General features: G+C 37.2%; 3 protein-coding genes across 3 annotated transcripts; 1 reads left to right on the top strand and 2 right to left on the bottom strand.

Annotated features, from left to right (window-relative positions):
• The first annotated feature begins 22,991 nt into the window (after positions 1-22,991).
• LOC104097500 (membrane protein PM19L-like) lies at positions 22,992-24,911 on the top strand. Its single transcript, XM_009604068.4, has 3 exons — positions 22,992-23,231; positions 23,974-24,151; positions 24,419-24,911. The coding sequence occupies exons 1-3, from the start codon at positions 23,102-23,104 to the stop codon at positions 24,648-24,650; spliced, it is 540 nt and encodes a 179-aa protein (XP_009602363.1). The 5' UTR covers positions 22,992-23,101; the 3' UTR covers positions 24,651-24,911.
• Positions 24,912-47,386: 22,475 nt separating this feature from the next.
• LOC104105287 (26S proteasome non-ATPase regulatory subunit 13 homolog B-like) lies at positions 47,387-52,733 on the bottom strand. Its single transcript, XM_070201964.1, has 6 exons — positions 52,475-52,733; positions 51,101-51,547; positions 49,982-50,062; positions 48,817-49,013; positions 48,627-48,726; positions 47,387-47,876 (listed from the first exon to the last, which is right to left on the bottom strand). Exons 1-6 carry the CDS (start codon positions 52,622-52,624, stop codon positions 47,691-47,693), a joined length of 1,161 nt encoding a protein of 386 aa, XP_070058065.1. The 5' UTR covers positions 52,625-52,733; the 3' UTR covers positions 47,387-47,690.
• Positions 52,734-55,469: 2,736 nt separating this feature from the next.
• LOC104099431 (MYB-like transcription factor EOBI) lies at positions 55,470-57,121 on the bottom strand. The gene is made up of 3 exons (XM_009606416.4): positions 56,815-57,121; positions 56,213-56,342; positions 55,470-55,966 (listed from the first exon to the last, which is right to left on the bottom strand). The coding sequence occupies exons 1-3, from the start codon at positions 56,951-56,953 to the stop codon at positions 55,498-55,500; spliced, it is 738 nt and encodes a 245-aa protein (XP_009604711.1). The 5' UTR covers positions 56,954-57,121; the 3' UTR covers positions 55,470-55,497.
• Between the last annotated feature and the right edge of the window lie 8,651 nt (positions 57,122-65,772).

The raw sequence follows: 65,772 nt of genomic DNA, 5'->3' as shown, positions 1-65,772 counted from the left end.
CCTTATAGAAGGTTATTAAAGGCAAAATTAAAGCAAAAAAAATGACTTTGCTTATGATGATTTTGACAATGACAATTTATTATGATATAATTTTCTCCATGAAGGAGACATTTACTATATGAATGGTGTGACAAAAGATCTTGTAGTACAAAAGTTGTTAAGAGCTCCGAAAAAATTAGTTTGTTACTACCCGGATGAATAAAAGTATTCACGACATTGATATTGTAAAGTCTCAAAAGAAACCTTTTGAGTTTCAAATGTATAAGTCAAAGTAGTTGGCATATTGAGACTATAAATGAAAGGAATATTGAATATTTTTATATTTTTATAATCATAACGGATAAATATGAATGATTACCTGATTTTCTTTTTATTTGTACTACACAAATATAAACATGATGATGGAATTATATGTCACAAGTAAACTAGAGGTTTACTAAAACAAATATTAGTTGGCATGACCGGTTGACCATCTCGGTTCAATTATAATGCGAAAAATTAATTGAGAATTACATTGACATATATTGAAGAAATATAAGATTCTTCAAGAATTCTCTTGTGCTGCTTATTCTCATGATATATCAGTTAAAGTTGGGATTGAATCCTTTGATTTCTGGAACTAATAAAAGGTGATAAATATATGGGCCCAGTCACCTGCCATGTCGACCGTTTACTATTATATGATTTTAATAGATGCATCTATTCTTTGGTCATATGTGCATTTGTTATCAACTTGCAGTTTGGTTTTTGCAAGATTGATTGCTCAAATTATTAGAGCACAGTTCCAAAATATAAATTATGATTATTTATCTTGATAATACTGGTTTAAATCCAAGTTGGTTTAGCAGAAATTGTATGCCTTCAATTATAGCTAAACCATTAGTTATGAGAATAAAATTGCCAAAATAAAATTTGGTATGTGATGTATTATTTAATATACAACAACACTTGTACGCATCTAGCCAAATTAAGATAAGTTCTCTTTATCACAATCGGTTCAAGGTCAGGAACCAAATAATTTCCATCTAGAAATATAAATGTGCTATATGATTTAATTGTTCCACCACAATGTACAAAGATAGATCCCAAATAAGGCTAGGGATATGTGTCGGTGATCCCAACAATAGGGGAAAAAAATGGGCAGCTAAAAAAGTAATGCATATAATGAATTATTATGAGTACATTTAGATCCTCGTATGAGAAAATGTGAACTTGAAGTTCAAGGGATAATTCATTTGCAAAATATTGACAGACGTATTTGCTGACCCAAAGTTAAATATCATATTTAGCTGTTAATGCTCCAAATAAAATAAAGTTCATAATAAATAGAGTCCGGCATGCATGAAGCATAATAGACTAATCGGTTCCAAAGATAAAACTCCTTGAAAAAGGAGAGGAGCAAATGTTCAAGATGGTCATAATAAGGAGGCAAGTGCTCTAGAAGAGCACCACGACATAACACTTCATAAGACCTCATGGGAAAGGCTCAGGTACCTGAAAATAATAAGATAAAGAGATTTCAATAAGTTATGTCTTTATTGGATAATAGTAGAACCGATATAAAATGATCGTCGACGATATTGTTAGTATAATGTAGCGCTCAATATCATTAATATTGATGAGAATCTTGAGCTCAAATCTATCATGAAATTTGGACAGATAAATGATTGGCCAAATGAAAAATACGTAATGAAAATTGATTTCACCTGAAAAATATGAAGTACGGATAGTCCTAACACCTGAAAGTATAAAACCAGTGGAGGTATAAATGTGTTCTTGTACGGAAAAAAAAAGGCAAGTCGATAAACATAAAGACGACTTGTGTCACAAGAAAATTTGTAAATATTCTGGTATTGATTATATAGAGACATGTTCTCCTGTGGTGGATGTCTTTATTTCAAGTTTTAATCTGGCAATACAAGAAAAACGTGATATGCGTATAACGGAAATCATTGAAGGATTTAAATTGTTCTGAAGCATATTAAGGTTTTCAAGAAATTTATTAAATAAAGCTTCAAAAATCCTTATACGGATTGAAACAATCAGGGCGCATGTGGTATAGTCGCCTGAGTGAGTACCTGTTGAAAGAAGGGTACAAGAAGGATTCAATTTGTCCTTGTATCTTTATAAAAAGATCTGGATCTAAATTTGTTATAATCACCGTGTATGTTGATAATTTAAATATCATTGGAATTCCTAGGAAGCTTCCTAAAGCAGTAGAGCTTCCTGAAGCAGTAGACTATTTAAAGAGAGAATTTGAAATGAAAGATCTTGGAAAGACAGAATTTTATCTTGGTCTATAAATTAAGTATATGAAAGATGAAATTTTTGTCCATCAATCTGCATACACTAAAATAATTTTAAAGCGATTATATATGGATAAAGCACATGCATTCCGACCTCATAAAAATAATGAAGAGCTTATTGGTCCCGAAGTACCATATCTTAGTGTAATTGGAGTACTAATATATCTTTCTAACATTACAAGGTCTGACATAACTTTTTCAGTTAATATCTTAACAAGATATAGCTCTTCTCCTACAAGGAGATATTGGAATAGAATCAAATACATATTGCGGTATCTAAAAGGGACTACCGATATGAGATTATTTTATGGCAATGATTGTAGTCCCGATCTTGTTGGCTATGCCGATGCTGGATATTTATATGACCCACATAAGGCTCGATCTCAAACAGGCTATGTGTTTACATATGGAGGCACTGCCATATCTTGGCGATCGACTAAGCAATCAATCGTGTCTACTTCATCTAATCATGCTGAGATAATTGCTATTCATGAATCAAGTCGAGAATGTGTATGGTTGAGGTCTATAATATACTTTATTCGAGACAAATATGGTTTGAAGTGTGACAAACTACCCACAATTTTGTATGAAGACAATGCAGCATGCATAGCCCAATTGAAGGGAGGATTTATAAAGGGGATAGGACAAAGCAAATTTTACCAAAGTTATTTTTCACACATGATCTTCAAAAGAATGGTGATATCAATGTGCAACAGATCCGTTCAAGTGATAATATGGCTAATCTGTTCACCAAATCTCTACCGACGTCAACCTTCAAGAAACTAGTGTATAAGATTGGGATGCGAAGGCTCAAGGATGTGAATTGATGCTCTCATCAGGGGGAGTTAATACGCATTGTACTCTTTTTCCCTTACAAGTTTTTGTCCCACTGGATTTTTCTTGCAAGGTTTTTAACGAGGCAACCAAAAGGCAGATTTCTAAACATGTGTACTCTTTTTTCTTCACTAGAATTTTTTTTCCCATAGGGTTTTTTCCTAGTAAGGTTTTAACGAGGCACATTATCTATGGACATCCAAGGAGGAGTGTTATAAGAAAAATCAAATTATGGTGGATGTCTACTCTTCCTCCATGATCTTCTCAAATACTTAATGACATATTCAATGACATATTTCTATGCTTAATGACATATTCAATGACATATTTTTCTTCACTTTTCATGCCTATATAAAGACCTTGTAATAGATAAGAAAATACACACAACTGAAGAAGAAAATCTCTTCCTTCTCTCTATCTCCATTTCTTGTTCATGTTTTACTAAATTACTTTTATTTCATAATAACATGTCTTGTTCATATTTTACTAAGTTACTTTTATTTTATAACATGTTTATGTTTTGCATTAAGTGTAAATATTGATTGAGCTCACAACAAAAGTGTAAAGCAAAAGATTGTGCTTGTCAAAGATAATAAATTATGAGTACCTTTTTCGATTACACACTCAACTATTACGACCTTTTAAGCTATGGATATATAAGTACTCTTCTCGGTTATACTAATATATGATTAAGGAATCATAATACCTTAATTAAGTTTTGAAGATTCTTCATCTAATCAATGATAGATACGAGGAGGAAAATTAACCATAAAATTAAGTCATAAGATCCATCTAAATCCAACTATAAGAAAGTTGCTCTATAATATGTTCCAATATTATAGAAGAAAATATAACATGTACGTATGCATATAATTAAATTATATTTATTTTGAATGTACCGGCTCTAAATCGAACGTAAACCCCCTTTTGTTTTTTCTTTAGAAGTTTTGGTGGATAGTGGATAATAATAGTTAAAAGATAATGTTGGGTTATATCGATAGAGTATTTATGGCAGCTCAAGCCCGTAACTAATTTATTTTTTGTGTGTGCGTTTCCAAGCTCGTAAGATAAGCAAACCGAGCCATGTATTAACATTGTCTGTTTTAGGTCAAACCTGTACGATTTTTTCCAAAATATCTCATATTACTAAGAGATTCCTACGCCTTATATGTAGGCTCCCAATATTTCCAGCTACTAATATAGGACTTTATTCACGCATCCAACAAATAAAACAACAGAAGACATATGGGAACTATACCCAAATAATGTAGGGTTGAATTATAATGTAATATATTAAAAAGTATTTTCTATATATGTTATTGAGGCTCACATGACTGTGTTCTGAGTTGTATAATTTCTATCATGAGGAATATATGTTTAATATTCCATCAGAATCTTAAATACAGGCACACAAAAATTTAATATTACTTTATGCTGAATTCATTTATCTTGTATTCTGAAATTGCGAGCCTAGTTATTGGTTGAATGAATCTGATCGTAATTTTGGTGGTGGTAAAATTGAGGTACATAAAATTAATTTTATGTACTTTTCAGTGTATATAGCATGTTAGAACAAATATAGAATCACGTTAGCTTCTGAAAATCCATGTTCTTGATACCTTGTGTATGTGATGCCTCGTTTGCCCCGTCATATATATATATATATATATATATATATATATATATATATATATATATATATATATATATATATATGTTTACCCGAAAAACGGATAGAGTTGAATTTATTCGTAGTTTTAAGGATATGTGATATAGCTCAATACATACTGTAAGGATAGAAGGAAATATCAAATATGGATCACAGAGAAGACAAAATAAGCACAGTTGTAACGAAAATGATTTTTTGGGATTAAGTAAAATGAATCAGTTTATGAGGATTAAAAGAATAACTCTTGAATATAAGAGAATATGGTATTTCAATTACAATGTGAGCCGCCAATAACCCCCTCCCCCCCCCCAAAAAAAATCCCATTTATAGTAGAGGGATCTTACTTTAAATATAATTAAAAAATACTCAGTGGGAGATCCATGATAAATCAGTTTTTTCACAATTCCTGCCAAGATTCTCTTATCTAGTGGGATTGCAATGGCTTATGTCTGTGAGTCCGATCTGACTCGGGCTTGCTTGAGCCCGATTCTAACTCGAGCTCTCGATCTTTGGCTTAGGCTCGATTCTGACTCGGACCCTTGAATTGATTTGAGGTCAATATTGGTTGGTCTCTGGCTCATAAGCTTGATAGCTTTACTCTGCATCATAGTCTGATTTGGATTCTAGCTTAATAACAATATCGAACTCGACATTGATCGGCCCCTCGGGTTCGAGGCTTGTTTGCTCCATCTTCGGAAACCATCTCGAAGTCTCACTTCGATCGATTATCGTTCGAACTTGAGCAGACGTGCGAAGGCCAAAATATATTTCGACCGTATACAGATAGTCCCCTCGTTTCTCAGAAAGAATGTGGTGAGAAACGATATGATCTTTTAACGACTCGATCGGATTATAACCTGACATTTCCATCGGGCTTGATCATGACGCATGTGATAGTTGTCCCGTCGGTTTAGTCTTTCAAGGTATTTAATGCATGTCAGATGGTGGTCGGATACCGCTGATACTGAACCGCCATCGCTTGAACCTATAAATAACCCTTCCTTTTATCATTTACCACTTTTACATCTTTAATCTTCCAAATTTCCCAAGTCCATTTTCGTATTCTTTGACTTACCCGTAAATCTGTGATTTCCTTTTGCAAAAGCCCCTCTTCAATTCTACCAAATCTTTGTCACTTTCTTCTATTCCTCACCTTTGAATTCAAAAATGGCGAAAACATCACAAACCATTCCTCAGAAAGAGAAAGCTTCATCTTCACAATGTGCCGCCGATGAGACACCGGCAGAACTACGGCCTGAGGAGTACGTTCCCGGGGCGTGTGTTCTTAATTCTGATTTTAAGGTCGATAAAGGCTCATCGGTCCCTGGACTATGTGAGCTAGTATCGAGGTACATATGTTCGATAATCGAGAAGTACCTTAAACAGCTAAAGAAAGATTGCAATTGGGATAAAAAAGAAATAATGATTCCTTCTTCTGACGAAGATATCACTTCTTACGTGAAAGGGTTTTTGAATATGTATACTTACCCTTTCACATTAGGTCCTCTCGATTCTGTTATTATTGACTTCTGTCGTCAATACCAAATAACCCTAGGCCAGGTCCATCCTTCTTTTTGGCAGATCGTTATCTTGATCCGATACTTTGTGAGAAGAATCGAGGGGATGTCGTTCACCCTCGACTATCTTATCTGTTTGTACCGTCCTCGGCTTTTTTGAGGAGGGTTAATAAAACTTCAGCATCGGGCTACCAAGGCTCTATTCTCGAGCATTGACGAGGACAGAGATCAGGGCTGGATGGGCAGGTTCGTTCGAGTGAGGAATTCAGACATGATTCCGACCGAAAAGATGTCATTTCCCAAAGAGTGGAATATGAAATGTAAGTGTGATCCTGCTGTTGCTTCTATTTTGTTCTTTCATTTTTTTTCTCATCGACACTCTTCTTTTTATGATGTAGCGGTTCCCTGGATGCCCGGAGCAGTTTCCGATCTCAAAAACTTGGTACGAGCTCTTGTTTCGACCTCCACATACGCCGAGCGCTCATGGCTCGATTTGTCAAAGGGTCGGTGGGAGGCAAACAATTATGGTAAGCCCCTTTCTCGTACTCTTTGATAATTCGAACGAGGTGGTTTCCAAATATTTTAATAAAGCTTTCCATATGCAGGTTTTTTGCAAAGATGCAGTTTTGAGAAGCTTATCCAACAAGGAAGAAACTTTGGCTTCTGTACCAAAGCCGGTGAAGGGAAATAAAAGGAAAAGAGCCACCGTTCCCGAAGATCCAAAATCAAAGAATAGGAAGGCTCATAAGCCGAACAAGAATGTCATTCATTTGACCGTGGAATTAGTTCTGTGTCTAAGGGAAGAAGATGAAGATGAAGAAAATGATGGGTCTGCACTGGCGGCTCGAACGAAGAGAACCACCGATGCCCCATCGGCAGCTGGATCGATGATACTTCATGAGGCTCCGCCTCGAACTGAGGATATACCGGAGAAAGATTCGGGTAAAATCCCTGAATTATCGGATATCGAAAACGCACCTCATCGGAGCCAACGGATGGGGGATATGTCTGAAAGGACCCTCGAATCGCTTCGAACCGAAGAGAATGCTCCAAGTGATTCATTTGAGGCAGCAGCAATTGAAGATTCGCCCACCTTTCCCGCTTTTTCCACAGGGGTGATTCAGGAAGCCCAAGCTCTGGAGGACCTTGATCTAGACAGGCCTCACGATGGAGAGGACCCCTTTTGTGAAATGTTTACCAGTATCGAGGACGTTGTCGGTACTGGTGATGAATCAGATCTTTTTAACGGGGTGCGGCAGGCTTTGAATCAGGTATTTTGGTTAAATTATGTTGTCGGTACTATCTTTATGTTTACTTTTCATTAACTTCATTTCTTGTTTCTTTGTAGGCAGCGGCAGTTCATCGAGAAACATGTTCTCGGTCCCAAAATGAGTTGCGTCGATACGATGCCGACCTTTAACGGGTTACTAATGAGAGAAACTCCCTAACACTTCTCTTAGGGTAGAGAGAAGAGGAAATAAAAGACCTCCGAGCTGAGTTGGCCAAGGCTTATCGAGACCAGACCGACTTGTTTGAGCAGGTAATAATACTTTTAAAAGCCTATGGTCCTGATACCAGAACGATGGCTAAATTTTCGGTCTCACAGTTGCAGAAAAAATTGAGATGATCGGGAAGCTTCATGAGGAGGTCAACGTGATAAAAGCGGAGTCTTTGCAGTGGAAAGAAGGTATGGACCGCTTTGCTGTAGAGAAAGAAACTGCTCGAGCCCAGTTATCATCGGCCGAAACCCAACTTCAGGGAATGAAGGAAAAAGGCCTGGTTCAAGCAAGAAGAATAAAGGAGCTCGAGGCTCGGTTGGCCTCTGTACTTTCCAAGGCCGAATCTGATGCCGAAAAGGCAAAGGCCGATGCGGATGCACTCATGGCCGTCTATCGGGCCGATGCTGAAGCTGCCCAGGTCCAAGCAAGAGAGGCAGCCGAGACCGTCGATACTCGAGCACATTGGGTTGCCGAACTTGCTAAGTGCCGATCTCGGAGGAAAACCTTCGAGGAGATCCATGCTCGTGGTTTCGATCTCGCTGAAGAGATAAAAAGGGCCAAAGAACTCGAAGCCGATGTTGAAGACCTGGTTTCCGATGACGATGATGATGACAATGATGATGATGATGGGAGCGGATCCGAGAACGGGGGGGAGCCCGATAGAGAAGAGATCGCTCCTGAGGATGACCAGGAAGCTTAGTCCTTAATTTTTACGTTGTAATCAATCATGTAGACAATTTTGTATATAGACAATTTTGCCGACTTGCTTCTATTTTGTGAAGACTTTATACATGCCTTATGAATGTTTTCACAAGGATTTAAACAACTTAATCAAATTTTTGACTTCGTAGCCTCTATAATCGAGCGAGTGCTTATTCAAATTTGAAGTGATGTAGCCCTTAGGCTTATTAGTTGAGTCAATGATTCGAGCTCGAAGGAATATAGCCCGTAAGCGTAATGGTCGAGTGAGTGCTTGCTCGAACTCGAAATAATAGCAGCTCATAGGCTTAGTTAGTCAAGTGAATGATTCAAACTCGGAGTAATGTAGACCGTAGGTATAATGGTCGAGTGAGTGCTTGCTCGAACTCAAAATAAAAGTAGCCCGTAGGCTTAGTAGTCGAGTGAATGATTCGAACTCGGAGTAATGTATCCCGTAGGCATAATGGTCGAGTGAGTGCTTGCTCGAACTCGAAATAAAAGTAGACCGTAGGCTTAGTACTCGAGTGAATGATTCAAACTCAGAGTAATGTAGCCCATAGGCATAATGGTCGAGTGAGTGCTTGCTCGAACTTGAAATAAAAGTAGCTCGTAGGCTTAGTAGTCGAGTGAATGATTCGAACTCGAAGTAATGTAGCCCGTAGGCGTAATGGTCGAGTGAGTGCTTGCTCGAACTCGAAATAAAAGTAGCCCGTAGGCTTAGTAGTCGAGTGAATGATTCGAACTCGAAGTAATGTAGCCCGTAGGCGTAATAGTCAAGTGAGTGCTTGCTAGAACTCGAAATAAAAGTAGCATATAGGCTTAGTAGTCGAGTGAATAATTCGAACTTGAAGTAATGTAGCCCGTAGGCATAATGGTCGAGTGAGTGCTTGCTCGAACTCGAAATAAAAGTAGCCCGTAGGCTTAGTAGTCGAGTTTAGCTTAATTCTGTTTGCATAATAAATCTCCAAATAGAGGAATATTTCTCGGATATAAGATGTTGGCAAAGAGGAGAACTTTCTTTATAAGTCACTATACATGTGTTTATGTTTCGTGTTTGGGTTCGGGCCAACTACATGAGTACGGTTCGTTTTGACCATTTAGCTCTTACAACTTTTCCTATTGGAAACCCGTTGTTGCAAAATAACTTTCTTGCATCAGAATTTGATATATTCGAGGGCTAATGCCCCCCTCCCCCAGTATTCGAGGTCGATTGTAAAAAGGCCTCGGATACTGTTATAAACGCAGTACGATCATTGGTTGCCTCATTAAAAACCTTACCGAAAAACCCGTTTGGGATAAAACTGTTCTAAGGGAAAAAGAGTGCAACGCGTGCTTTCAGATCTTAAGGCTTCGTATTGAAGGATCCATCTTAGCTCCTGATCGGACTTCTGCAGGGGTCAGTTTTGAAATATAAATGAATATGGGAGGGTCGTACCTTAGCAGTAGTATCGTTTTAGATATGACACATTCTAATTGCTTGATAATTATTTGTCGTTTATAACACCGAGCATGTATGATCCCTTTCCGACGTTCTCGAGAACCTGATATGGTCCTTCCCAGTTCGGTCCTAGTTTTTCTTCGTTCGGATTTCGGGTATTGAGGGTGAATTTTCTTAGCACTAAGTCCCCGGGCTTGAAATGGTGGAGCTTGGTTCTTCGATTATAATATATTTCGATTCGTTGCTTTTGGGCGGCCAATTGGACGAGAGCAGCTTCTCGTTTTTCATCCGATAATTCGAGGCTAGTGTTCATAGCCTCGTTATTTGATTCTTTTTTCATGTATCAAAATCTGGTACTGGGTTCGCCGACTTCGGCTGGTATCACTACTTCGGACCCATATACTAAGGAGAGCGGGGTTGCCCCCGTACTGGATTTTGACGTCGTTCGATATGACCAAAGGACTTCGGGTAGGATTTCTCTCCACTTTCCTTTAGCGTCGTTCAGCCTCTTCTTTAGGTTCTGAATGATAGTTTTGTTCATTGATTCGGCCTGTCTGTTCCCACTGGGGTGATACGGTGTTGATAATATCCTTCTTATTTTGTGATCTTCGAAGAATTTCGTCACTTTGCTGCCCACAAATTATTTTCCATTGTCACATACTATTTCGGCAGGTATCCCGAATCGACATATGATATGATACCAAATAAAGTCTATAACTTCTCTCTCTCTCTTACTTTCTCGAACGTCTGTGCTTCAATCCATTTAGAGAAATATTCAGTCATAAATAAGATGAATTTAGCTTTACCTGGGGTCGATGGCAGAGGGCCGACGATATCCATTCCCCATTTCATGAATGGCCATGAGGATAGGACCGAGTGTTTTTCTCCGGGTTGATGGATCATTGGTGCAAACCTTTGATATTTATCACATTTTCGAACAAATTCCTTCGTATCTTTGCCCATATCGATCCAATAATACCCTGCCCTAATTATTTTTCGGACTAATGGATCGGCACCGGAGTGATTCCCACAAGTGCCCTCGTACACCTCACGTAAGATGTAATCGATATCTCCTGGACCCAAGCATACTGCCAATGGTCCATCGAATGTCCTTTGGTATAGCGTTCCATCTGAAGCCAACGTGAATCGAGCAGCTTTAGTCCATAGGGCCCTTGAATCTTTAGGGTTCGATGGGAGCTTTCCGTTCTTTAAGTATTCAATATACGTATTTTTCCAATCCCAGGTTAAGCTTGTAGAATTTATCTCGGTGTGACCTTCTTCGATCACGGATCTCGGGAGTTGAACGACAGTCTCTGAGATCAAGTCACCTTCCTTGACCGATGATCCCAAATTCACAAGTGCATCAACCTCACTGTTTTGCTCTCGTGGAACATGCTGTAAAGTCCATTGTTTGAAATGGTGCAAAGTGACATGTAGTTTGTCCAAATACCTTTGCACTCTATCTTCTCGAACTTCGAAGGTTTTGTTTACTTGACTTACCACCAACAAAGAGTCATATTTGGCTTCAATGGCTTCTGCTCCCAAGTTTTTAGCTAGCTCGAGACCTGCAATCATGGCCTCATACTCGGCCTCATTGTTAGTCAACCTGGTAGTTTTAATAGATTGCCTAATAATGTTACCCGTGGGTGGCTTTAAAATTGTGCCTAGCCTGTACCCATTTACGTTCGAAGCCCCGTCCGTAAAAAGGGTCCATACCCTCGATGACGTACCCGATTTCAGCAGGAGTTCTTTTTCGACTTCGGGTACGAGGGTTGGCTTGAAATCAGCCACAAAGTCTTCTAAAATTTGAGACTTGATGGCCGTACGGGGTTGATATTCGATATCGTACCAAGTGAGTTCGACGGCCCATTTGGCCAATCGGCCTGATATTTCGGGCTTGTGCAAAATATTACAAAGTGGGTAAGTCGTTAATACGCATATGGGGTGACATTGAAAGTACGGTCGTAACTTTCTAGAGCCGCTTTTCAGTGCAAGTGCCAATTTTTCTAGGTGCGAATATCTAGCTTCTGCTTCTCCTAAGGTTTGACTTATATAATAAATGGAAAATTGCATACCTTGCTCCTCCCGAACTAGGACACCGCTTACTGCAATTTCTGATACTGCCACGTATAAGCAAAGTTTTTCGTCTGTTTTTGGAGTGTGAAGTAGTGGTGGGCTCGACAGATATTGTTTTAGTTCCTTTACTGCTTGTTGGCATTCCGGGATCCAAGCGAAATCGTTCTTCTTTTTGAGTAGGGAGAAAAATTTGTGACGTCGATCTAATGATCTCAAAATGAATTGGCCTAAGGCCGCAATTCATCCCGTTAGCCTTTGTACAGCTTTCACGCTGTCCACGATGGTGATGTCTTCGATGGCCTTGATTTTATCGGGGCTAATCTTGATTCCCTGATTTGATACCATGAAGCCGAGGAACTTGCCCGAACCGACCCCGAAAGCATATTTTTCGGGGTTGAGCTTCATGTTGTATTTTCTCAAAATCTCGAACGTTTCCTGTAAATGGGTCAGATGGTCCTCTGCGTGCAGGGACTTAACTAACATGACATCAATATAAACTTCCATTGATTTACCTATTTGTTCTTCGAATATTTTATTTACTAAGCGTTGGTAAGTAGTCCCTGCATTTTTTAGCCCGAAGGGCCTCACATTATAACAATATGTTCCATATTTGGTGACAAACAAAGTTTTTTCCTGGTCCTCCGGGTTCATCTGGATTTGATTATACGCGGAATAGGCATCGAGAAAAGTGAGGATCTCATGACCGGCCATGGTATCGATCATGCGATCGATGTTGGGTAGCGAAAAAGAATCTTTGGGGCATGCTTTGTTTAAATCCTTATAGTCCACTCACATTCTAAGTTTGTTTTCTTTTTTAGGCATTACAACTATATTGGCTAACCATTCAGGATATTTCACCTCCCAAATGGACCCTATCTTGAGAAGTTTGGTTACTTCGTCTTTTATGAATGCGTGTTTTACCTCAGACTGAGGTCTTCTCTTTTGCTTCACCGGTCTGAACTTAGGGTCCAAGCTTAGCCGATGCATCGTTATGTCCGATAGAATCCTTGTTATATCTAAATGGGACCAGGCAAAACAATCAATGTTATCGATAAGAAATTGAACAAGTTTCTTCCTGAGTTCGGGGCTCAACCCCGTTCCCAGGTATACCTTTCGTTCGGGCCAGTGCTCGATTAGTGTGACTTGCTCCAGTTCCTCAATTGTTGATTTGGTGGCGTCGGAGTCATCGGGAATCACGAAGGATCGAGGGACCCCCCTGATCATCATCTTCTTCGATATTCTGGTTATCTGGTTGGGTCGAAGTCGATGTCTATGATTGCTATTTGGTGTCTCGTTCTCCTTCTTAGCCCGATCCATTTATTGGCGAAGGCGGGGATATTGGTTTAGCTTCCTCGATGGAGAATATTTCTTTTGCGGCTGGCTGTTCTCCGTACACTATTTTGACTCCTCTCGATGTTGGGAATTTGAGGACCTGGTGTAGGGTCGAAGGTACAGCTCTCATGTTGTGGATCCATGGCCTTCGAAAAGGGTGTTGTATCTCATGTCGCCTTCGATCATGTGAAACTTTATTTCCTGGATGGTTCCGGCCACGTTTATTGGTAGAATTATCTCACCTTTGGTGGTTTCACATGCCATATTGAATCCGTTTAGAACCAGGGTTGCGGGTACGATCTGGTCCTGCAGGCCGAGCTATTCTATGACCTTCAATCCGATGATGTTGGCCGAGATACCTGGATCAATCAACACACGCTTAACTTTAGTTTTATTCATGAGTACGGATATTACCAGTGCATCATTATGAGGTTGTATGACCCCTTCTGCATCTTCATCATTGAAGGACAAAGTTCCTATGGGGTGTGTAATCCTGAGTTCGAGATCGTTTTTCTCTCACAATCGATGTTTTAGTGCATTTAAGCACTGGTCCCTGAGGGGTATCGGTACCACCGATGATCATGTGAATGACGTGTTGTGATTCTTCCTGTTCGTTTTACTTCCCGAAATCCCTGTTTTTAAAATGGTTCTTCGCCCTATCGCTCAAAAATTCCCGAAGGTGCCCTTTGTTGAATAACCGGGCTACTTCCTCTCTTAGTTGCCTGCAATCTTCCATTCTGTGGCCATGGGTGCCATGGTATTCGCACATTTGATTGGGATTCCTCTGGGCAGGATCGGTCTGCATGGGTCAAGGCCATTTAGTGTCTTTAATGCGTCTGATAGCCGATACAATGGCAGATGCATCAACGCTGAAGTGATATTCCTATAACCGAGGTGCTTCCTTAGATCCGGCAGACCTATCGAAACTACTTCTGTTTATCAGCCCCCGGGACCCTTGACCTCGATCACTTCTTTTGTTATTTTTCCTGAGGTTATTTCTCGATTCACTGACTCTGTGGCTTCCATTGTACAGTTGGTATCGATCCCCAATCGGACCTCGTTCCCGATTAGTATCCCTTCGAATAACGGGTTCAGACCCCAATTGATCATCTTCGACCCTAATTTTCGATTGGTATCGATTGTGTACGTCGACCCATGTGATGGCTGGGTATTCTATCAGGTTATGCTTTAATCGCCGTGAAGCCGTCGAACTTTGCTCGTTCAAACCTTGAGTGAAAGCCTGAACAACCCAATCGTCTATAATTGGTAGTAAGTCCATTCGTTCCATTTGAAAACGAGATACGAACTCCCTCAGCATCTCGTTATCCTTTTGTCTTACCTTGAAGAGGTCCGATTTCCTTGTTGCGACTTTTATGGCGCCGGCATGTGCTTTCACAAAAGAATCTGCTAACATGGCGAACGAGTCGATGGAATTTGGCGGTAGGTTGTGATACCAAATCATTGCCCCCTTCGAGAGGGTCTCTCCGAATGTTTTTAGCAACACAGATTTGATTTCATTGTTTTCTAAATCATTGCCCTTGATGGCACATGTGTAAGAAGTGACGTGCTCGTTGAGATCGGTCGTCCCATTATATTTGGGAATTTCGGGCATACGAAATTTTTTGGGGATTGGTTTCGGGGCTGCGCTCGAGGAAAAAGGTTTTTGCACGAATTTTTTCGAATACAACCCTTTTATCATTGGTGGAGCTCCCGGGATCTGATTGACCCTAGAGTTATAAGTTTCTACTTTTTATCGTTGGCTTCGACTCTCTTTGTGAGTTCCTCGAGCAATTTAGTAATTTCGGGAGTAGTCCCCGATTCTTGCTCATTTGACTTTACTATGGTTGGTTCCGTTCTGTGAGTGATTTCTAGGGGTGGATTGGGCTCTGGCTTGCTTTGTAGTTGGATTTGGCTCTGCAACTGAGCTATTGCTGCCTGTTGGGCTTGCAATATTTTGAAAATCATACGCAAGCTAACGCCGTTTTCCTTGATGTTATGGGTATCTCGAGCCGTAGACCGAGTGCCACTATTCTCGGGTTCATCATGTAGGTTCGCCTCAATGGCTACATACGAATTGATATTAATTGGCGCTCCGATTCGAGCTTCAACGGTATTCACAGGTGGTCTTTCAGTACTAGGTGTCAAGTTGTTATTTTCGTCTTGAAGACCGGCCCCGTTATCGATCGGTGAAGCCATTTGATTGACGGTTAATCGTAGCTAATCCGAAATTCAAGATATTTTCGTAAAATATAATAGAGTATTTTTTCAGATTCGTATCAAATAACCATTGTTATCCGTAGCCCCACGGTGGGCGCCAAACTGTTTACTCGAAAAACGGATAGAGTTGAATTTATTCGTAGTTCTAAGGATAAGTGATATATCTTAATACAAACTGTAAGGATAGAAGAAAATATCAAATATGGACCGGAGAGAAGACAAAATAAACACAGTTGTAACGAAAGCGATTTTTTGGGATTAAGTAAAATGAATCAGTTTATGAGGCTTAAAAGAATAACTCTCGAATATAAGAGAATATGGTACTTCAATTACAATGTGAGCCTCCAATACCCTCCCCCCCCCCCCCCCCCCAAAAAAAAATCCTCCCTTTATAGTAGAGAAACCTTACTTTAAATATAATTAAAAAATACTTAGTGGGAGATCCATGATAAATTAATTTTTTCACAATTCCTGCCAAGATGCTCTCATCTAGTGGGATTGCAACGGCTTATGTATGTGAGTCCGATCTAACTGTGGGTTCGAGGCTTGTTTGCTCCATCTTCGGAAACCATCTCGAAGTCTCACTTCGATCGATTATCGTTCGAACTTGAGCAGACGTGCGAAGGCCGAAATCTATTTCGACCGTATATATATATATATATATATATATATATATATATATATATATATATATATATACAAAAAATATACAAAAAATATATAAATTTTATATACTTTTGTGGCTACCAAATATAAATAATTTCGGGTGTGGGTTAAAAGTGATCTTTACCCATTATTTTTTTGGGATTTCTTATTTTATAGGTGTAATAAAACTAGTAAAAGGACTTACACCATATCCTCTTAGCGGACGAACCATCAATAGTAATTTGATCGGAAGCAGATTATCTGTAGCAATTCGACCGGAAGCAGATCATTTACATCAATTCGACTCGAATTACCCGTTGTTGGCAATTCTCACGTGGTAGATGGATCCCTTATTTCCAGAGCCTAATTAACCTTAGATTTGGATGCAAAGAACTAATTATAGTTGACCACTCTTATAAATTAAGAGAATCTTCTAGCACCCATAGACATATTTTATAGGGGCTGGTTAATTATTAAGAGAAATTTTCAGAAACCACTGTTGTTTAGTGACTATTAACTTTCTATACCTACTATATACATAATTACTTTGTATAACTACTATTTAGTTGTTACGGTAATGTATTCGTTGTATTCGTGTTGTTGTATTCATGAATAAAGTAGCAAAAAGAGCCTAAAATCAGGGTAGTCCAGCTATACGCGCATGTATTCATATGTATTCATGAATACAGTAACGACAATCACCTTAAAAATAGGTCTGTCCAATTGTCTAATAACGGAAATAATATCAATTAACGTGATACACTCCTAATATAACTCAACAAAATCAATTCTAACATGCCTCATTATCAACATAATTAATCAGAAAGATTTTTCAGTTGTATATAACTGTTGTATTTTACTTTTGTATTTAGTGTGTTTTAATTTTTTTTTTACTGTTGCATTCATTAGATTCAATGTTTGTATTTACTGTATTCACTACTTTATATTCAGTGTATTCAAATGTATTTGTATTAATAGTATTTTAGTTGTTCCTAAAATATGTTATTATTGTTGTATTCCGTATATTTTACTGTATTTCAGTGTATTCATAAGCCTTCAACAGGATAAGAAACTTGAGAGGATCGACGAAGCTGAGAGATTCAATTGCAGTAACCCTAGAGGATTCGGCCTATTTTGCTCGAAGAGAGAGAGAGAGAGAGAGAGAGAGAGAGAGAGAGAGAGAGAGAGAGAGAGAGAGAGAGAGAGAATCGTGTATTAATTGAAAAAAAAAAGAAGAGGAAAAACATGAATAGCATATTTCATGCCTCAATGGTAGTATATACCATAAATACATATTTTGTTATAAAATATAAAAAAGTAGCTATAAAAAATAATATTTTAAATTGATTTTGGTTTATAATACATAGAGTATATACCTTTGCTATAGAAGATAAAATTTTCAATTATTAATTAGTTGGCACTCTTGTGGGTGTAATAGGCCCACAAGATTGATTTTAACCAACAACGGGAAAAACCAAAATAGGTATATATCTTTTAACTACTGAAATTTCATATAAATCATCATCAAGAATTTTGATGGCATTGATTGCTGGGTGCGAAAGTTAATAGTTGCAAACCTTGGACGGCGATAAATCAGACACAAAAAAAAGCATATATACTAAAATATGCATAAAATATAGTTGGTCAATTAGCCTACACATGAGAAGCACTCCTATTGAGAGAAAATTCTCCCCGTAAACAAAACTTTCTTAAAGACTACATTGTGGATATTTTTCTATATTCTAATTGTGGGAAGGATATCTTCAATTTATAGATGTCCAAAACGTTTCCCCCAAAACAAGGAATAACCAAGTATGAAAGAGAATTATATTTTCTTTTTAGGAAAAGTAAAAACAATTATGGTAAAATTTTGACTTTCTTTTAAGAGAAAAGTAAAACTCAAATATGGTAAAAGAATTATGACAAAAACCCTAACACTGATAAGATCTTAATTAAAGAACTAAAGTTCAAGATTCGTGAACGTAAAAAATTCTAATAAGAAATATTTTTTCTTTTAATAAATTTTACATAATATAAATTTAAATTAATCGAAATACCAAAACTAATATTGAAAAAAAATGACTTCATACATGTGAATATGTCATGTGGAAGACATGTACTTGGGAAGGAGGAACAAGATCTTTCATATCCCTTGTTTTAGAAGGCTGTTCTTCATCTAGATAAGTTAATCTAGCTTTTCATTACTTTGTCAGTCAGTTTTTCAATTATTTTAGCGTTAAATACTCCCATTATTTAAAAGAGTTTATGTTTTACGCGCTTGCGTTTTATGGTATAAGTTATACTTGTACCATCAAATCACTTAAAAATAATTACAAGTAATCATATTTAACAAGCATTGATCGGTAATATATAAAAATAATAATTTTTATATTAAATTATACATATGATATAAATTTTGTTACACTATCAATTCATAATAACTAAGATTGAAGTTATATATATATATATATATATATATATATATATATATATAAAATATAAATAGCGTAAAGAATTTTTACCCTATCAGTAATTAATTTTAATTGACTAGGTTTATTATTACTTTATTTTTAGATTTAAATTATATACATATCACCTTTACTTGTTGTAGCATGTAATACGTTTTATTTTCAATATTACACGTATCATAATTTAAGGAAACTTACCTATACATATTTTTTGGATAATCTGATAATGTAAATGATTATTTATACTGGCGATACATATAATTTAAAGACTATTTTTAAGACTACCATATTAAGCATGTTATGAAAAATTACCTTTGATTATACGTCAAATAATAATGGTGTAAAAATTATGTATACTATTAATTGCATAACTCAGATATGCTCTTAGAAAGCTATATTTCTCTAGTCACAACTTGGAATATACTATAGTCACACTTGGAATCTTATCAAGCTTCTCTACAAATTAATGTTTAGTTAGGTATATTAATTATGTCTGGTTTAATTACTTAGATAGAAAGAATGAATTCATTAATCAAACAAAATTTTAATTAGGCATATATTACTTGATCGATACCCTTTGTTTTCTATAGCATAAATTCAAATTATTTATGGACTTGGAATTACACTGGTCTAGACTGTGCCTTTGAAAACCATATATAATAAGGTGAGTTGGTGCCTTTTCAATTAGCTTTTCCATCTAATATATTTTTTGTTATTAGGCCTGCAAATTAAAAAGATTTTAATTAGATGCGACAAAAATAATTAGAATACACATATTATCGTCCTTCAATTTGTGGTCAAAGTGCTAACCTAATCTTTAACTGAACTTTTAAACTATATCAAGTTCATTGTGTGGTGTAAATTGTATTGGCTTTAATAAAGAATGAATAAAGTACTATTTAATATACTAATCAAGAGAGCTAATACTGACGTTAATTTATTACATATAATAATATGTCCGGAGATAGTGAACAATTTCTAGATTGATGAGTTCTAGCCATATTTTATCGGAAAAACTACACGGTAACTGCTCCAAAAAATAATAGCCGGCAAAATGCATAATATATATATATATATATATATATATATATATATAATTTTATTTTTGTATATTTGAATAACAAATGTAATTATTTTTGGTTGAACGGTCAAATGTGTAACTTACCCTTTATATTAAGGATGTTACCCAAATAACCGATCAGATTCTATGTTTATTTTTTCTAGCCGGTATACATAAATTATTTATTGATTATACATAGTTATACATATATATTATACATAAATATAGCTGTCGAATATGTGTATATATTCGACAGCTATATTTAATTTAAGAAATTAGGTGAGCGACTATTTGAGTTAATTCTTCTTTTTTATTTAGTACATGCATGCACAAAGTGGGTACCTCAAAAATATGGAAATAAGCATAAAAGAATACAGGCCCAAGTAAAAAGAGCTACCAGAGAAAAGACAGATTAAGACCAGGCCCAACTATTGAACATGTTAAATGGGCTCACTGCGGAGAACAACTGTCTCAATGGTAAGCCCAGGCCCAAATTATAAAAACGACTCCAAAGCACAGCCCATCTCCAAAAGTTTTCAGCCCATCTTTGGCAGATTTCTTTCTAATCTCATCCAATATGAAGGGGCATTTGCAGTCGTACCCTATATTTATGTCACCTTTTAACCTGTACCTTATTTTTTAAAATTATTGATTTGGTAGACAGCTGACAAAAAATTCGTAATAATATGACAATTACACCCCTGACAAAAGATTAATCGCGTGATCTGCAACCTCATTCGTGAAAAAAGATCTCCTCCTCTCCTCTCACCAGCTTTATCAAAAAAAACATAAACTTGTCCAGATTCATCTTCAGAATCACACTTGCATGAAGTTGTTTCACCTTGAAGCTAAAACTTCATGCTAATGTAGCATGAAGTTGTTTCATGTTGAACCTAAAACTCCATGCTAATATAGCATGAAGTTGTTTCACACTGAAGCTAAAACTCCATGCCACTGCATGCTAAAGTTATTTATCCTGCAGTCTACAGTTTTGTCATGAGTTTTATCCGAAACTTCAGTCTAAACATGCTGAAGTTATTTAGTTCATTTGCTAAAACTTCAGTTTAAACATGCTGAAGTTATTTAGTTCATTTGCGAAAACTTCATACTAAGCATGCTTAAGCTTTTTAGTTCATTTGCTAAAATTTCAGACTAAACATGCTTAAGTTTTTGTCTTGCAGTTTGTAATTTTCTAATGAGTTTTTGCTAATGCATGCTGAAGTTATTTAAGTTCATTTGCTAAAATTTCAGACTAAACATGCTTAAATATTTAGTTCATTTGCTAAAACTTCATATTAAACATGCTTAAGTTTTTTAATTCATTTGCTAAAACTTCACACTAAATATGCTTAAGTTATTTATTTTATTTGCTAAAATTTCAGACTAAACATACTTAAGTTATTTAGTTCATTTGCTAAAACTTCACACTAAACATGCATAAGTTGTTGTCTTGCAGCATGTAATTTTCTAATAAATTTTTGCTAATACTTGCTGAAGTTATTTAGTTCATTTGCTAAAATTTCACACCAAAACATGCTGAAGTTTTGTCCTGCAGTCTACAGTTTTGTCATGAGTTTTATCCGAAACTTCAGTCTAAACAAACTGAAGTTTTTTAGTTCATTTGCTAAAATTTCAGGCTAAACATGCTTAAGTTTTTGTCTTGCAGTATCTAATTTTCTAAATGAGTTTTTTCTAATGCATGCTGAAGTTATTTAGTTCATTCGCTAAAATTTCATACCAAACACATGCTGAAGTTTTGTCCTGCAGTCTACAGTTTTGTCAATAGTCCTGAAGGGCAAAATCATCTTTTTAAAATGCTTTTAACAAAGGGTACGGATGCAAATGGAAAAACAAAACGGGTATAAGTTAAAAAAGGGGCGACCAAATATGGCGCTCCATGCAATTTTTACGAATATGAATAGGGTTGTCAAATTTGGTCCAAACCCAAATGATCCGCCCAACCCGTCCAAGGTTGGGCTAGTTATTGACCCGCTCATTTGTTAACGGAGCTTATCTTGACCCTACCCATCTCAACTCATTTAAAGTTGGGCTGCTTTTTAATCCAAATTGATCCATGAGTAACTTTGCCAAAATATCTTAGAAATAAGTTTTTTGGTTTGATATATATATGACCATAACAAAAGGAAAAAAAATCTTATTTAGTAATTATACAATTCATAAGAAAGAACACATATTAAGTAAAAACTTGATAAGAGTTGGGTGGGTTAGACTATGACCTAAATTTTAGTCCATCTTGACCGAGCTCATCTTACTCCAAATAACTTTTGGGTAGGTATATATTGTAACTATTTTTTAAATGGGTAGGAAAGCGTAATTATTTTAAGCTCAATGAGTATTTTGCATAAATTGCTCTATGATTTTTCCTATTTGTGAGCGACGATTGTTTGCACGAGTTGGCGATTGATATACACAAACATATATTATACATTTATTAATTTTTTTACAAAAATGTTTTTCGACGGACATTTATTTATAAGTAAATCTAGAATAAATGAGAAATAATCTATTATAATAAGTTATTTTATGTGGATTATTATAAAAATTATGTTATCTTATCGGCGTATATAACTTAAAGCATATACACATATCGAATTTAACTTAAGTCATATTAACATAAAGAATTTAACTTATATATATGTTAGTTAGTGTGAATTTTGTAACAACCTATCTTTTCCCTAGCTATATAACTTCTATTTGTTATATTAAATAATTTGTATTCTTATTTTATGAAGACTTATCAATATCTTTGAAGTGATTCTGTATCTAAGTCAAACCCAAACATTAAGTCCCTTAAATTTTTACCTCTATGGAATCCCAAAAGGAAAAAAAAATAGTTCAGTGTATAAAAATTATTTTGTATTTACACAAAGTTCGAAGAAAGATCACATTTCTACTATAAATAACTTATCACTTAATACGAATATTAGTGACTAACTTCACAACTCGAAAGACGCCAAAAAGAACACTGAAAATAAATGATGTCTTGAACTGAGGCATCACATGTACGTATCTGCTACTGGATAGACATTGTTGCATGTAACAATATAGAATCCAAAGAAGAAAAAAGTAGCTAACAATAGAAAGGACAGCAGAAAGTGACAAGTGTCCCTCCACCTGTTCACATTTAAAGCAATTAAGCATGACACGTATAATTGTAATCTCTACCCTTATTATCTATATATATGTTACACCACCTTTGCATTTCTGTCCTTATATAAATTAACGTTAGAAAGAATAAAGTTAAAGTTTCTGGTTTTTTTCTGTCTAATTTTGCAAATCTGTGGAAGGAAAGAGAATTATTTGGTTATCTACAAGAAAAAATGGCTAGGACTGTGGCAAGGAGTGTTGCAGCTCCATTGTTGTTTCTTAACTTAGTAATGTATTTTATTGTTTTAGGTTTTGCTAGTTGGTGTCTTAACAGGTACATTAATGGCCAAACTAATCATCCTAGTAAGTTATCCTCTCTTCTCTTTCTCTTTACACTTTACAAATAGAGTTTTTACAGAAATAGCCACTTGAATTTATTAAGTTACGTACATTATATACGGTTATACACATATTATATATGGTTATACATGTATTACATATGGTTTATATCAATATTATACATGTATTACATATGTTTTATATTTATATTATACGATTATTTTTAGGTTAAGCAATTAGGTGGGTGATTTAGGTTATTTCTTCCAAAAGATATTGACCAGGTTAATTCTTCTTTAAAATATTGGGTCAAGCTGTTTACTATTGTGAGAAGTTTATTTATTGTTTTTTTTCTAGATGCATGCGTCGATATTTATGTAAGTACAGCAAAATTGAACTTTATAATATATGAAACCTAAAATGAAGGCAAATAAAAAAAAATGATGTCCACACAGTGCTTCAATTTATAGTCCACAATTTGACGGTTGATTTACCGGTATTTTTTACTGTTGATTGTAATTTTGCTTTTCAAAAAAAGAAGATAACAGGAGGGAGTGTCTCACTCTGGTTTTTCCTAAGCATAGAAATTAAAGGACACTTTTTTTATTTAAAAGGAATAGTGGCGAAGTCACATGGTAACAAGGGTGGTTGTCGAAAAATTATATTGTGTATATAGTTAAAATATAATATTGAATACCCGGAAATTTTTTTTAGAAAAATTTCTAACTTCGCCACTGAATATTAATATTATATTTTCTTTATTTTGTAGGTTTTGGTGGAAATGGAGCCACGTTGTTCTTTTTAGTGTTCGCGATACTGGCGGCCGTGTTGGGAATAATATCAAAGTTAATGGGTGGAAATCATCTAAGGGTATGGAGAAATGACAGTCTTGCTGCTGCTGGTTCATCAGCTATTGTTGCATGGGCTGTGACTGCTCTAGCTTTTGGGTAATAAAATTTTTATGCCGACTGTTTTATCTTACTTACGACCGTTTTAATTACTTTATAAGTGATCTGATTGTTTATATATATTTTTTAGTTCGTCTATATATAAATGTAAAAAATGGAATTCTTGTATAATTTCGCATGTGAGGGCCTTCTCCAAACCCCGCTTGTGTCTATATACACTAGCCTCCCCATATACCAATATTTGTAGGATTTGTTGTAGTTGTTGTTGTCGTCTTCGTATAAATGTAAAATATTACATTTTTGTAGGTTGGCATGCAAAGAGATAAATATAGGAGGATGGAGAGGATGGAGGCTAAGAGTACTTGAAGGATTTGTGATAGTTCTAGGGTTTACTCAACTGCTCTATGTTCTAATGCTTCATGCCGGATGGTTCAGCAGCCGTTATGGTCCCGGCTACCGGGAAACCGAATATGGTGCCGGCGCACCTGCCGGAGAAAAGGGCGCCGCCACCGCCGGCGTACCTACAACAGGGGTGTAATAAAGCTCGCTAGCTAATCTGTAGTGATAGAATGTAAGCCGAATATCTAGTGTGTCTTTATAGGTCTCCACTAGACTATATGTAAATTTCTAAAGTTCTATAAGCTTTTGGTCTTCTATTGGACTATGTGAATTATGTGTTTTACATTTGTAATTATCTACTCTACGTAGAATTAGGAATGTGCTTTTGGGCATTTGGGTATTCTGTTAAGTTGGATTGGCTTGTAACCATGAATTCGTGATATGTTGTATTTTTGTGGAAGCGGCGTGTCTCAATTATAATTTAGAAGAATATTTAGTTTCTTGTGTCTCAATTATAATTTAGAAGAATATTTAGTTTCTTTTGGCACAGTGAACTATAATTTAGAAGAATATTCAGTTTCTTCAAGAAGTCAAGTTGTAATCCTCGATGAGATAAATGCATTAGCCGTAAAAAATTTGATGGCATACCTTTCGGGGTCCTCCAGTAGTTTGGAGGGTGGTTATCCATGGATGATCTGGGATCGAATTTTTTTCAATGTCTTATTAAGCTCGTCGCACAGGGCTTGTTTAGTGCGATTTACATCTCCTGTGTGGTTTGCAGGTTATTATATAGAGAGAGGTTTATCCAGTGCGTACAAAGTGTTCACCACAGAGTGCTCACCCGAAAGTTATTATATAGAGAGAGGTTTATCCAGTGCGTACAAAGTGTTCACCACAGAGTGCTCACCCGAAAGGCAACAAAGTGCTCATCCGAAGGGCAGAAGCTGTGAGTAGAGGCGGTGGGTTTCCCCTCCTATCAAAAAAAGAAAAAAAGTTTGGCATAGACAAATTATAGCAGGCGCGGCAAATTGGACGGGGAGGGTAATCACTAACCCTGGATATGCTTAGGCATCCTGATCCACCTCTGTTTTCATAGGAGGATTTACGTGGAGGGGCATAAGGCATGTGAACCCATGCCTTTCTGAAGTTCCTTAGAAGGGCGACGTAAGGCTAAGCAACCGATGTCAGCGCGATTGCTGTCCGCCAACTGAGGTTCCCTCCGTACGCTAGACTAGATTGTCAGTGCCGTACGAGAAAATCAATGTCGTGATCAATTGAAAGAGAGAGCAGAAAAGAGAATTGAGAATGAAAGAAAGTTTGATTGCATTGAATGAAAGCTATTACAGAAAAACAACACGGTGTCGGGGGGAGAGACACCAGTACAGAGAATTGATTGCTTGCTTAAAAGTTTGATTGCTTGGTCCCCCTTAATAATGCTTAAAAAAAAAATAAACCAAAGTTACATGACTAAACCTATGAAAGTTGAAAAATCACACTTAAAGAAAATGCAGCAAAACTGCTCTATATTTACAATGAAAAGGATTTAGTCTTCTATAAAGCAGAAACAAGTCCGTTGGTAGCAACTTTGTCTTTAGCATCAGGGTCTGCGCACGCGGCATTGTCTACACGCGCGGCACTGTTGGCATCTGCCTGTGGCTGGGCGCTGGCGATGGCTATCGGTGGGGCGACAGAGGCACATGCGCGCTTATCACTTGGAGCTGCCAAGACCACGGGGCCGACCGTGGCGACGGGCGTTGGGAGGCTGGCCAGGACGCCAAGGGGCGCATCCAAGGGGTCATGGGGCATGGTTGGAAAGCCGCCCATGACATTCTCCCCCACCTGAGTTGGCGACGTTCTCGACGCCTTCCTTGCAAGGTAATCATCAATCAGGCTCTTGTAGGCTTTGAGGTTTGTTCCCCTCTCCCAAGTATTCTCCTCTGCATCACATCCCTGCCATTTCACCAAGAACTCCTGATGATCTTTTCTTGAGGCGTGAATCACTCGATCGTCCAGAATAGCTTCAGCACGCCTTTTTTCGGTTGAATTGGGACCTCGAATACTTGGTATTGTGAGTTGGCTTCGTGAAGGATCCTCCATATCTTCCCGAAAAGGTTTCAGGAGATTGACATGGATAACATGATGGATTTTCCACCAAGCTGGGGTATCCATCCGGTATGCAACTTTCCCAATGCGCCTTTCAATGGACAAGGGTTCAATATATTTTTGTAATAGGCGAGGGTCATGGATCCCTGCAAACAAGTGCCGCTTTGGGATTTTGACCATCACTCTGTCTCCCACCTGGTATTCAACAAAGCGGCGATTCTGATCAGCATGCCTCTTCATCCGCTTTTGGGTTTTGACAAGATAGCTCTGTACTATCTCCAAATTTTGCTTCCATTCTTTTGAGAAGCTAGCAGCACGAGGAGATTTTGACATGTTTGGTGCGTTCACTGTGTGTGGGAGTAGCGGTTGCTGTCCGGTAACAATTTCAAAAGCGCTTTTGTTGGTACTTGAGCTCTTTTGTGAATTGAAACACAGTTGAGCAGCATCCAGAAGCTTTACCCAGTTCTTCTGCGATCCGGTCATAAAGTGTCGGAGATATTCCTCTAGCATGCCATTGAATCGCTCCGTCTGGCCATCAGATTGTGGATGAAAACTTGAGCTATGACTCAATTTTGACCCGAGACACTTAAAGAGTTGGGTCCAAAAATTGCTAGTGAAGCGTGAGTCGCGATCACTAACAATGTCTTTAGGTAGGCCCCAATATTTGACGACATGAGAGAAGAATAGTCGAGTTGTATCTTGTGCTGATATATATTGTGAGGCTGCTATAAAGGTAGCATACTTGGAAAATCGATCCACCATAACCAAGATAGTTGTGAGATCTCCGACCTTGGGCAAGCCGGTGATGAAGTCCAGGGAAACGCTTTCCCAAGGTCTTTTTGGGACAGCTAGTGGTTCCAAGAGCCCTGCCTGCGTCAAGCGGTCTGACTTATCCTTTTGGCATACTAGACAAGTCTTCACATACTGAGCGACATCATCGACCATTTGAGGCCAATAATATGCACGGCGAAGCAATTCCATGGTGCGTTCCTCGCCGGGATGACCGACCCACAAAGTATCATGGCATTCCGCCAGAAGAGCCCGTCGCAGATCTCCTCCTTTAGGAACATAAAGTCGGTTCCCTTTCAGTTTCAGGAAACCATCTTCGGTGTAGAACTGGCGAGTCTTGCCCTGTCCTGCCAAATCAACCAAATACTGTGCAGCAGGATCCTTGATGAGTAGATCATGTATCTGGTCTTTTATGGTGGTGGTTACTTCGCTTCCCTTTAGGGCGGCGAGTACACACACCGATGCTAGGTCAGCTCTCCGACTGAGTGCATCAGCAACATGATTGGTCTTTCCACTTCGGTACTCCAGGTTGAAGTGAAATTCCGCTAGGAGTTCCTGCCACCTAGCCTGTCAACCATTCAACTTTGGCTGAGTCATGAAATGACTAACGGCTGTGTTTTCTGTCTTGACCACGAATGAGGCTCCCAGTAGATAATGCCTCCAAAGGCGTAAGCAATGAACGACAGACAATAATTCTTTCTCATGGGCGGCATAGCGCCGCTCTGCATCCTTCAGTTTCCGGCTCTCGTACGCTATGGGATGCCCTTCTTGTAGCAATACTCCACCAAGTGCATAGTCGGAGGAATCCGTTTGCATTTCGAATGGCTTGGCCAAGTCAGGGAGGGCCAAGACTGGGCTACTAGACATAGCCATTTTCAATGCGTCGAAGGCCTCTGCCCGCTTGGGGGCCCAATCCTACGGGGTGGCCTTCTTGAGAAGTTCTGTTAGCGGCACTGCAATGAGGGAGTAACTTTTCACAAAACGCCGATAGAAGTTGCATAGGCCAAGGAACGACCTCAAGGCATGGATATCCTTAGGAGGCGGCCATTCTGTAATGGCCTGAATCTTCTGCTGGTCCATCTTGATCCGCCCTTCCTCGATGACATGTCCGAGGAAGTCAATTTGTTTCTGAGCAAAGGAGCACTTGGGTAGCTTCGCATATAATTCGTGCTCCCGCAATCGGGCTAGGACCTTCCGCAAATGCTCCAGGTGTTCTTCCAGTGTCTGACTATATACCACAATGTCATCCAAATAAACCACGACGAATTCATCAATGTATTCTCGGAAGACTTGGTTCATCAAGGTGCAAAATGTGGCTGGCGCGTTAGTCAGGCCAAAGGGCATAACCAGGAAGTCGTACGACCCATATCTTGTCACACAGGTCGTCTTGTGCTCATCACCATCGGCAATCCGAACTTGCCAATAACCTGTCCTCAGGTCTATTTTGGTGAATACCGTCGCACCACCCAGTCTATCAAACAAGTCTGCCATTAGCGGAATAGGGTACTTGTTTTTCACGGTGATTTTGTTTAGAGCCCGGTAATCCACGCAGAGTCGTAAACTACCATCATGTTTCTTTTGGAATAGCACAGGGGACCCGTATGGGGACTTGGAGGGCACAATGATCCCTGTGTCTAGCATTTCCGTCAATTGTCTCCGAAGCTCGGTGAGTTCGGGTTGTGACATTCTGTACGGCGCCCGGGCAGGTGGCTTCGCACCTGGCACCAACTCAATCTCATGGTCCACAGTTCGCCTAGGCGAAAGACACTTTGGCATGTCTTGTGGCATGATGTCTTCAAATTCCAGAAGCAACTCCTTCATGGGTGCAGGAATGGGACCCGAGGAGCGTTCTATATCTTCCATGCAGAGGGTAGCCAGGAACGTGGGTTCATGTCTTTTTACCCCCTTCTTCAACTGCAAGGCCGAGATGTTCTCAGCTGCCATCTTCATGGGAATGCACGGAATAATGCAGGGCTTAGCTCCATTTTCTCCCATCATCAGTAGCAAGTCTGCATACGGTGCGGGCATGGTATTGGTCTGTCTCAGGAATTCCAACCCCACTATCAACTCGAAGTCATCTATGATCACCACGCGCAGGTTGAACTTTCCTTCATAAGGGCCAAGTTTCACAGGTACATCTTTGGCTATTCCACCCACCGGCTGAGGTGGTGAGTTGATAGCCTTGACACGACGTTTGCCCTTTCCTACAACTAGGCCAAGGCGCTCCACCTGAGTCGAGGCTAAGTAGTTGTGGGTAGCACCCGTGTCTATCATCGCTCGAATGGGCTTGCCATTTACCTTCATGTCAACGAACACTAAGGTCCTCTCTTGATGAGGAGGAGTCCTCTCGTTCGCCTTCTTTTTCCCTTTCTTGGCGATTGGACATGGGTCCTTCTTCTTACGGATACCAGCACTGGTTCCTGCTAGGGGCTCAGAAATAGAGCCAACAATGGCATTGAATGCACCAACTAGTTCAGTCTGGTCCGCATCATCGGCATCGTCATCCGTCCCATCCTCAAAAGCTTGATAGGCGTTCATCTGTGCATGTAGGCATTCATTATTCCAATGTGGTCCGCCGCAATGATGGCATCCTGAGGGGGGTTTCCTCCCCCCGATCATTGTTGTTAGATGCAACTCTAGTACTGCTTGAGGAGGGAGCCTTAGATTTGGTTGCACTCCGGTATCCTCCACTTCTGCTAGGGCCACCAGTGTTCGGCTGGCCTCCTTTGTATCCTCCTCGGACAGGCTGTTGAGGCCTGTCCTTCCGGGCTTCCACCTGATAATCCCCAAGGCACTCTACTGCTTGGATTGCCTTAGGTAACGTGTCTACCCTTTGTTTTTGCAACTCCATGCGGGCATAAGTTTTCAACCCTTCCAGGAAGGTGAAGAGTTTGTCTTTGTCCCCCATGTCGCGGATGTTCAGCATGAGCTCAGAGAATTCCTGCACGTAATCCCGCACTGATTTGGACTGACGGAGCTCCCGTAACTTTCTCCTAGCATTGTACTCAACATTTTCGGGGAAGAACTGTAGGCGTATGGCTGCCTTCAATTCTGCCCATGTCTCGAGGGCATCTTCACCAGCCTTGATGGCTTCGTATTTCACTAGCCACCAGAGTTTGGCATCACCCTGAAGGTACATGGCAGCAGTTGCTGCCTTCTTAGCTTCTTCTAGGCCCCCCACGACATCGAAGTACTGTTCGATGTCAAAGATGAAGTTTTCCACTTCTTTGGCATTCCGAGCTCCACTATATGGCTTTGGCTCAGGAATTTTCAGTTTTTGGGCCACAGGGGCGAGGTTCACAATACCCCCGATTTGGTTTCCACCTCCTCGAAGCAGGCCTTGTAAAGCAGCATTGACAACGTTGAGCTTGCCTGTCAAGTTGTCTATAGTTTGTTGCATGACAGTCACTCTGTCTTCCTCTTGTGCTCTGTTGGCTAAATCCTCGGTGCGCTCCTGTTGGAGGACCTCAAATTTACCAAATATTTCAGCTGCCTCTGTGGCTGCCATTTACCGGTCTCCTTCAGAGTCGCGACTGATGTTTTCTATGTCAACTTCGGCCTGGATCAGTCTGCGGTCCAGGTCGTCCAACCTTTGTACTAGGCTGGTCTTTAGGTCAGGCACCATTTCCACGATGGGCCGTAATGCGTCAACCGTTCCCTCAAGGGTTGCGATGCGATCCCCATAATTCACCATGGTTAGAAATGGTGGTAATTGCAATGTAATCCCTCGTCCGATGTCGAGCCTAGGCTCTGATACCTACTGTTACGCGACGCCTTCCTGAAGTTCCTTGGAAGGGTGACGTAACGCTAAGCAACCGATGTCAGTGCGATTGCTGTCCGCCAACTGAGGTCCTCTCTGTACGCTAGACTAGATTGTCAGTGCCATACGAGAAAATCAATGCCGTGATCAATTGAAAGAGAGAGCAGAAAAGAGAATTGAGAATGAAAGAAAGCTTGATTGCATTGAATGAAAGCTATTACAGAAAAATAACACGGTGTCGGGGGGAAGAGACACCAGTACAGAGAATTGTTTGCTTGCTTGAAAGTTTGATTTCTTGGTCCCCCTTAATAATGCTTAAAAAAAAATAAACCAAAGTTACATGACTAGACCTATGAAAGCTGAAAAATCACACTTAAAGAAAATGCAGCAAAACTACTCTATATTTACAATGAAAAGGACTTAGTCTTCTACAAAGCAGCAGCAAGTCCGTTGGCAGCAACTTTGTCTTTAGCATCAGGGTCTGCGCGCGCGGCATTGTCTGCGCGCGCGGCGCTGTTGGCTTTTGCCTGTGGCTGGGCGCTGGCGATGGCTATCGGTGGGGCGACAGAGGCACATGCGCGCTTGTCACTTGGAGCTGCCGAGACCACGGGGCCGACCGTGGCGACGGGCGTTGGGAGGCTGGCCAGGACGCCACGGGGCGCGTCCAAGGGATCATGGGGCATGGCTGGAAAGCCGCCCATGACATTACACATGCATGGCTTAATCTTTGAGACAAGCATATGACTACTGGCAGGATCAACCAGGTAGCATTCCTCATTGACGTCGGCACCGCATGAGCATGGCCGACCCAAAGGCCACGGCCAAGTCCAAGACGAGCACGACCGTCATTCGTAAGGAGCATTCTTTGGGCAGATAGGAGCCAATGAAGACCCCATGCCCATTGTCATCTCTCGACCGTTTTTCTATTTCTCTTTTTCTTTCTTTCTATTGCTTTTTTTTCCATCTTTTATCTCTCAGCTATTTCTCTTTTTCTTTCTTTTCTGTTCTTTTTTGTTTTCTTTTTCTTTTTTTTTTTTTCTGTTCAAATCTCATACCCTATCTTTCTTTTCTATTTTTTTTTTCATCTTTCATCTCTTAGCCATTTTTCTATTTATCTTTTTCTTTCTTTTCTGTTCAAATCTCATGCCATATCTTTCTTTTCTGTTTCTTTTTTTTCATGCATTCTTCTGTTTTTGGGTTTACCCTTTGATATTTCCTTAAAATAAAATTTCATTTTTATTAGATTCTTATCTGTGTTTTCTTCATTCTCTTTTTTGGTTCAATCATTGAGTTTCAAAAACTCTAAAAAATGGAATTTAAATTTATTTGAATCTTTTCAATTTCAAGTTCCCTCTTTTTTCATTTACCACTCTCTTTTTGATTAGTTATTTAACTTTAATATAAAAACAACAATATATCCAATATTATCCCACACCGTAAGGTTTGGGGAGGGTAGTGTGTACGTAGACCTTACCCCTATCTAGTGAGGATAGAGAGGTTGTTTCCAAGGCTGTATTTTAATATATCGAGCTTAGTATTTGTAACTATAAATAACAATGTTATCATTGATAGTTCTCCAAGGTAAGAAAATTATTTATTGATATTTGTCTATGGAATGATAAGTTTTTTTAATAACAATATTGATTGTTCTTTACTTGTCAAGTTGTTGTCAGCTCATGGTAAAATTTTAGAGGACCAAATCAAACAGTGGTCGTGTAGTGGTGTACCCCTTCTGAAATCCTGAATCCGCCACCGTCTGTTTTATGGGCTAAATAAGAACATGCAGTTTCTCTTTAATAATGAAAAAGTTCTACTATTTGTTGTAATCACAAACTGTGTGTGGCTAATAAGCATATCTTTCTCTCAAATACAAATGCCAAGAAAGGGATTCCTTGAATAAAATGAAAAAATGCCCGATTCGACGTGGCCGATTGGAAAGAGATTCACATAGAGATCTATGTTTCTCTTTAATAATGAAAAAAAATCTACTATTTGATGTAATCACAAACTGTGTGTGGCTAGTTTCTAGCTTTTCGGGTCCATAGACCTGACAGTGACAAGTTATTCGAATTTGGTAAATGACATTGTCTTTCCTTCTCCTCATTGCTGATAGATTATATTGTCTTTCTTTCTCCTTACATTGTCTTTCTCTGCCCCTCATTCCGGAAACGAAACTAGCTTTGGCGACTAAAAGATTTGGAAGTTTGGCATTTTATAGGAGTTGGGTTAATAGTTTTATTGTAGATAAAGTATCAAATATATTGGGGGCGTACGTCCAACTAGCTAGTAGACCTAGTAATAGTATATCTTAATTTTGAAAGGCAATGTGGTCAAAGTAAAAGAATATACAAACTGAACTCTCCCATGCATATTAATCAAAAGATACCAACTCTCCAACGCATACTCTCCAATAAGCCTTAAACATTTTCAATCAAATTCATATACGCAAAAAAATTAGCTCTTTTTCGTACTTGTCGCTTATATTATGGTACTTTTACCAGATATAAAGTCTTTACTTCACATTGTAATAATATTATTTATACTTGTAATGATTAATTCAAATTAATAAGATATTAATCATGTGTTCACAATATATTACCTTGGATCTTCGTGTAAGAAATTTATTTACTAATATGAACATTTAAGTAAGTTTAATTCAAGTCCTAAAATATTTCTTCTATTGAAAGAAAGGAAGAAAGCATCAAACAGGAAAACAAAAGAAAGAGAGTCTCGGGTGTTTCTTTAGCGCCGAAGATCGTGTTTCATCTAATTTTTGACATACAATTTCTTGGGTTTCAGCAATACACTCCAGCTAGTTACATGTATTTATTTCTCTTTTAAGACAATGGAATTTTATATACATAATTCTAATAGCGTTGAGTAGATATAATTTTGGAATTGGATTAAGAATTTGAAAGACAAAGTTAAAGAGAATTGGAAAAAATTCATGAGACTTTTTCGTGAATTAATTGGGTATATCATATGAATAGGTTGTATTTAATTTTGAAGTATTCTCAACTACCAGTAGCGTGAGTAAGTATAAATCGACGAATTACGAGTTAAACATGAAATCCAAGGGTTAGGTATTCTAAATTAGCTATGAATTAGCTAAAACAAGAAAATTAACACGAGATCGATATTATGTAATTATAGATTGATTGGAAAAAGTTGTACGAATTGCTCGAGGTGAAGCATTTGGTATTTCGGTACGAGTACTGTGAGTAGTAACCTTACCGCAATTTGTGTTTTCATAACTTGCATGATTTACACATTATTTTTAATATGAATATGTTACCGATTATTTTGAGTTGCATATGGGACAAGTCTTTTATTTGATATGATACCGAAATAGTTATTTGAGATGATTACCGTTGTTTTTAAATATTCTTGTTGTCACTAGATATATTTTACCGTTACTTGAATTTACGGTTATCGAAATAAAATTTCATGATTTGATAAGAACCGAAATGCCCTATATTATTTTAAAATATTTTCTTATGAGTATATATGGATTACAGAGGCAAGTATAAATGGGAGTTGACTTTGAAGGATCTCGTAGCTAACGACGGGTTCGTTAGACCTGGTGCACCTTGTAATTACTGATTACCGTTACAGCCCTCGCTAGTGGAAAGTTAGAACTAGCATACCGTTACTGATTTTCCTCGAGTAGGGACTACCGTTATATTTGACTTCTTGCGAAGAAGTCCACAGTTATACCGATTACATGATTCGTTCATTGAAACCTCCCAAATATGAATATTGATATTATACAGTGATTACCGAGCTTATTACTGAATTGTTAATTGTATTATACTACAAGAAAAACATGATGAGACTGAAAATTATTTATTGTTTCTGAAAGGGCATTTTTTATGATATTTTTTGTTTAATATACTAGCATGTTTTCTGACCTGTCCCCAATAAAAACAGTTGTGGTTAAGTGTTATTACTCACTGAGCTAGCGACTCATTCCCCGCTAATTTATTTTACAGAGACAACAGTTGACGCAGGGGGGAATTTTGTTAAAGTTCTTGGTGAGCCTCGCACGTGTTCGCGTGGGCGGAGATTCTATTTATGGTTATGGTCTTTTCTTTGAACTCTTAGAGTCACTCCATAGTCATTCTTTTAGTGTCTTGAGTATTCTTTTGTTATTATAAACTTATGTTGAGTATCGCCCATTCTTATCAAAGTTGGAGATAAAGTAGTATTTCTAGTTGTTAGTGGGTGGACTATAAATGGTAGATATTTATTTTGGTTAATTGATAAAATTATTGTCATTTTGAATTGATATTAGGATGTTTGGTTGTTGATTTGAGACAGGAAAATTTTTGGGATAGTCCAAAATAGGAAAAACTCTGTCCGATTTTCTGTAAAATACCGATGAGGCTTACTTGGGGGCACTTGCTCCTAAGTGCCAGTCATGATCCTAAATTGGTCCGTGATAAAGTTGGTACCAGAGCTTAGGCTTTAAGTCCCGAGTCATGGAGCAATGTTTAATAGAGTCTTGTTCATGGGTATGCAGGCGCCCATACTTATGATCTTGAGGTTACTGAATATCTAGGAATGTTTTCCCTTCTTTCATTCTTTGATTGTGCGTTGAGATAACTTGAGATTGACTTTGGAGTATTTCTTTCGCAGATGGCTAGGACACACACACCTTCATCTGCTGGACGTGGTACTACCCGGGGTAGCGGTCAAGTTGGGGTTTATCAAACTAGAAGACAGGCTACTCCTCAACCTGAAGTTGGGAACATGGGTCAACCCCAAGCTACTATACCATATCAAGTGCAAGAACAGGGGGTTCAGGACGCTCCATCACCAGTGCCAACTGTTGTACCTACTGTTGCCTTACCTGCAGACGCAGTGGCAAGGTTATTGAATGTGTTAGAGGCATTGGTGCCTACTCAGGGTAGAAGTTCAGCTCCTCAGGCTACTTTACAGACACAAGCACCTGCACAGACTTAGACTTTCGGGAATAAGGAAGTATCCCTACAAGAGTTCCTGAAATTGAAATCACCAAAATTCATAGGTTCTGATAATTCAGCAGATCCTTAAAGTTTCTTGGATGGGACACTCAAGGCATTACATGCTCTAGGATGTTCTAGTGAGAGAGTCGTGGAGCTTGCATCATACAAACTAGAGGATATGGCTAATACATGGTATGAAATTGTGTTGCTAGGAAGGTCAGCAGGAGCAACACCATTGACATGGGATGAGTTCACTAAGTTGTTCATGAATCATTTTCTTCTAGATAGCCTGATGCAAAAATATGCTAGAGACTTTGAGAGATTAGTTCAGACTCTACAGATGGATGTGTCAACATATAACACCAAGTTTTGTAAGGTAGCTAGATATGCTCCTTACTTAGTGCCTACGGAAGAAGCTCGAGTTCAGAGGTTTGTTGATGGATTGGTTGGTCGTCTATACACTGTAGTAGCCCCACAGATGAAGACTTTATCCTACTCTGATGCAGTCGACCTTACTAGAAAAATTGAAAACAAGGGACGTGATGAGCGTGCAACTAGTGATTTACATAAGAAGGCCAAAACATGAGGGTCTTTCACTGGCGGTTTTAGTGAAAATCGAAGAGCATGAATCAGGGACAACAACAACAGGGTTCTCAGATAGGGACACACCTATCTTCACAGTCCACATACAGACCACATTACAGATAGGGTACTAGGGGACCATCATCATCATCTGGACATCATAATTCTGGGCAGATATATGCCACTACTTCAGTCTGCCAGACCTGTGGTATATCACATTTGGGCCAATGTCGTGTTCTAACTGGAGAGTGCTTTCGGTGTGGACAGTTGGGACATCACTTGAGGGATTGCCCTCAGCCTCCGAGAAATTTCAACCAGGCTTCTATTCAGTTAGCTGCACCTACTCAGACTACTCGTAATACTTCAGGTACTACAGGTACAGGAAATAGAGGTCGAGGTGCTGGCGACCGTGCTACTGTGAATCAAGGACAAGGGAATGTTGGTAGAGGTCAGGCGAGAGTTTTTGCATTTACTAGACATGATGCTCAGGCCTCGAATGTTGTGGTCACGTGTATTCTTTTTGTCTGTTCATTTGATGCACTTGCATTGATTGATCCGGGATCTACTCACTCCTATATGTCCTCGTACTTTGCTTTGAGGTTTAATAGTTAACCTGAGCTATTGAATGATCCGTTTCTAGTTGCTACTCCTGTTGGGGAGTCTCTATTAGCTGAATACGTGTATCGTGCTTGTCATATTTGGGTTGAGGGTAGAGATACTCTAGTTGACCTTATTATACTTGATATGATTGACTTTGACATGCTGATGGGAATGGATTGGTTATCTTCTTGCTATGCTATCGTCGATTGTCATGCAAAGATAGTTAAGTTTGAGATACCAAATGAACCCAGTTTTGTTCTAAAAGGGGGCCAGGTACCAGAGACTTGCAAAGTTGTATCTTTTATGAAAGCTCGGCGACTTCTAAAGAAAGGTTGCTTGGGTCTCTTAGCTATGTAAATGACACAAGAAAGGAAATAATTAGTATAGAAAATATACTAGCTGTGAGAGAATTTTCTGATGTATTTCCTGAGGATTTACCAAGATTGCCTCCAGTACGAGAAATAGACATTGGTATTGATTTGCTACCTGACACACAGCCCATATCGATACCCCCATATCGAATGGCACCAACAGAGTTGAGGGAGCTAAAGCAGTAGTTACAGGATTTGTTAGATAAGGGTTTTATTAGACCTAGTGTATCACCAAGGGGTGCACCAGTACTGTTCTAAAGAAGAAAGACGGATCCCTGAGAATGTGCATTGACTACAGGCAGTTGAACAAGATAACAACACGCAATAAATATCTTTTGCCTCGTATAGACGACATGTTTGATCAATTACAAGGAGCTGCCCACTTTTCAAAGATTGACCTCTGTTCTGGTTATCATCAACTTAGAATCAAAGATGAAGATATTTCTAAGACTGCTTTCAGAGCTCGATACGGGCACTATGAGTTTCTTGTGATGCCTTTCGGACTGACTAATGCTCCAGCTGTTGTAAATGCCTAATTTTGGATCTTTTTTATTTTTATTTTTTATGTTTATTATGTATGTATGTATGTATAGGTCTAAGGTTTGATTATAGTTTAATTAAGAAGTGAATAAAATATTGGGATAAGATGCATTTTAAAATGCAATGGGCCAAAAAATCGGACCAAATTAGTGGCCTAAAGGCACTGATCCGGTCCGGATGAGGCCAGCTAGGGTGATGAGCTAAACGGCATAGTTTCATGGTGAAACTACATCGTTTTGCTTAACGAATCAGAGGTCTAATCTCAATCATTGATCACTCTTTAATCCAACGGCCCTTATCTATCCCCACCCTAGGTATTTAATGCCTAAAATTCCAAAAAGAAATTGCCCTATATCCCTTATTACTAACCCCCTTTCTTCTTCCCCTCTCTCTCTTTCCCTCTCCCACTGCTCCGCCCGTTGCCGCCCGCCGGAATTCACCACCGGTGGCGGAGCACCTCCAAACACCCCCAAATCATCACCAAACACTCCGCTCAACCTCCTTTTTCCAAATCTCCAACCCAAATCCCTTAAAACTAGCTCAAATTCCACAATTTTTAGATCTAAGAAACCCCACACCCCATGTTTTATCTTAAAATCGTGAAGATTGAACCATCTCCTCTACCTAATACCTATATGGATGGATAGAGCTCGGTATGGGCTACCAACTGACACTGGTCTCAACCCCAAATTTTGGCGACTAGATTCCAGTGGGTCGCCGACAGCCGCCCTCACCATCGACCCACCAATACTACTGCATTACTCTTCTTCTGTTTTAGCCTAATTCCGACCCAAGAACACTCATTTCCTTTTGGTATGACACCGAGTTTATTGAATTTGGTGTCTACGGAAATGAAACAAGCGTTCCATGGTCGGGCAACCACTTCTTGGCATCTCCGACGTCTTCTCGTGGCTTGAACAGGTTCAAGCATGCTCCTTAGGTATAATCTTCATCTCTTTACTTAATTTCTGATTTTTGTTTTAGTAGTAATAGGTTAGTTCTTGATTTTAATTTTAGTTCCTAATTTTAATTTTTCTGTTTTGGGTTTGTTGTTGTTAATTAGAGTTTCAAGTTAGATTTATCTAATTAGTTATCTCTATTTAGTTTAGTTGTTTGTTAGACTATTATTAATTAAACATAATCTTTATTTTATTATTTAATCGTTTGCTTAGTTAATCGATTGTTTAGTTGTTGAACGTCGTCGTCCGATTGTTAACGATGCTCGTTCTGTTTTGAGCATTAGTTTGTGAATCCAGTTGTTTGTTCTATGTTTAGTTTGCACAAATCAATTTGTTTTAATCTAGTTAGTATGAGTTTTAGTTCCATTTGAAGTCATGTTTCTGTTTTGTCAATTGTTAGTCGTTTGAGTTTGATTTGGTTCAAAATCAAGTGGTTTGGTGCTGATGGTTAAAATCTGAAGTTTAGGTTATTTTATCATAAAATAGGGTACTAGTACCCTACTTTTTACTAGTAGGGTGGCTGAAATGATATTTTTTTCTTCTTGCTTCTGACATAGCAGCTTTTTAGGCTATCCTTTTACCTTTTGGACAGATTTTAAACAGTGTTTAGCACACAAAGTCAGTCTTTTGGACAGATTTTTAATAAACCAAAATCTGTCCCAAAAAGTGACTTTATTTACCTATTTAAGGGGCTGCTATTTTCTCAGTTCAGGACACACTATCTTACAGATTTTTACAATCTTTTACATTCGGAAAAAAAGAAGACACAACTTAAGAAAAATCATCAGCTCAACATCCAAAAGTAAGCTGAAAAATTGAAAGTTTGTGAGTTCTTTATTTCTTTCCTAAGTCATTAAGCTTTAGGTTTGAGCTTCTGGTTCGTATCGGGTTTAAAAGATTGTTGCTGGTCTGTTGCTGTTGTTGTAGGATTGGTTGACATGTTTCGATAGTGATATACGAAGCCAACTCAATTGTTGTCCTGCTTTCGAATCTACAGTCTAAGTAACGTTTCTAGCTTGTAAAGTAGTTCATTTTCAAAGAAATAGAAGCATGAAGTCCTTACTTGATTTCTGAATATTCTTGCTACTTTCTGGTTAGATCCTTATGCTACTAAAAGAAGTGTTTGTCTCATGTATGAAGAATCGGTGACTTCTTGTAGTGATATGTTGGCATAAATTATTCATTTTAAGTTATTCTAGATCAATGTTGTATGCTTTTAAGTGGATAAAAACTATAATATAATTACTTGCTTATTTTAGGTTCCATGTTGAGTTTGTTTTAGTGTATCGGGCTTCAAAAAGTAAGTATGAATACTGTGTTAGTAAAATAAGTTGGATTCATTAATTAGTATAGTATACGTTGTTTTTTGTAGCTTAACCCAGGTAGAACCTTTTCACCTAGGGGGATCCAGCTCATAGTTCTGGGTAGAAGTACTCTTCGCTCAGGTTGTCTTACATACCTTAACCCAGGTAGAACCTTTTTGCCTAGGGGAATCCAGCTCACAGTTCCGGGTAGAAGTACTTTTCGCCCAGGTTATTTTTCGTAGCTTAACCCAGGCAGAACCATTTAGCCTAGGGGGATCCAGCTCATATTTTCGGGTGGAAGTACTCTTCACCCAAGTTATTTTTCGTAGCTTAACCCAGACAGAACCATTTCGCCTAGGGGGATCCAGCTCATATTTTCGGGTAGAAGTACTTTTCGCCCAGGTTGTTTTTCATTGCTTAACCCAGGTAGAACCTTTTCACTTAGGGGGATCCAGCTTATAGTTTCGGGTAGAAGTACTCTTCGCCCACGTTGTTTTTTGTAGCTTAACCCAGGTAGAACCTTTTCACCTAGGGGGATCCAGCTCATAGTTTCGGGTAGAAGTACTCTTTGCTCAGGTTGTTTTTTGTAGCTTAACCCAGGTAGAACATTTTCACCTAGGGGGATCCAGCTCATAGTTTCGGGTAGAAGTACTCTTCACCCACGTTGTTTTTCGTAGCTTAACCCAGGTAGCACCTTTTTGCCTAGGGGGATCCAGCTCACAGTTCCAGGTAGAAGTACTTTTCGTCCAGGTTGTTTTTCGTTGCTTAACCCAGGTAGAACCTTTTCACCTAGGGGGATCCAGCTTATAGTTTCGGGTAGAAGTACTCTTCGCCCACGTTATTTTTTGTAGCTTAACCCAGGTAGAACCTTTTCACCTAGGGGGATCCAGCTCATATTTCCGGGTAGAAGTACTCTTCGCTCAGGTTGTCTTACATAGCTTAACTCAGGTAGAACCTTTTTGCCTAGGGGGATCCAGCTCACAGTTCCGGGTAGAAGCACTTTTCGCCCAGGTTATTTTTCGTTGCTTAACCCAGGTAGAACTTTTTCGTCTAGGGGGATCCAGCACATAGTTCCGGGTAGAAGTACTCTTCGCTCAGGTTGTTTTTTGTAGCTTAACCCAGGTAGAACCTTTTCACCCTGGGGGATCCAGCTCATAGTTTCGGGTAGAAGTACTCTTCGCCCACGTTGTTTTTCGCAGCTTAACCCAGGTAGCACCTTTTCGCCTAGGGGGATCCAGCTCACAGTTCAGGGTAGAAGTACTCTTCGCTCAGGATGTTTTACGTAGCTTAACTCAGGTAGAACCATTTCACCTAGGGGGATCCAGCTCATAGTTTCGGGTAGAAGTACTTTTCGCTCAGGTTACTTTTCGTAGCTTAACCCAAGTAGACCCTTTTCGCTTAGGGGGATCCAGTTCATAGTTCCGGGTAGAAGTACTCTTCGCTCAGGATGTTTTACGTAGTTTAACCCAGGTAGAATCTTTTTCGCCTAGGGGGATCCAACTTATAGTTCCGTGTAGAAGTACTCTTCGCTCAGGATGTTTTACGTAGTTTAACCCAGGTAGAACCTTTTTCGCCTAGGGGGATCCAGCTTATAGTTCCGGGTAGAAGTACTCTTCGCTCCCGTTGTTTTTCGTAGCTTTTAACCCAGGTAGAACCATTTCGCCTAGGGGGATTCAGCTCATAGTTCCGGGTAGAAGTACTCTTTGCTCAGGTTGCTTTTCGTAGCTTAACCCAGGTATAACCTTTTCGCCTAGGGGGATCCAGTTTATAGTTCCGGGTAGAAGTACTTTTCGCCCATGTTTGCTTAATTTGGTTTAATCCGGGTAGAAGTACTCTTTGTCCAGTCTTATTTTTCATAGTTTAACCCAGGTAGAACTTTTTCGCCAAGGGGATTCAACATTCTTTTTCCCAATAATATAGGGCGTCAACCCTTGGTTACATTTCCTTTTCAGTAATATAGGGCGTCAACCCTTGGTTACATTTTCTTTTCAGTAATACAGGGCGCCAACCCCTGGTTATATTTTCTTTTTAGTAATACATGGCGCCAACCCCTGGTTACATTTGCTTTTCAGTAATACAGGGCGCCAACCCCTGGTTACATTTCCTTCTCAGTTCTACAGGGCACCAATCCCTGGTTATATTTCCTTTTCAGTTATACAAGGCACCAACCCCTGGTTACATTTCCTTTTCAGTATAGGGTACACCAATCCTCGATATCCTTACCAGTATAGGCTACACCAATACCTAGTTGTGTTATCCAACATAGGATAGTTCATTCCCTAGTTGATTTGAATTTAAATTCATGGTACACCACTCCCTGATATCATTGTCAATATAGGGTATCCCATTACCTTGCCACATTTTTCCAACATAAGGTACACCAATACCTAGTTGAGATATTCTTTTGGGATCATGACCTTTTCAGGATACACCGTTCCCGTTTTATTTTTATTTTTGTTCTTTTATTTCTTTCGATAAAGAAGTAGTTTAGAATTTTATTACAATAACTCACGAAATTTTTTTAGTGAAAACTGGGGCAGAAAATTTCGTTCGTTTGTTTGTTGTGATGTCTTAGCAGGTTTTACCTCAAGGAACAGTATTCGAGATGAACAAAAGAAAAAGTCTCAATCAAAAATAAAGAAAAGAAAAGGAAAAGAAAGGGAATCCACATGCAGAAGCAGATGGAAAGGATACGGACTATTCAAGACATGACTGAAGTTACGAGCCTCATATTTCCCGTTTTGCTCAGAAGAAGCCGTAGAAGAATGAACTAGCACTTACAGCTAGCAAGTATCAAGGTTCAGATCAGAGTTTGCATGAACAACCAGTCAAAATTCAAGATCGAGCTCCAAAAGACTTATAGATAGGAATCTTGTAACTCATAGTTGATAGGCTTGTTTAGTTTCTTTCAATTTTGATGTAATAGCAAGACCACGGACCAGAGCCTCGACGGAACCTCACTCGACTCTCCAACTCATCATTCCATCACTTTCCTTGAACTACACGCGACCTGATTCCCTTATAACTCGGGATATGCAGGCTGTCCAAAATCAGGACTCGGTTGTACCTTTTTCTTTTATTTTCGTCCTCTTTTGAGTAACGATATGGTCAAAATTTAGTCACACGGCTCACTTTATCTTTGCCTGAAAACTTTTAATGTTTCCAAGCAAAGAGGGGCATGCTGTGAGCACCTAATTTTTTACCGTGTTTGAATATTTCCCGCTCCCATCTTCCCACGCGTGTCCCCACTTTACTTTATCCCCCACGTGTGTCCCCACTTTACCTTGTCCCCGCGCGTGTCCCCACTCTACCTTGTCCCCCATGCTTGTCCCCTCCCCACCATACCTTGTCCCCCCATGCTTGTCCTCCCCACCTTACCTTGTCCCCCATGCTTGTCCCCTCCCCACCATACCTTGTCCCCCATGCTTGTCCCCCCCCCCCCCCCACCCCCACATGCCTAAAATCAGCCAAAACAAAAAGCCAAAAACCAGCCCCTATTTTCGGCTAAGACAGAGGAAGCAAAGACAGCCCAAAAAACGGACCAAAAAATCAGCCAAAAGACAACTAAAAATTGCTCCCTAAAACCAGCTCAAATCCCATCCGAACGGGCAGTAAAAGGGGATGCAAACAGCTACAAATATGGACCTCCTCAACCCAAAAACGAAACTGAAAATAGCCATGAAAAAGCCACCCACCTCCAGCTCGTTTTCAGCCATGAAAAGCTGAAATTTCAGCTCGAAAATCGCAGCCAAAAACACTGCTAAAAATAGCCAAAAAAAAACTTGAAAACTGTCCATAAATCAGCCCTTAAACCATCTAAAAACAGCTGCAAAAAGTCCAAAAATAGTCCGAAAATCAGCCCCAAAATATCCCTGAAATTACCCCTGAAGAGCCATGAAAATTGTCCCTAAACCACTAACCAAAATCAGCTGAAGGTCACTCCAAAAACCAGCTAAAATAAACTCCGAAAATCAGCGCAAAACACCGTTAACCACCTCCCGTTTCTATCGCTTCAGTCCATCGGCGGAGTAGTCATGTCCGGTTCAAGGCTTCCGATTGGGGTCCGATTGACAATAACTAGTTTCTGTTTCTAAGAAGGTTCACTGTGAGATTTACTTCTTTCATTTTATTTTGTTCTTTTATTATGTTTATGAATACATGTTTTTTGTGAAATCTATGTGAACGAAGTGTGTTTTCTTACTGTTTGTTTTGTTCTGATTTAGTTGTTAAGTTTCATTATTAGTTTAGTTAGCAAATTTCTTATCCATGTGCTTAAGTCCTTTAACTCAAGGTAGTATGTCAAAATATTACGTGATTCGTCTAAAAAATAATTTTATATTTTAATAATTAAAAGCGGATAGATAAAATATGAAAAAAATAAAAATAAAAATAAAGCACAGTTTATCCAAAAAAAAAAATTAATTCAAGCCAAGTTGTAGTCAATAAAGCGACCGTGCTAGAACCACGGGACTCGGGGAATGCCTTACACCTTCTCCCCGGTCAACAGAATTCCTTACCCGAACTTTATTTTCGCAGACCAATAATAATAGAGTCAAACCTTCCTTTGACTAGGGATTCAAATAAAAGGTGACTTGGAACACCCCAAAACTCAATTCCAAGTGGCGACTCTATAAGTAAAATAATTTTTATTCAAGTTTGTCACTTTAATTGGAGAAACTCTTTAACCCAATCCATATGACATTTATATCTTTTGGGGATAGAAAAGGGGTGTGACAGGTGCATGCAATTTGAATCAGATTAAGAAAACAGGGCAAGGCAATACAAGGCACTGGAATGTTTGCATTAAGGGAATTAAGTCGATTAATGACAAATGGTACCAATTAGACTATATATGAGTATATGACATAAAAGGCAACCTGGTGCACCAAACTCCCGCTATGCCCGGAGTCTGGGAAAGGGCCGAACCACAACGGCCTATTGTACGCAGTTTTACCCTCTGCATTTTTACCGGAGGTTGTTTTCACGGCTCGAACCCGTGACCTCCTAGTCACATGATAGCAGCTTTACCCGTTACGTCAAGGCTCTCCATACTGAGTATATGACATGATTTACTTAAATTTAGACTAGAAAAGTAACTAATTAGTGAGATTAATTAAGATTTAATTACCAGCCAGTAATCCAAGAAGCAAAAGGAGCCCAAGTTGGACCAGCAAGCATAGCACTCCAATAATAAAGACCACCAGAAGTTGGATAAGATGAACAAATCTCAGCCATTGATAAACCAACAACCATAGTAAATGAACCAGCAATTAACCATCCACATACATAAGAAATTGGCCCACCAAAACTCAATCCAGTTCCAAACAATGTGTTTAAACCAGTAAGCACTGATATTATAGAAAACGAAAACGCAAAGTTCGATAACACCCTGCAAAATTATGTGACTATAAATGATCTCATTAAGGACAAAATAAGACGTTTGAGGAAAGTGTGACATTTTTTGTCGATATACTAAAAAGAAAAAGTATGTCACGTAAAATGAAACGAAGAAAGTATATTAATATGAAGGTGGAGTTTTACGAAAGATCGCGCTTGAGTTCTTGTTTGTAGCCAAGTTCGTGAAGACGTGCATTGCCTGAATCAATGGCACCTTTATTGCATTCTTCAATATTCATACTTTTTTTCCTTCAAAATTTTTAGAGAGAGAAATAGACTACAGGCTAAGCAGCTAAGAAGAAGTGTAACGAACGAGAGTTGCTGAAACTAGCATAATAATTATCAAAAAGAGAGATAGCAACCAATAGTAGTACATTTCTGCAAATAATTTGGTTATTAGTTAAATGATAATTTTTTTGTGGTTTTGGTTGTTAGTGATGTTTGAATAGAGAGTTGAGTATGGACAAAGGAAATTATAGCGCCTCTGAAAACGCAATAACCGGGCCATTCTTTTTTATTACATTTCACTAAGTGACAACTGACAAGTTGACACTAATCTTTTGTTTTTTCCTTTTTTTTGCCCCCATTATGTACAGAATTTTATTTTCCTTTATTATGATTAAAAAGTCTTAAAAAGGAATTGAAAACTTTTAAATTTGTGTTCTTAAACATGATTAATTTTCGTACGGCTATAAATAAAAAATCTAAATAAATTATTTTAAAATGTAGAAAAGAAACAGTCTTGTTGTAATGAACTAATAAAAAATATTAACATTTATTGAAACTGAGGGAGTCTAATTTAAGCAATAATCGTCGTCTTTCTTTATACACGCTCAAGTGTGGTATAAAAATGACAAGTAGTGGCGGGTGTTGATTGCACCACTTCGCCAGAAAATTATACAGTATTACTAGATAAATTTTTTGTTTTATGTATATTTATCATGCGTTGACTCCCTTTGATTTTTCGATGTATTTAACTTTTTATATTTTGAAACCTCCTAGTGAAAATCTTAATTCCACCATTAAGGACAAGTAGTTGGTATTTGAAATGGTTTTGCCACAAAAACTAGAGTTATAACTAATATAGAAAAGATGAAGATGTTAGGTTAGTATTCTGAAAAAGAGGAAAGAATTGTGACAAAGCTATGTAACCTTCCAATGTACATATATAACAAAGATATATGGAAGAACACTCCTCCTAGAAAAGGAAATATATAATCACATACTATTCACAAATCCAAAAACATGTACTTTTATTTAGAGTACTGCAATAATGTTACGTAATTGTTTTGCTATAGCAATGGGGAGAATTACAAAATTCAACTCAGAAAGAAAATGTAATTTAACTAAACATGACAAAACAATTGTGCGGCTATAAAAGTTTGTTAAAACTTTTCTCTGATTGAAATGACATCATCAAATGCCTTTATCACTCTTAAGTCTTCAGATGAAATGGACAGGTTTTTGACTTTGGTGTCAATAATGCATTTTTGCATGGTGATTTTGACCATGAAATTTATATAAAAGTCTATTGGCTCTGTTTAGTTGTAGTGCAAAAGAAGGTCCAAGAAATAATAAAATTCTAACAGTCGTAAAAATAAGCCATATCACAACTTGGCTCCAGTTATCCCCTTTGAATGTCATCACTATGAACTAGAAGTAATCGAATACAAGAACAACCAGCTATCTGAAAAAATATCAATAATTTCTCAGCATAAACCGGGACATACAAGTAAACGCCTAAGAATACTAGAACAGTGTCCCTAGTTTCTCAGCTGTATTACCAGCTCTTTTCGGAAGCAAAACAAATATAAAGATGAGGCGGGGCTATTACAGAGACCGGAGAAGGCACTGGGAAAACCAAGGATTATGTAGCAACTAAATCAGGAGTTTCAGCCTCCACAGATAACAAAGCTGTGTGTACTTTATCCACCCAATTGTCTAGCCGATCCCTCAATGACTTGATTTGTGTGATTCCCAAAACTCTTGGTTGCACCCAGGAGACATGAACTGTCCCTTCGACTTGATCAATTATTCCCTCAATGAGATGCACCTACACGAGAACAACATTAAACCAACCGTCAAAAGACATGAACCACAAGAGGAAGACAAGCAGCATCAAGACTGCCCAAGTGGAAAATTCAGGGGACGTGGGAAAAGTATAAACATTCAGGATAAGTGTTAATTGCTGATTACTAACATGTCTATCGTTTGTATTAAGATCCACAAAACCCGGCATAGAAACTAGAGTTAACTAATATAGAAAGATGAAGATCTTAGGTTACTGTTCTCATAAAAGGAAAGATTGACAAAGCTATGTAAGATGAAATAGTGACGGTAAGGGGAAGGAAAAGGCATGAATGCAACACTGAACAATAAACATCCAACAACCTCTTTCCTACTTTTTGAATAAATGGCCTAACCAAGTACATATATAACAAAGATATCTGGAAGAACACTCCTCCAAGAAAAGGAAATATACAATCTCACATTCTATACGCAAATCCAAAAGGATTAAGCATTTTTCCATCTCATATAAGAATGTTTTAGTACAAGGAAATAGTATCGAAGCACTGCCCATATGGAGGAGCTTGCACTCATTGCTTAAAGTAGTATGGCACAATGAGCAAAAACAAAAAACACAAGGGCAAAAGGATATGTTTCTCAAACCCATAGAAAAACAAAAGATGCTGATATCAATTAATAATACAATAAAAGATGCACATTGATTATGCTGTCATGATTCAAGGAAGTTGGTGAGAATAACAGAGGCTAAATTCTAATTTAACTAAAAAGAACTTACAGAAAGGCTCTTCATGAGTAGATATTCTACATCCTCCACATTTAACTTTGTGCGCTCTGCAATCACACTCAGAGGGATAGTTCTATCGTCTGCTGGGCGACTGCATGCAAATGTATTGTCCAAAGCTTTAGTATCAATCCTAATGGCATAAGTAAATAAAACTCCATTATCTGCGAAATTGCCACAGTACCTGAAGATAATTTCCATCAAGCAGAGAATGTTGACCTTCTCGAGAAGCTTTTGCTCGTTCTGCACCAATGCTGGTTGAGCACTCAAAGCAGCTTGATGGACATGGCATAATTGTTGATAGCGAACCAAATCACCGGTGTTAAAGGCTTCAAGAATATAATAGAGCCACTCAACCTTAGTCCCCACCAGACTCTGTATCTGTAACAAATTAGAATAAGTCATGATAGATTGAACATACACAATCTTGTAAGCACATAAATCTAGTCCATCCCATGCAACTGAAGCCAATATAATGGATAAAAAGGAATTTATTGTGATTTCAGTGAGTTCTCAGATACAATGCCTTAGTAGTTAGTTTATTGTCAGTTTGATTCGGGTATCTCTTAGTCCTTGTATACATTGTCTCAACCTTCCCCCATACTATATCAACTAAATGCCTTACGAGAAGGGAAATTGCATCCATCCATGTAAAAGTATGCACTAAAACTCAGAAAACTAAATAGAAAAAGATGGCTATTTGGGACCATTAGAGGAACACAGTGGAACCAATGAGAAGAACTATATTTCTACAAAAGCAAGAAAAAGTAAGGAATAATCGGCAATGACTAGGGCACAACTTTGCATCCATACGTATTGGGTCAACATTATACTTATCCCAGGACCAACATCGTCACCAATAGGGCCGACTCTTACTTCATAGAAAGAATCCAATACTTTTTTTTTTTTTGGCCCCAGAAGGTTTGAGGGGGTAGGTGGAGAAGAGTTGCAGACTCATAGTGGAGGTCCACTATCTTGTTTAATTGTTCTCAGCAGAGAACAAAAAAGTAGAAGCAGACTCATAATGAAGGTCCAATAATCATGTTTAGGAGTTTCCAGATGTGAATTGAAACCCTTGGAGCAAGAGACAAAAAGACAGAAAAAAGCAGAAAAACAGACGATCCTGCTTACTGCGGCTCCCTATTCATACTACAGATGACAACACGATAAGACCTGAAGACATATTCTGACAGCTGGGAAGGACAACAATAGTACACTCCTTGAATGGGCAGTCCACTTAGCCATTTCCACAAGAAAGAAGCGCTAGCAGATAATATCCAGCTACTTGAACATAACTCTAGCACATGGAAAGCACAGAAAAAAAGAGGGAATCTGTCAAATAAACTTACAATCGGATGAGCAAGTAGTTCTCCAAAGTTGTATATGTTGTCTCCCAGCAATGCTGATAGGGACAAATCGAAAGCCAAATCCTAAACAAAATAGAAGAAACAGTAACCGTTTTCAGATGCATTATAATTAAAAGACTGAAATTGCAGAAAATACTGCAAATCACATAAACAACTAACAAGTATTTCTACTCAAAGGCTAAAGCAGCTGTTAGAAAAGACCACCTCAACACTGATGCATTAAGCAATTAAACAATAACGCTTTCCTTTTTTCAGCATTTGATTGATTAGCAACTGTCAAAGTACTGAATTAATGCTTAAGCCCATAGCACTGTGACGTCTCTAACTTAATACGAGGATGTATGGGTAAATCATGAAGAATCTATGCAGAACTTGGGAATGATGAGGAGCATATTAGAGAATTTAGATCCAATAGCAAATCATTATTAAAAAAAAATTAAAACGAAGACCTTCAAAAGATTCACTAAACTGTGTGAAGCTTCCTCTGTTAGGAAAGAAAAAAAGAGCATTCCTTTACACATCCTTAGAGATGATACTGCAGTCAAGGATGAGAAGACAACACCATCCATCTCTACTCTCAAATACAGACTAAATACTCAGAGACACAGTAAACTGTGTCCGCAATTAAATCAAATATCACATTTGGGGGGGGGGGGGGGCAATTTCATTTTTAAATTGCTTTCATTCTCTTGCTAGTTAACTGATTAAAAGGAGAGTATGGTGACTACAATGTGACAGGGATTCAAGAAAATTCCACACCAGTGATTCCATCATATACTCTTGAAAATCAAGTAGCATAGACTGTAAAAGACATCATATAAGGTACCGCTTGAGCCTTTAACTCATTTCTGTCGAGAACCAAGACTAAATAAGAGGCTCTTCTAAATGCCTAAAATAGTTGTGGTTTCTACAGATATAATCCAGCCAAAGAGATGTACTACAAATATTTCCCAGTCTCACTATCTTCTCAAAGATACCAACAATTTACCATATTTAAGTAAGATAATTTAATAAATGGACAATTGATACACAATTAGCTAAGTAATACAAACAAGCAAATTGGGCAGGGACAGGTTGACAAAAAAAGAAATGACAAAGTACCAGCTTAAATGATTCAGAAAGAGATTCCACTGAAGTGTAAGCAAGATAAAGAAGAGAACTCTTGTAGAACTCGGCGAAGTCCTGGCGAGCTTTATGATACTGAGACGAAACCCAATAATAGCTCGCATAAACAGATGGATCAATGTCAGTCATACTGTCAAGTGTAGTCTTCCCTTCATCTAAAAGTTTCTGGCACTCCTTTTGATCCCCTTGCTCAAGCTTAAACAGGGCAATCTGCATCTTAATATAAAGAATCGGCTCCTCTATCCGTGTCTCTTTAGTATTACGAAGTTTCTCAGTCACTCCTTCAAGGTAACCTATAGCAGCCTCTTTTTCGGGGTATTGCCGAGAAACAATGACCGCAAAATGTGCAAGCTTGAGAAGATTGATCTTTGTCTCAAAATCAGTGATGAAGTTGTCATACAACTGTATTAGTGCGTCACCAGCCTAAAGGGAGAAGAGAAGTGTTAGATGCCAACACAACAAAATAAAACAAACACCCGTTTACATAACGTTCTTCAGAATCAATCATGCACAAATGTAGCACGGTACAAATAGATTGTCCGAAGCAAAAGGTGCAAACTTTCATGCAATAAAGACACATATAGTAGTAATACAGTCTAAGCTCCAAAAACATCACCATTCCTGGAGAATGGACCCCCAGTGATAAGATTTATTACTAAAATATTTTAGTTTTACCAGCTCCACTTCAATTTACACCACGAGTACAGGACAAGGATAACCGATAAAGCACCCATTTAGATGATTGAGCATTTCTTTTGGGGAATATGTAATTGAATTGTGATGATTTAAAATAACACTCCCTCAATCCTAGTGATATTCTTTCCTTTTTGGTCTGTCCCAACAAAGAACAATAAATTATATATTTTTAAACAATTTAACTTTAACCATCTTATTTTACCTTAATGAGATGATTTATAATCACACAAATATCTATGGCTTATTTTAGACCATATGTTTCAAAAGGCTATATTTCCTTCCCAAATTCCATGAACTGTCAAACATCCTCATATAAATGGGGACGGATAGAGTAGATAAAAACACCTTACACTTGACTTGATAATCTATCTGCTTATTTTGCCACTAAGCTCGGAAACAGGGTCCTAATTAGTTCCATATAAGCTAATCCAGATGCAATTGCATTCCATCATTAGGTAAATTATCAACATATTACATGCTAATTCATGCTACATGAAACAAATGCAAATAAGAATAGAATTCAATTTAAAACTAAACCCTCCACAAAACCCTAACTTTTACACACCTAAACCCATTGCATTCACCCCAAAAAAGGTCTAAATACGATTAAAACAAAACGAAATTCACAGGTATTAAATGGAATTGAATAATGACCTGAAAAAGGGGAAGTGAAACGAACTGGTCAAGCTTGAGAGTAAGCTGGTGCCAGAGCTTTCTTTGGTACAGATCTGATAGCGTAGTGTACCAATCGGAGAGCTCGGGATGGGCATTGCAAAGCGATTCCAGGTACTGTAGAGCCGCCATGGCTGAAAACTCGATGCAAGACGAAGCAGCTGTGTGTGTGTGTGTGTGAGAGAGAGAGAAAACTAAAACCTTTGGCTTGTTCTCAAAGAAAAGAATACATATGGGAAGGATTATGGAGTTTTTAATCCAAATAATCCCTTTTAAGTTTAGAAGTAAGTTCATTTTAGTCTCTAATTGTTTACATTAGATACATGTGACCCATTAAGTTTACAAAATTTAAGCACTTTTAGTTCAATTGATGGAACTCCCAATACCCAAATAAGTCAAGTTAAAATTAACAGAAATGTCATATTTCCCATGTATATCCAAACTAAACAACAATCATGATTGAAATTTTTAGCTTTTTTCTTCTTTTGATTTTACGAGTACAACGATAACCAACTCGGTAGTTTCTTACAAATGGGGTTGGGGAGTGTAAGATGTACGCAGTCTTACCCCTACCCCTAGAAGGGCAGATAGGCTGAATCCGATAGATCATCGGCTAGAGAACGACGGAAAAAGAAAAGGTAATTTCAACAAGTAGGAATAACAGCAAGATGAAATAAGATTGAATCCAAGAATGCAGTCAAACTCTAGGTAGTGATAGCCGTTATGGATAAAAGATATGATACTAACATTAATGCTAGCAAATTGAGTAAGACAGAGAGAAATGCTCGACTAGTTACGAACCTTCTACCTTAATCTTTGACCTCCACACCCTCCTGTCTACGGTCATGTCCTCAATCAGCTCCAGCTGCGCCATAACACGCCTAATAAACTCTCCGGGAGACTTCTTAGGCCTACCTCTACCCCTCATGCTACCCACCGAAGCTAACCGCTCGCACCCTATTAACATGTCTGAACCATCTCAACCTTGACTCGCTCGTCTTATCCTCCCTTATTTTACAAGTGATTCTCCTTTTGTACTTTTTGTTGTATAACTAGTACCGAAATTAGAAAGAAAAAAAACACGAAATTGTGGAAGAATACCTCGGATATTTTGTACTCTAGTCACGTGCAAAATACGTGATATTTCCTTATAGTTCGTTTTGGATGTTTTATCTGTTGGACTAAAAGTGTTTAGTTATATACTTGTTTTATGTGTCGATACAAAATCAATTAGCTGAGTTTACTGTTTAAGGTGGAAATTTATAAGCATTCTTATAGGGTTTTTATCGATCTCTATACAGAAGGTGAATTCCATCAACTAATTATAGTTTTGACAAATGTATATTATCATCATCCAATTTATTATATATGTAGATCCACAAGAGAATCTCACTTCTTAATATAGTAAAACAATAAACGTTATACATTGCTCATAATAATTGCGTAGATCAAATTAAGAGTATCAATACATTTAATGGAATAAAATTTTATTATATATAGTCAGTACAAAAATACTTTTTTTTCATTTGGTCTTGTTCAAAACAGACCAAATATACTAGTGCAAGAAATTAGAATTATACTATTTTCACAATCAAGGAAAATTATCTTAATCTTGTGCTAAAATTATACCGAGTGTCCAACTCCATTTTAGATTGTGATCCAAACTTTAACTTACAAGAACCGATTGTTTAATCTTCCGTGTATAAGCTGAATTTTATATACTAAATCATTCTACTATATAAGTAAAGAGACACAACCAAATCAAATGAGTTGAACAATTTTGTTAACACCATAGTAACATTGGGGTAAATTTCACAAATGGTCATATAACTATGACTTTTTTTCACCAAAGTCATATAACTTTGTTTTCTCACACAAAAATCATATAACTATTACTTTTTTCACCAAAGTCATATAATTTTATTTTCTCACACAAAAATCATAAAACTTTCACTAACTCACACAAAAATCATAGTGGTCGGAAAATAAATTTTCCGATAGCATTTTCTTATTTTACGTTTGTTTTATTTTTTTCAGTCTACTAAATAATTACCCAATTAAAATAGAATAAATATGAGTATATTTTTAGCCAGCCCGACCCAATACCCATATACGTAAGTTAAAATAATATTAAAAGTGAATTCTTCCCCCATAAAAAATTTAGTTCGGAATGCATGAGATTCTGACAAAAAAATAAAGAAATAAAAAGTATAATTAGAGAGCACTTGAAATAAAAATGCTATCAATCTGAATAAAAATCTTGAAAAAAAAATTAGAAGTATCATATTTTGAAGGATTTACTCTTCACTTTAGTATTATTTTAATTTATATATATGAATATTGGGTCGGATGGGCCAGATCGGGTTGAGTCATTCCTATTTTAATTGGATTATTATTTATTAAACTGAAAATAAAAAATAAAAACCCACAAAATAAGAAAATACTGCTAAAAATATATATTTTTCGATCACTATAATTTTTGTGTAAGTTAGTAAATGTTTTATGATTTTTGTGTGAGAAAACATAGTTATGTGACTTCGATAAAAAGAAATCATAGTTATATGATTTTTGGTGAGAAAACAAAGTTATATATGACTTTGATGAAAAAAATCATAATTATATTATATGGTTTATTAAAACCTGGATGTACCAGAATGATGTACCAGAATGAAGAGATTTAAAAGTTTATTAAAACCTGGATATTATATGGTTACATTACAATAATTCTAAAATCCAGAACAGATATTTGTAAGCTGAACCTTCTTTGGTTCCCAACTTGCTAGAAGTGCAATAGCATAATTAGTAAATTAAAAAGTACTGAGTGTAGTAGGATGTACAGGCTCTTTTACTCTAAGTCTCCGGTTCGAGCTTTGTGAATGGAGAAAATCTTATTAAAAAGTATTTGGATCTAAATTAGTCGAGCTAGTGAATTTTGAATATCATATGGTTAAACCAAAAAAAAAAAACTCTAAAAAGAGGCTTAGAAAGAGGAATTTATTCCGAGTTCAATGGAAAGGAGTAGCCAGAGTTTGCATACAAGGTAAACTATTGTAATAAGCTCCAATTTTTAAATTGGCATTAAAATCATCCAAATTCCATAAGCCATAATCCCATATGATGTCTTCATATTTTGATGAGGCCTTAGTGGAGTAGAAAAAACCACCACCTTGCTCTTGATTAGCAGTGTTTTGGTACAAAAATGCCATTTCTTGCTTCCCTTGAGAATACAAATTTGGAACTCTATTATTCTCCTTTTCTTCAAATAAGGATGCGAGTCTTTTCATGTCGTTTTGATTGTTTAGTTGTTGTTGTTGTTGTTGCTGTTGAAATTGTTGTCTTTTTAAAAGACGAGCTTTAGTCTTTTCAGCTTTATCAGTACTTGATTTCTTCACCTTTTTCTTGAAATGAGTCCTCCAATAGTTCTTGATCTCATTATCAGTTCTCCCTGGCAAGCCTCTAGCAATTGTCGACCATCTGCATATATTTTAGATGAATTAACCTAAATAGCCGCTTAAAATAAATGTATAATATATGTGTAGTACATGTATAATGTGTAAAAATATATAATTTATGTATATCGGTTAGAAAAATTAAACAGTAAATTTGGCGGGCCATTTTTGTAAAGGTTCCTATTTCCTCATGAGGTTATTGATATTCATAATCATATTTAACAATAATGAAGAATTATAAAGAATATCCAAAATTATTTCAGACAATTACCTGTTACCCCATATAGCATGAAGTTCAAGAATGATCTTCTCTTCATATGGAGTTATCTGCCCTCTCTTAAGGTCTGGCCTTAAGTAATTTACCCATCTCAACCTACAGCTTTTTCCATTTCTTTTCAATCCTATATAAACAATCAAATGCTAAGTAATTAAGGGAGGAAATTCGAATTTTAAATTCCAAGAAACTGCACTATTATACAACCAAAGGGAATAGTCCGCCTCTGAAATTATCCTAAAGGATCGAAACGTTACTAATGTTGCTAATAAGCTATTTTTTTGAAAAACTCCTATTAAGATAATAAAAAGCCGGTCCAGTGAAAGTATAATTGATTCGGTCGATCGAACGAAAATAACTTCTTGCTTTTTTTCCCTCTCTGGCTTGACTACTCTGCTTGCTTAACACAAGTCTTATTTAATCTCCACAGACCATTTCACTACCCAGCAAGCTCCGGCTCGAAAGCAAGAAGTAAGGGCGCAGCAGCTGCGCGAAGTTGCGCCTAACTGCTAGTAGCAAGTGAACTTATATTGGTCAAAATGGAAGAGAAAAAAATAATAGAGAGATTTGGCATGAGTTAAAATAAAACTTATTATTACCTGCAAGTCTAGCAACAGAATTCCATCTGCCTTCACCATGTAAATTTATATATTCAATGAGCAATCTGTCTTCAGCAATCCAAGGGCCTTTTCTCCACTCTTCTTCTATAACTCTCCAATTTCCCATCTGTTCACCCATCAGAGATATTTTTAAAAGAGATTGAACTGGAGCGACAAAGGACTGAATCTCACTTTATCGTGATATAGCAAGGCCACTCTAAGGAGTAAAAATAGCTTAAAAGCTAAAAGGAGGGCTTAAGGGGACTATCTATTTAACTCTCTAATATTCCGTGACATAATCAGCAAGTTGTGTTGCTATTTATATTTGCACCAAAGCCTCGTGCAGGGGTGTTTATAAAAACCTAAAAAATCAAACAAAGCCGAAAATCGAATCAAACCGACCAAAAAAACTAATACTTTTTAGGTTTGGTTTGGTTTTGAGTTTGAATTTTAAAAACCGATCAAATTTGATTTGGTTTTAATCAAAAAATAACCGAAAAAAATCGAATCAAACCGACTATAAAAATAGCTATTTAAATTTATTATTACACCTATATATATGTATATTTTTAGATAAAGTTTCTAAAATTTTATGGTACATATTATTCATTTATATTTTTAGTCTAGTTCTTTGTTATTTAATAATCTAATTCTTTGCCTTTACATTCTAGTTTGATTGGTAGTTTTCTTTTGCTAAGTACAAGAATTTATTTCACGTTAAAAATTATCGATTTTTAATTGAGTACTTAAATTATTCATCACTATTTGATTAAATTATCATCAATATATCTTGGTATATAATAAATTTCTCAAAGAGCAATTGATTTGTTAGTGTTATGTTAAAAATGTAGTCGCCGGAATATGTATTTGGTAGCGTATGTCTCATATTTAAGAAAAAGACTGATAAATAACCGAAAAACCGACAAAGCCGAATTGATAAAAAACTGACTTAATTGATTTGATTTGGTTCCAATATTTGAAAAACCGACTTACTTGATTTAAATTTTTTTTAGAAAAAAATCGACACAAACCAAACAAAGAAAGCCCCTTGCCTCGTGTATTGGTTCTTCTGATCAGTCAATTTGTATGCCCTTTTACATCATCAATTTCCTTTCCTCAACAAGCTAAACATGACTCTATTATTAGCACTAATAAAATATTAATCGTCCTCATCTATTTTGTACTTTTTTCCTAAAATAGTTACTAGTTACGTACGTGTACTTCTTACCGTTTACTACTCTGGAGAAATCAAAGAAAACATTCAATTTTTATTTTTTTGACAATCAAAGAAAGTTATAATATAACACGTGTAAATTTTCAGACGTGAAATTACAATTTGCTAAATAAACTTCAATTCACATAGTTAAATTCAGCTCTATATTTTATGTATCCTAATAAATTTTAGTTTTCAGTCTAAATGAGTAAGAAATGACGAAACAAAAGATTAAAATGGGATAAGAAATGGAAAAAATGAAGAAGAGATGACACATATTGTGAAGTGAATACGAGTTTGATGGGTTGATGATGTGCGATACTTAGGTTAAATTTTACAAAGTCATATAACTATGAATTTTTTCCACCAAAATCATATAACTTTATTTTCTCACACAAAAATCATAATAACTATGACTTTTTTCACCAAAATCATATAACTTTACTTTCTCACACAAAAATCATAAAACTTTTACAAACTCACACAAAAATCATAGTGATCAGAAAATATAATTTTTCAGTAATATTTTCTTATTTTATAATTTTTTATTTTTTATTTGCAGTCTAATAAATAATAATCCAATTAAAATAGGGATGACACAACTCGTCCTGGCCCACCTGACCCAATACTCATATATATATAAATTAAAATAATACTAAGAGTGAATAGTAAATCCTTCAAAACATGATATTTCTATCTTTTATTTTTCTTTTCAAAATTTTTATTCAAATTGATAGCATTTTTATTACAAGTGCTTTCTAATTATACCTTTATTTCTTTATTTTTTTTGTCAGAATCTCATGCATTCCGAACAAAAATTTTTATGGATGGAAAATTCACTTATGGTATTATTTTAACTTACGTACGTATATGGGTATTCAGTCAAGGTAGGTTGGGTCATTCCTATTTTAAGAAAAAAATATAAAATTAATCGGTCGGTCGAAACTAATTGTATTTGCTAGCCAAAATTTTATATATATATATATATATATATATATATATATATATATATTATCGGCTATTATTTTTAGGAATGGCTAAAAATATACTCATATTTTTTCTATTTTAATTGGATAATTATTTATTAGATTGAAAATAAAAAAAAATACTACCAAAAAATTTATTTTTCGACCTCTATAATTTTTGTGTGAGTTAGTGAAAGTTTTATGACTTTTGTGTGAGGAAACAAAGTTATATGACTTTGGTAAAAAAAATCATAGTCATATGACCATTTGTGAAATTTATTCGGCGATACTTATTAAACAATGTTATCTTATTGTAGTTTAGTTGTAATTTAAGTTGCAAGGTTAATGATGTCTAACGATTTTCATTTTATTGAAACACAGACATATTTTATTAATTTGTTACTAAAATTTCGTTTCGTGACTTTATTTCAATTTTCAACTCGATGATATCTGTAAAATTAACACAAAAAAATGATTAGCCTTAAAAGAGGCTAGAAAGGCCACGTATAACCTGGGGGTAATGAATCTAGACAACTAATACACACTTAAAAAGCCTTAAAAAACTATTTTTCTTTTTGATTTTTCTGCAAATTAAGTACAAAAATTAGTAAACTAATTGGGTGGCTAATTGTTCAATGTGAAAGCCACTGGCAATCCAATAAGAAAGAACCAGGTGTGGATTTCTTACTTCTTAAGGATATAGGTGCAAGATAATCACCATCATATTATAATTAATTATAATTTGTTGGATGCAATTTTGGGTATTGGGTTTCATTAGAATACAAATATTTCCACTTAATATATTAGCTATAGCATGTTCTTAGTACGTCATTTTGGAACAGGTGTGTTGCCTAGATTCTTGCTTTTCTTAGTTAATTTTTTTTTTTGTACTTTTAAATTTTTTTCTTTATGCAAATGTATATTAATAATTTTGAGGATCAATTATAGGCTTAGTTACAGGACCTTATATTAAACCGTGAACTGGATTCCCCCCCCCCCCCCCCCCACACACACAAAACACACACAATCTGAATTTAATGCTTGTCGTAAACGATACACTTTAATTATTTATGATGATTCTTTCAAATAAATACTGGTTTATCGCCAAACCTTTTTGTTAAATTGAATTTAGAAAACGGATAAACAAGTATGATAATGGTTGAAATTTGAATTGAAGAAGATAAAGGGTGGTTTTCGCTATGTGTTTCTTTCTTAGATTTGTTTTCTTTTAGGCAAATAAAGTGTCAATATTTTGTTCACATACAATTGCTATTAGAGTTTTTCGTAAGAGTTAGTATTGTTGTTTCATGAAATGTTTGGTTAATAATGGAGTAAACCATGTAATTTTAAGCTTTTGTATCCCTAACAAGTGACAAATCCAATTGAGATTTGAGAAGTAATAATGTTTGAAGGGTAGGTGAATGGCTGGTTATATATTCGTCGAGTTGGCAAACACCATGTAAAAAATAAAAATAAAAATATCAAAGTGGATATTGGATAAGAAGCTCGGAGATTGTTGTCATGTTGTGGATATATATATATATATATATATATATATATATATTTTAACGAAATCTCAAATTAGGAGGATCTATAGTGTTTTCACATTTTCCTTTCAGGGTGACTCGTGCTTTACCAACTGAGCAACTTACTTGTCCGTTAAAAATATTCAAAATCACATTTGTCTTGGTTATGTTGTAAAGTAATATTGGGACATGTACAGTGACAGACCCAGAAACTTGTGCAAGCGGGTTCAATCTTAAAAGTACATAACTTTAGTCGTAAAATAGTAGTTGTCAAGTGGGTTCAAATAAAATATTTATACAAAATTTACGCTGCTTTAATCCTAATTTATACATATACACATTATTATTTTTTGATGAAGCGGATTCAGTTGAACCCGCTTGCCATCACGTATGTCCGCCACTGGACATGTACCACCAAAGGATACGGTAGAATATATAAAATCTCTTATCTCTTCATTATAGTTTCTAGTTTGAGCCGTGAGAATAGAAAAATCCTGATAAAGAACGTTTTTTTTTAATAACTTTTACGCAATACAAATTCTAATTAGTAGAAACCCAATATAAGTATGAGATAACGAGGGAAAAAGAAAATGTTGAGACACGCCAGAAAGGAGTTTCTAGAAGTATTAGTTCCTTTTTCTATCGTTTGTGAAATTTAATTCGATATTAGCCGAGGTATTGGATCTCCAGAATCTTGAGAGTATATATATTGAAATCTTTTGAGAATTTTCAAGTTGATCTTTACTGTAGGTTTTCGTTGTTGGACTAAAACACTCAAAAATATTTTTAATATGGTGTGATATTGTTTGCTTTAGGCTAAATCTGTACGATTTTTTTCCAAAATGCCTCACACCATTAAGACTTAATAGTATCCAACTTGTTATAAGTAGCTTATTTTTCTTTTTTACTTTCCATGTGGAACTTTGTTCACACACTCCTAACAATCTCCCCTTGAACTAAATTCCACATGACCCACCAACGTTTATGGGCTAATTTGGAGATTAACTGTATACCACCCACATGATCCTAAGTATTTACGGTCACCGAAGCCCAAAGGCTGTGTGTGCATCTTTAAAGCTACGAGTAAATGTCGTAAATCCCGTAGACAGGCAAAGGCACTAAGCCAGAGCCCCACGCCATACTCCGCCATCTGTGTAGTCCCATCAAATCATTGGCTCTAATACAGTTGTTGGACTAAAACGCCCTAAAGATACTCTTAACATGGTGTGATATTATCCGCTTTGGGCTAAACCCGTACGTTTTTTCCCAAAAGACCTCTCACAATTAAGAGTCTCCAACTTCTTATAAGTAGCTTATTTTTCTTTTCTATTTTTCACGTAGAACTCCCAACATTCGTCGCACTTCCAATATTTTTTCATTTGTATTAATACATCGTATCTGATCATAATTTGATCAAGTATGTTTCCGTCTCTTAAACAGTTTAACTTAGTTAATTATATCTGCATTTTTCTATGTACCACATTTTCAGCAAATTACTTCTACTTGTACTCACTGTACATGTGAGCACCTAATTTTTTACCGTGTTTGAATATTTCCCGCTCCCATCTTTCCAGGCGTGTCCCCACTCAACTTTCCTTTGTCCCCCATACTTGTCCCCATGCTTTGGCCCCCATGCTTGTTCCACATACTTTATCCCCCATGCTTGTCCCCCACACACAACCCCCCACATATCCCCATTTTCTTTCTCCACGTGAAGGGGGAAAAAGATGACGAAGATATACCATCTTCTTCCCTCTATTAATTCAAGCAAGGGAGACATCTGCAGAGAAAGAAAAAAAAACAGGAGAAGGAAAAAAACCTAACGGCCTTCCCCGAATTCGGCTTCTCTCCAAAAACAAAAACCCTTAAACCCCAAAACCTGGTTGGACAGCTTCGGACTGATTCTCTCTTTTCCAACAGAGAAAATATCCGACCATCGTCTCCACCTCTCGTTTATTCTCACAAAAGGGTCTGACCTCTATCTCCCCTCACACTCGCCTCTCACCCATCGACACCAACACACACGGTAACATATAGTAGAGAGTGAGTCGTTCTTCTTGAGTTGCTGGGCTCCATTTTCAAGTTTCGTAAGCTCCATTTTGGGCGAATTTTGTTGGTTTCGCTGCTGTCAAGGTAATTTTCCCCCGACGTTATGTTTCTAGTCCATTTTGATGCCATAAAGCTATAAGAATGTCATGTTGTGAACTTGAATCAAAGACTGTTGAATATATGTGGCTGAAATGTGATTTGTATTGCACTCTGTTTTGAATTTAATAAGATTTAATCATTTTGTCCCATATGCTTCGTATGTATACATCATATCTCTGTTTAAGCACGTTAAGAGTGGAAATATCATTAAGTTTAACTGTTATTGGTGTCCTTAACACTGAGAAAATGAAGGTTGGCCTCACTGCTCATTTCGATGAGCTTAATGCTTTGTTCTTTATTTTTTTTGTTAACTACTGTGAGCATGCCTTTGTAATGTGATGATTGTGTTTGTTTTCTTTCCATTTTAGTTTTGGTTTGATGACATAAATTGGTGGAGCTCATATTTTGATAAAGAACTAAGACTTTGTGCACCCTCTCGATTCTTGAGATGAGTACTAACACTTTTGGGCTTTATTGCTTTTAATATTATAATAATTAATTATCATATGTTTTCTCCTGATGAGTTGGGGACATTAAGAAGCATTTCTTATTGGCTAAAGTAATATATTTTGTTACTTGTCTCCAGTAATATTATTATTTTTGGGTATTCACTCAAAAGTGACCAACTTTATCGGGTTGGTTACTCCAAAAATTAGCTCTTGTTATTGAAGACGGTTTTCACAATAATATCTTGTCCATAATCCATGGCCTCACGCTCATATCAAATTTTAGGAAATAAACATCTTATAAATATCCTAGTTTTGCTTTTGGAGCGATTAATAATAAATTATCATGGCTATGAGTACGGTTCCCGTGACATGGTCACGATATGTAAATTCCAGTTCGGGTGTGTATTTTATGTGACACGACCACAACTTCAAACAATAATAAAAATAACACATCTTGTAGATCATGGGTACGGTTCCCCTGATGCGGTTCGCAATATGTACAAAAATAAACAAGTGCGTGACATCGCGACTTGTTCAAATAAATTCCATAAATATTAAAAGCGGATAGATAAAATATGAAAATCAGTAAATCATAATTTATCCAAAATTAATTTAAGCCAAGTTGTAGTCAATAAAGCGACCGTGTTAGAACCACGGGAATCGGGGAATGCCTTACACCTTCTCCCCGGTCAACATAATTCCTTATCCGAACTTTTTTTTTTTTGCAGACCAATAATAAAAGAGTCAAACCTTCCTTTGACTAGGGATTCAAATAAAGGTGACTTGGAACACCAAAAATCAATTCCAAGTGGCGACTCTATAAATAAAATAATCCCTACTCAAATTTATCACTTTAATTGAAAAAACTCTTTAACCCACAATCCATAACACATATTTATCTTTGTGGGGGTAAAAAGGAGGTGTGATAGCTCTGGCGACTCTGCTGGGGATACCCCAAGAATTCGAGCTTGTACATTGACTTTATTTGGCCTTATTAATTTTTGTATATATTGTGATTTATTTGGGCCTAATGTGTTACTTGTCGAGTTTTTTACCATTTTGATATTGTTGAACTGTACATATAAACTGTATCTTCTCTCGCATCTATCTGAATCTTCTGATAATTAGTTATGTTGTGTTTGCCTACCAGCATCACAAAATTTCTGTCTTGAGATAAAACCAGTTAGCCTACCAGCTTCTGATGAAGGATTTAGTCATATGTGTTTAGGCGGGAGAGCCGTTAGCTAGCCAGTGTTGTTCTACTACTGGTGACGCTTGACGCTCCTCGGCTCGGGTTGTCCGCCCAGGTAAGCCAGGTCTAGATAGCAATGAATATTCCTAGTAGGTTATGCTTTATTTGCATCATGTGCATTTGACTTAGCAGCGCTAGACACAGAGATCGAGTTCTGTTTTAGGACAGGCTTTGTTGAGACCATTATGTCATGTTACGTGCTACTTGTTGTATTATTTGGGAGGCTTGCATGTCGACTGGCTTTAGCATATATCAGTTGAACGAAAAGAAAAAAAATGATGTGATTTAGTGCATATGGTTTTTAAAGATTAATTTTTACTTAAAAAAAAAAGAAAAGAACATAGTCGATTTTAACCGAACTACGCGGGTCTGATTCTCATCGGATGTGAGATACATCGGCAAACCTCATCGGTTCCGGCCCCAATTTTCAAAAAATTAAAAAAAAAATCCAAATATATTTTGCCTTTCCTTAATTCCTTCTTTAGAATGATTTCCTAAGAAAATTCAAAAAAAAAAAGAAAAAAAAAAACTAAATCCAAAAATATTTTTTTTAGTCCCATAGTTTGGCTTTTATTTATTTATTTATATTCTTTTATAGAGTCAAAACCCGAGAAATCGGAATTTTTGTGTCAATAATATGGTTGATCAAAGCCTAACCCCGTGTTTGGGTAGACATGTATACCATGAGTGGGGAAAGAGGTAAGTCTGAAAAGAGACCCAGATCAGAAGGGATACCAGATTTTTTGATTGTCGATCAGATACCACAGTTGTTGTGGGATTGGTGGAGAGACTTTAAGGAATATGAGCGAAACCAGATAAAGAAATACTTGGGACATTTGGTTCACATGATTACGATAAAGCCTAGGAGGGATGTGATCGAAGCTTTGATTCCGCACTGGGATCCTGAAAACAATGTGTTCCATTTTACCGATTGTGAAATGACTCCGACCTTGGAGGAAATCGCCCATTTCTAGGGGTGGGGCCGCAATCTTCACCGCCAAAGGCCTATAGTACCAAAAAATGTGAACAAGGGTAGGTTTCTAAAGCTTTTGAACATAAATTACGGACAATATGAAGGTCTAGGAGGCAAATGGGTTAAGTTGGGCCTTTTGTTTCAGTTGTATGGCCTAGAATGCAATTTCGAAAGGAATGTGGGAAAATTGAAATCAAAGGAAGATAAGGAAACATGGAAGGTACATAGAAGGTTTGCATTTATGGTCACTTTTCTGGGGCGTGTAGTTTTCCCGGAAAGAGAGGGACACATTGACATCCGCTTGGCAGGTGTAGTTGAGGCTCTGACCTCAGAAGGGGGTGATTATACTTTGGTCCCTATGATTCTTTCTTATATTTTTCGTGCTTTAACTAGATGTAAAATGGGCGCGCGAAATTTTGATGGTTGTAACAT

This window comes from Nicotiana tomentosiformis, chromosome 5 (genome assembly GCF_000390325.3).
Source record: "Nicotiana tomentosiformis chromosome 5, ASM39032v3, whole genome shotgun sequence".
Lineage (NCBI taxonomy): Eukaryota > Viridiplantae > Streptophyta > Magnoliopsida > Solanales > Solanaceae > Nicotiana > Nicotiana tomentosiformis.
The sequence above is the reverse complement of the archived record's forward strand: the minus strand, read 5'-3'. Positions and strand labels throughout refer to the sequence as shown.

Coding starts and splice junctions, on each gene's coding strand:
- LOC104097500 (XM_009604068.4), top strand. CDS start 23,102: ATGGCTAGGACTGTGGCAAGGAGTGTTGCAGCTCCATTGTTGTTTCTT. Junction 23,232..23,973: donor TGGCCAAACTAATCATCCTA/GTAAGTTATCCT, acceptor TTTATTTTGTAG/GTTTTGGTGGAAATGGAGCC. Junction 24,152..24,418: donor GTGACTGCTCTAGCTTTTGG/GTAATAAAATTT, acceptor ACATTTTTGTAG/GTTGGCATGCAAAGAGATAA.
- LOC104105287 (XM_070201964.1), bottom strand. CDS start 52,624: ATGGCGGCTCTACAGTACCTGGAATCGCTTTGCAATGCCCATCCCGAG. Junction 49,014..49,981: donor AACTACTTGCTCATCCGATT/GTAAGTTTATTT, acceptor AATTTGTTACAG/ATACAGAGTCTGGTGGGGAC. Junction 48,727..48,816: donor TTGATGGAAATTATCTTCAG/GTACTGTGGCAA, acceptor ATTTGCATGCAG/TCGCCCAGCAGACGATAGAA.
- LOC104099431 (XM_009606416.4), bottom strand. CDS start 56,953: ATGGGTGAACAGATGGGAAATTGGAGAGTTATAGAAGAAGAGTGGAGA. Junction 56,343..56,814: donor TTCTGTTGCTAGACTTGCAG/GTAATAATAAGT, acceptor TTGTTTATATAG/GATTGAAAAGAAATGGAAAA. Junction 55,967..56,212: donor CATGCTATATGGGGTAACAG/GTAATTGTCTGA, acceptor AAATATATGCAG/ATGGTCGACAATTGCTAGAG.